Source organism: Cornus florida, unplaced genomic scaffold (assembly GCF_030987335.1).
Source record: "Cornus florida cultivar Cherokee Brave unplaced genomic scaffold, ASM3098733v1 CherokeeBrave_3.0.0_Hap2_Chr11, whole genome shotgun sequence".
Taxonomy (NCBI): Eukaryota; Viridiplantae; Streptophyta; class Magnoliopsida; order Cornales; family Cornaceae; genus Cornus; species Cornus florida.
The window spans coordinates 46,537,271-46,609,359 of NW_026775581.1; the positions used below are offsets into that span (position 1 = coordinate 46,537,271).

The window sequence follows — 72,089 nt, forward strand, 5'->3', positions numbered from 1 at the left end:
TTAAAATGACGTAGCAGCCATGCGAGCCGACATCACTGCTACCGAGCTGAGTTCACCTCTTTCAGGGCGGATGTCATGGCTTGCTTTGCCGATCTCTCCAGCCGATTCCCTACACCTGCACCTGCACCCGCACCTGTACCTCCAGCCACTGCAGATCTTCACGATCAGGCCTCCTGAGACTCCACTTCCAGTTGTTCTATGCTTTCATTTCTTTTATTCTGGATCTGTATTATACAGTCACTGTTACTGTATTATACTTTGCGACCGGTTTGTCGGCTTTATTATTTTATTGATGTACCTGCACTTTATATTCTCTATATATTGCTTTTTGATTATGGATGTCTCTTAGTATCTCATATTTGTATGTTTGACTCCATCAGGTACACTACAGTGACTTCAGTGAGAGAGTGCCGCCTAATTTTTTAGGACCACCTTACACCTCTCTCTATTCTCTATCTTTTATCCCATTTTACACTTGCATGTCCACTGTGCACTGATTATCCTATCTTGTTATCTAATGAGTTTATCCGAGTGCAAACTTTTAAGGACTACAGTTTTTCCCAAGTTTGGGGAGGCCATGCCACCCACTTTGGATACTTCTATCCCGATCATTCATGTCTAAAGCACTGGTATACTCTTTCCTTTGTTCTCTTCACACATTGAGGACAATGTGCAGTTAAAGTTTGGGGGTATTGGTGTATGTTTCAGTGTTGTTATAAAATTCAAATTTTGAGCATGTCTTGTCTATTTGAGGGATATTTCTATACTTGGTCCATTTCTAGCTATGATTTTGATCTTTTGAGGGCTCTATTGCTTAAAATTTAAACTTGGTCCATTTCTAGCTATGATTTTGATCTTTTGAGCACTATATTGCTTAAAATTTTAAAATTGCTTGACTTGAGAGTCCAATACTCCTTGTATGCCTTTTGAATGCCATTTACGAGTAAATTTTTCAAAAGATTGATATCTTGCTTGCATTTGTGGTCCACATCATCTTGAATTTGTGATTATTTTGAGATTCATTCTAGAATTCTACACTAGCACCGGTGCACGCTAGCATTCAATTGTGGGGTACATGCTTTGTTGATTATTGAATTGGTTATATTCCAATTGGGCTAGTAGTGCATTGAAAGCTTTCATTCTTGATAAAGGTGGATAACAACCCCTTTTCATTGAGTAGCCGGGATTCTTGCCTCATTAAGCAGTGAACTTCTCGCGCCAAAAGGTGGAGGGCCCAAACTCTAGGTTAATAATTCAAAAAAAAAAAAAAAAAAAAAAAAAGTTGCAACAGCAATAAAAGTGAGGACTTCTCCCAAAAGGTGAGAAGTAGGAAATGATTAGATGGTTGTTGTCTTGATTTGTAGCCTAGTTGATTTGAGTTTGTAAGTCCGTAGGGGTGTCTTAACACCTAATGCCCTAAAGCCATCTGGTTTGACCTAAAGCTCGCTACATGAATCTTCTAGAAAGCTTAAGAGATCAACACATTGCACAATATTTCCATCTTTGATCCTCAATAAATAAAAAATAAAAAATAAAAAAAAATAAAAAATAAAAAAGAAAAAGAAAAAAAAGAAGAAGAAAATGGGTGAACAGAATAAGCGCACCTAGAACAATAAAGCTTTAATAAAAGGTCCACTCTCTTATCTTGATGATCGGTACTAGATTTGTGTGCTAGTTTGAGGGTAAGGATGTGATTGCTTCTCTAGTTGGCTAAGATAGCAACACACTTGATGCCGGACCTCTCACATGGATTCTAGACTTGTTTCGATTTTCATGATCATTTTCTTGATATGTGGAGGACCATACTTGCTTGCTTGATATTGAAATTCTAGGAGATTGCTTAGAAACGGTTGAAAAATTGCATACTTGAGGTAGTTTTCTCCCAATGCTTGTTTGCAATATTGGGGCCTCTTTTGAAAGAATGAGCTTAATGTTTGTGAGTACCATTTCTGGAAACCCTCACGAGACTTTACTCGTCCCCTAGGGGTAACCTAGGGGTTTAAAAGGCTTGTTGCATATGCTAAATGCAATCGTGTTCCCTACGAAAATGGTGTTATCATTTTACTTGCTTTCCAGTTTATACTTGTATAGTTGTTTATTTCATTCCTTTACTTCTTAGTTCATTGCTAGGGACTAGCAATATTTAAGTTTGGGGGTGTGATGAGCACTGAAAAGTGCGCATTTAAAGCCGTTAAGCTTAAGCATTCTAGTACCTTTATCTATCTTACTTTGCCGTTTTAGACTTATTACGTGTTATTTATATTTTCAGGCACTAATCCCAAAATTGAGCTAACTCAGCCAAATAAGAGCTTAATTGAAGCAATCATGAGATAAACCAAAGGAGGGAGCAAAGTGGAGAAAGAAAAGAGCAAAAAGGAATCAAGTTGTGCAGCTGAAAAGTTCGATCGATCCAACTTAGAGTTCGATCGATCGAACATCTATGATCGATCACAGTACTTCTCAATAGATCCAACCTTGGCCTTTGCTGAAATTCCAAGTTCGATCGATCGAACATCATCTATGATCGATCGAACCCGATTTTGTCCTATTCAAATGATTGATCTTATCCACAACTGTACGCCTACCAACCACTTTTGTCTTTTTCCCCATAAATATCTTAAAAATATCTCAGCCTTGTCCTTATCCGGAGGAGTCAGACCACTTCGATCGATCCAAGATTCAGTTCGATCGATCGAACCCATTTTCGATCGATCCAAGTTAAGGTTCGATCGATAGAACTTCCTCCAGCGAGAAAAAGTTAAAGTCCAGCTCATTTATTCCATCCTTCATCCAATCATTGGAGAATATGCCTTGCACGACTATAGCTCATCATGGGGTGTATTTGACATACCTATATAAGGAATATAATACACTTTCTGGGAGGGCCTCTAGAGTCTCTTGTCACACATTGAGAATCATCTTGGAAGTTATTCTTGGAGAGGAAGAAGGGAGGAAGCTAGAGCAACCATTAGAGGACATCTTCACCAACAAGGAGCAGCCATGGAGTTAGCCCTTGAGGGTTGGATCATCACTACCATAAATGGCTAGACATCCTCTTGGGGCTAGAGTTAGCCCCAAGCATGCTTTCTATACTCTAATCTTGTGTATTATTGAGGGATTATTGTTGTCTGATACATCTTGATATTCATGTATATATAAATCTTGATTATTTCATGGTTTGTATGGTTTAATGCTTCCAATTGACTATTCTATTCTATCCATATGTCTATGTATGCTAGAGTAGGATATTCATGTGCTTATCTCTAGATTTAGTGTTTTTGATGCATGTTTATGTGTATTGTTGGTATAGATCTAGAGATTATCAAGATGATATGCTTAATGAATGCTATTTTGGTTCATTTGATGGTTTATGCCTATTCTTGATGGTTTGTGCCTCTCCCTTAGTCTAGATAACTTTATTTTCATGCTAGTAGTGTAGATTTAGTGTATTGGTAGTGTAATGTTAGATGGGAGGACAATCTACTCTTGATGTTTGATGTTCCATGCTTGTGAGTCCAAATGGCATATTCCTCTAATATTGTGTTGTATGTGGATTGTGAGCTTAATGAAGGATTAATGACTTGTTTTGATCTATTGTGCTATCCCCATGTTGTCTAAACAATATATGCTCTATTGTTTAGATATATTGTGCTCTTCACATGATGTTTAGACAATACTTGCTTGATTTGTCATCCTTGCCAATTGAATCAACCTAATGCACACACACCCTTATCATATTGCAACACATCCATTACCCTCAATTGATCACTTGTTAGTAGTATAGAAAAGTATTGCTTGGTGGTGATCTCTACACCCCAAGACCTCTCTCTCTCGTGTTTACTTCATATTATTTTATTTAGTTGAATTCAATTTAGCTTAATCAACCAATCAATCAATTGTGTGATCACTCGACCTACTAACCCTAATTACCATCGTTTCACAATTCGATACACCATCAAATCCCTTGGGACGATCCCTACTCGCCCTATCTATATTTTATATAGAGGAAGGTAGTAGTGGCTTTTTTATAAATGTAAAACTTGGCCACCTCCTAAATTCACAACTCTTTAAGCTTGACTTGGTATCGCGTCCCTTGTTGTAAAGGCAAGGACCGGTCAGTTTTTGGCGCCGTTACCGGGGATTTTAAATTGGCAACGTCGAATTGTGAAATTCAATTAGGATTAGTACTCTTTTGATTGTGTCTTTACTTTCTTTTATTTTCTGTTTTTGATTGCTTATTAAATTTGTTCTTCATTAACTAGGTGCATTGAGCAAGGAGCTAGCAAAGTAATTCCAAGCTAAGGAGCAAAGCAAAGCAAAGGAAAAATGCTTAAAATGAAAAATTGCTAAGTAAAATTGCTAAGCTAAGCTTTTAATTTTGGAGTTGAAGTGCTAAAGGATTATTGTGAGACCTTCTTACTCAATCTCCTTAGATAAATCGGGGGCCCACGTGGAGGCATTTATTTGACATACATTGCATTTGAAAATTGTGGTTGTGAAGTTTAATTGCATTGTTGAGAAAGTTGCTTATTCGTGTTGCATTGTGCATGCATGGTCGTCGTTCATTGAGACCTACTCTTGTCCCTCTTGATTTGCATTTAGAATCCACTATTAGGAATCTAAGGGGAAGAGGAAGTTCACATAGAACCAATCTACCAATGGACGCTCTCAATGATGATCATGTTGAAGACCTTGGTCACATAGACCAACAAGGCATCCTTCATCCTAATGTGCAAAATGATAATATGCAAGTTCCATTAGGCATGCCTAGGCCATACATTCATCAACCTCCTCAACAACAAGGCCAAATTCCAATGGGAATTCCAAGGCCAATGTATGCACCACAACCCCCCATCATTAATCAAGCTCAATATAACCAAGGTGTCCATGTTGCACCTCAAGTTGCTAATCCACCACTCGCATTGAGAGATCACTATGTGCCTAATGAGTATAATGCACCCACATGCATTCAATTGCCACCATTTAGAGCACACCATTATGAGATTAAAGCACAAACTATCCAAATGCTACCTAACTTTCATGGACTTCCTAGTGAAGAACCTTACAAGCATTTGGATGAGTTTCTTGAAGTTTGTTCTACCGTTCGATACACGGACATGCCGGAAGAAGTTTTAAGGCTAAAACTTTTTCCATTCACCCTTAAAGATAAGGCGAAGTATTGGTTTAACAACCTTAGGCCTTTTTCTATAACTTCTTGGGCAGAAATGCAACAAGAATTTTTGAAAAAGTACTATCCGGTTTCTAAGACCAATGCTATGAGAACCGCCATTAGAGAATTCACACATGGGGAAGGAGAAACTTTCCACGAGGCATGGGAACGCTTCAATGAATTGCTTAGGAAGTGTCCTCACCATGACATGCCTAAATGGCAATTGGTCCAATTCTTCTTTGAAAGCTTATCGGACAATTATAAAGGCATGGTTGATGCTTCAATGGGAGGTTCTGATATAGACCGGCAAGAGGAAGATGTGTGGCGTCTTTATGAGAGCATGAGTGAAAACTCTTTGCATAGAACATTGTCATCTAGGAATGGTAGAAATTCTCAAGGTAGGAAGAGTGTTGCCTTTGCATCAAGTTGACCACTCAAATGATATAACCGCCGAGATGAAGTCTTTATCTCAAAAGTTTGATCAATTGATCAATCAAAACTTGGCGAATCAAGTGTCTTCCTTTCCTAACCATTCTCCTAGAGCTCAAAATGAATCATGTATGACTTGTTCTAGTGTTCTTCATTCTACTTCTAATTGTCCTCATGGACAAATTCAAAATGAACCCATTGAGCAAGTTAATGCAACATTTGTGAACTAAGGGAACAATCCTTATGGTAACCATTACAATCCCGGTTGGAGGAATCATCCTAATTTTTCTTGGAAAAACCAAGGGGAGGGCTCAAACTCTTCCCAAGGCGGTTTTCAAGGGAAATACATTCCACCTCCACTTCAAAACCAAGGATCCCAAGGTTCAAGACCATATAACTCACAAGGAAATCAATTTGTTAATTTTCATTTTCCTAACCAATCATATTCTCAAGGAAATTCTAAAGGTTCCGCTTTTGAGGAAAAGGTTTTAAATGCTTTGGGCACTCTAGAAGCAAATACTCAATTGTTGCATTCTCATTCTCAATCAATTGCCAAGCTAGAAACCCAAGTAGGGCAAATAGCTGAAACACTTAATGCTAGAGAGAAGGGAAAGATGCACATGAATGCCCCAATCAAACAACAATGTGTTGTAGAAACCAAATCCTCATTGGAAAGGCATAATGTTGAGCATGTCAATGCGGTAAAAACCTTGAGAAGTGGTAGGGTAGTAGACAATCAAGTTAGAATGCCTAATGAAGAGAGTGAACCGGTACAACCTCAAGTTGTCACCCGTCCCGTTCCACACACTATTCCTCCTTCATTGCATGTGCATGATCTTGAGAATGAGAAGCCCTCAAATTGTGAGTTGAAAGATGATTTCCAAAGAGATTCATTGAAAACAGTGTTGAAAAATGTGTTTGAGAAAAGTTCTTTGAAAAATATTATTCATGATTCTTCTTTGAAAAGTGATTTGAAATCCAATGAATTGAACAAGTCCAATGCTGAAAATTCTTTGAAAGAAAACGCTGAAAGAGTTTTTGAAAAAGCTCCATTTCCGGACGACTTGAAAGGGTCCATTTCAAAAGAAAGGCAAAAGACCAAGAACAATGAGATAATGGATATGTTTAGGCAAGTCACAGTCAATCTTCCACTTTTAGATGCAATTAAGCAAATTCCGGCTTATGCCAAATTCTTGAAGGACTTATGCACCCAAAAGCGGAAGAACAAGAGCCAAACATCAAAGAAAGTGGTCTTAACCGAACAAGTGAGTTCCATTCTACAACACAACACTTTGCCAAAGTTTAAGGACCCCGGTGCACCTACAACATCTTGTGTCATTGGTGAACATGTCATCAACCGGGCACTTCTTGACTTAGGGGCTAGTGTTAACCTTCTTCCCTATTCGGTTTATGTCAAATTGGGCCTAAGTGAATTGAAACCGATGTCGGTGGTCTTACAACTTGCCGACCGATCTATTAAGAAGCCTAGGGGGATAATTGAGGATGTGTTGATTAAGATTGATAAGTTCTTCTTCCCGGTTGACTTTGTCGTCATTGACACGAAACCGGTGCCCAATCCAAAGAACCAAATTCTGGTTATCCTTGGCCGTCCTTTCTTGGCAACCTCAAATGCCAACATAAATTGTAGGACGGGGATAATGAAGATTTCTTTTGGGCACATGAGAGTGAAGTTGAACATCTTTAACCCCACACCCAATCCATTTGACAAATATGAGGAAGAGGTTAATGTGGTAGAGGAATGTCATGATCTTGCTTGTGAAAGGAATGAGCTTTTGTGTATGAACAATGTTTCAAAGCCTTCATCTTCATCTTCAGCATTGCATGCAAGAAAAGTGATTTCGAACTCTTGTTGTGAAAGGGCGTGGAAGCCCAAGGAAAGTTTTGACAAGGAACTCAAGACGTCTTTTGAGTTTACCCCAACAAGTTCTTCCAAGAACCATTTGTTAGGAGTGACTCAAAACATCTCTCATCCCAAAAAGGAGGGGATACATTGCAAGATCTTTGATCCTGGTTAAAAGCACCCTAGGTCTTGCTAGAGACGTTAAAGACTAGCACCGAAATTCGTAGGTTGTCAAAACCCTATTCCTCCCTCATTTCTATCTTGCATTTTGATTCTTGCGAAGTCTAGATATTGTTTTGTGGTTCATATACATTGGAAGGAACTGAGTAAGGGATTGCATGAGCATTCAGGTCATTTTGAGCATTTAGGCATAATTTCAATCGATCCAAGTTTTGGTTCGATCGATCGAAAATTGGTTCGATCGATCCAACTATGGACTCGATCGATCCAGCTCTCATTTTGCACCCAATACTTAGAAAAATTTTGGACCTGCATCCAAATTTCAAAATGCATGCTCTCGGGATCTCCAAATTTTTAAAATTTCGATCGGTCGTAAACCATTTCGATCGATCGAACTACCTTTCAATCGATCCAACATGTGGTTCGATCGATCATGAGTCCCAACACTTAGAAAAATTTTCAGGCCTCATCCATTTTTCAAAAATGTATGCTCTTAGGACTTTTCAAAATTTTTCATGTTCGATCGATCGAATTCCAAGTTCAATCGATCCAAGGTTCCAACACGTGTCAACTCTTGAGCCCTTAAACTTGTACATTCTTTATCCTCTTCGATCGATCGAAATCTTTCTTCGATCGATTGAAATTTGCATCACATTAATTTAATTTCCTTTGATTATTTCAAAAAAAAAAAAATAGTTGGGAGAGCAAATAGTTCGATCGATCCAAGTTCGGATTCGATCGATCGAACTATTTGAGGATTTTAAAATGACGTAGCAGCCATGCGAGCCGACATCACTGCCACCGAGCTGAGTTCACCTCTTTCAGGGCGGATGTCATGGCTTGCTTTGCCGATCTCTCCAGCCGACTCCCTACACCTGCACCTGCACCCGCACCTGCACCTGTACCTCCAGCCACTGCAGATCTTCACGATCAGGCCTCTTGAGACTCCACTTCCAGTTGTTCTATGCTTTCATTTCTTTTATTCTGGATCTGTATTATACTGTCACTGTTACTGTATTATACTTTGCGGCCGGTTTGTCGGCTTTATTATTTTATTGATGTACCTGCACTTTATATTCTCTATATGTTGCTTTTTGATTATGGATGTCTCTTAGTATCTCATATTTGTATGTTTGACTCCATCAGGTACACTACAGTGACTTCAGTGAGAGAGTGCCGCCCAATTTTTCAGGACCACCTTACACCTCTCTCTATTCTCTATCTTTTATCCCATTTTACACTTGCATGTCCACTGTGCACTGATTATCCTATCTTGTTATCTAATGAGTTTATCCGAGTGCAAACTTTTAAGGACTACAGTTTTTCCCAAGTTTGGGGAGGCCATGCCACCCACTTTGGATACTTCTATCCCGATCATTCATGTCTAAAGCACTGGTATACTCTTTCTTTTGTTCTCTTCACACATTAAGGACAATGTGCAGTTTAAGTTTGGGGGTATTGGTGTATGTTTCAGTGTTGCTTTAAAATTCAAATTTTGAGCATGTCTTGTGTATTTGAGGGATATTTCTATACTTGGTCCATTTCTAGCTATGATTTTGATCTTTTGAGGGCTATATTGCTTAAAATTTAAACTTGGTCCATTTCTAGCTATGATTTTGATCTTTTGAGGACTATATTGCTTAAAATTTAAAAATTGCTTGACTTGAGAGTCCAATACTCCTTGTGTGCCTTTTGAATGCCATTTAGGAGTAAATTTTTCAAAAGATTGATATCTTGCTTGCATTTGTGGTCCACATCATCCTGAATTTGTGATTGTTTTGAGATTCATTCTAGAATTCTACACTAGCACCGGTGCACGCTAGCATTCAATTGTGGGGTACATGCTTTGTTGATTATTAAATTGGTTATATTCCAATTGGGCTAGTAGTGCATTGAAAGCTTTCATTCTTGATAAAGGTGGATAACAACCCCTTTTCATTGAGTAGCCGGGATTCTTGCCTCATTAAGCAGTGAACTTCTCGCGCCAAAAGGTGGAGGGCCCAAACTCTAGGTTAATAATTCAAAAAAAAAAAAAAAAAAGTTGCAAAAGCAATAAAAGTGAGGACTTCTCCCAAAAGGTGAGAAGTAGGAAATGATTAGATGGTTGTTGTCTTGATTTGTAGCCTAGTTGGTTTGAGTTTGTAAGTCCATAGGGGTGTCTTAACACCTAATGCCCTAAAGCCATCTGGTTTGGGAGTCATTGACCTAAAGCTCGCTACATGAATCTTCTAGAAAGCTTAAGAGATCAACACATTGCACAATATTTCCATCTTTGATCCTCAATAAATAAAAAAAAAAAAAATTAAAAAAAAATAAATTAAAAAAAAATAAAGAAAAAGAAAAGAAAGAAGAAGAAAATGAGTGAAAAGAATAAGCGCACCTAGAACAATAAAGCTTTAATAAAAGGTCCACTCTCTTATCTTGATGATCGGTACTAGATTTGTGTGCTAGTTTGAGGGTAAGGATGTGATTACTTCTCTAGTTGGCTAAGATAGCAACACACTTGATGCCGGACCTCTCACATGGATTCTAGACTTGTTTCGATTTTCATGATCATTTTCTTGATATGTGGAGGACCATACTTGCTTGCTTGATGTTGAAATTCTGGGAGATTGCTTAGAAACGGTTGAAAAATTGCATACTTAAGGTAGTTTTCTCCCAATGCTTGTTTGCAATATTGGTGCCTCTTTTGAAAGAATGAGCTTAATGTTTGTGAGTACCATTTCTGGAAACCCTCACGAGACTTTACTCGTCCACTAGGGGTAACCTAGGGGTTTAAAAGGCTTGTTGCATATGCTAAATGCAATCGTGTTCCCTACGAAAATGGTGTTATCATTTTACTTGCTAGTTTATACTTGTATAGTTGTTTATTTCATTCCTTTACTTCTTAGTTCATTGCTAGGGACTAGCAATATTTAAGTTTGGGGGTGTGATGAGCACTGAAAAGTGCGCATTTAAACCCGTTAAGCTTAAGCATTCTAGTACCTTTATCTATCTTACTTTGCCGTTTTAGACTTATTACGTGTTATTTATATTTTCAGGCACTAATCCCAAAATTGAGCTAACTCAGCCAAATAAGAGCTTAATTGAAGCAATCCTGAGATAAACCAAATGAGGGAGCAAAGTGGAGAAAGAAAGGAGCAAAAAGGAATCAAGTTGTGCAGCTGAAAAGTTCGATCAATCCAACTTAGAGTTCGATCGATCGAACATCTATGATCGATCACAGTACTTCTCGATAGATCCAACCTTGGCCTTTGCTGAAATTCCAAGTTCGATCGATCGAACATCATCTATGATCGATCGAACCCTATTTTGTCCTATTCAAATGATTGATCTTATCCACAGTTGTACGCCTATCAACCACTTTTGTCTTTTTCCCCATAAATATCTTAAAAATATCTCAGCCTTGTCCTTATCTGGAGGAGTTAGACCACTTCGATCGATCCAAGATTCAGTTCGATCGATCGAACCCATTTTCGATCGATCCAAGTTAAGGTTCGATCGATCGAACTTCCTCCAGCGAGAAAAAGTTAAAGTCCAGCTCATTTATTCCATCCTTCATCCAATCATTGGAGAATATGCCTTGCACAACCACAGCTCATCACGGGGTGTATTTGACCTACCTATATAAGGAATATGATACACTTTTTGGGAGGGCCTCTAGAGTCTCTTGTCACACATTGAAAATCATCTTGGAGAGGAAGAAGGGAGGAAGCTAGAGCAACCATTGGCGGAGATCTTCACCAACAAGGAGCAGCTATAGAGTTAGCCCTTGAGGGTCGGATCATCACTACCATAAGTGGCTAGACATCCTCTTGGGGCTAGAGTTAGCCCCAAGCATGCTTTCTATACTCTAATCTTGTGTATTATTGAGGGATTAGTGTTGTATGATACATCTTGATATTCATGTATATATAAATCCTTATTATTTCATGGTTTGTATGGTTTAATGCTTCCAATTGACTATTTTATTCTATCCATACGTCTATGTATGCTAGAGTAGGATATTCATGTGCTTATCTCTAGATTTAGTGTTTTTGATGCATGTCTATGTGTATTGATGGTATAGATCTAGAGATTATCAAGATGATATACTTAATGAATGCTATTTTGGTTCATTTGATGGTTTATGCCTATTCTTGATGGTTTGTGCCTCTCCCTTAGTCTAGATAACTTTATTTTCATGCTAGTAGTGTAGATTTAGTGTATTGGTAGTGTAATGTTAGATGGGAGGATAATCTACTCTTGATGTTTGATGTTCCATGCTTGTGAGTCCAAATGGCATATTGCTCTAATATTGTGTTGTATGTGGATTGTGAGCTTAATAAAGGATTAATGACTTGTTTTGATCTATTGTGCTATCCCCATGTTGTCTAGACAATATATGCTCTATTGTTTAGATATATTGTGCTCTTCACATGATGTTTAGACAATACTTGCTTGATTTGTCATCCTTGCCAATTGAATCAACCTAATGCACACACACCCTTATCATATTGCAACACATCCATTACCCTCAATTGATCACTTGTTAGTAGTATAGAAAAGTATTGCTTGGTGGTGATCTCTACACCCCAAGACCTCTCTCTCTCTTGTTTACTTCATATTATTTTATTTAGTTGAATTCAATTTAGCTTAATCAACCAATCAATCAATTGTGTGATCACTCGACCTACTAACCCTAATTACCATAGTTTCACAATTCGATACACCATCAAATCCCTTGGGACGATCCCTACTCGCCCTATCTATATTTTATATAGAGAAAGGTAGTAGTGGCTTTTTTATAAATGTAAAACTTGGCCACCTCCTAAATTCACAACTCTTCAAGCTTGACTTGGTATCGCGACCCTTGTGTAAAGGCAAGGACCGGTCAATTAACTAAGTATAAAAATAAAATGAGAACAATGATTAAATAAGATGTAGAAAATAGAGATAAAGCTAGGGGCATGACTTCACCAGTAACGTCGCATCACCAGTCAATTGCATTATATAACATGCATAAGGAATTAATCATGGCTACAAGCACATATTAATTCAGCTAGAAGATAATATAATTTAAAGCTAAGCATGGACTATCTCCGATTAGCATAAACCATTTACCTAACTACTTTACTCTAGGGTGTAGTGTGGTCTATCTTCTCTAGGCATAATCTATCAAATCCCTAACATTATATTCAGAGAAAAATCATTGTGTAATCATCGCATTCACAACTACAAGAAGTGAATGAGTTATATTTAATCACAATATTCAAATATCTAAGACAAGATAGAAAAATATTTGTAATTGAATTAAAACTTTAAAATTAATTTTTATTGAATAGTCAATTAAAAATCCTATAGATTACACAATCATGCATGAATAATAATTGTTCTCCAATAAATAAATACAATCAAACCAGTGGTGCTAAGCTAGAGTTACATCACAACCCTAGCAAAGCGTAGCCAAGCATGACTGGAGTTGAATTCTTCATAGTTTAGGAAGACATCTTCACCGCCATGGATTGATCCCTTATTTCTTCTGAATGCTTCTCCTCTGATCTCAGCCTCAAGCTCTCTTGTATTATGCTCTAACGATGTAGAGAACTCTCTTTTAAAAAGAGAAGATCAACTCCAAAGTTCCCTTTTCCATACAGAAGACATATATGAAAATTCTGTCAAACAAGGACTCCAAAATTCGTACAGACGTCCAGCCCAGTTTTGACTAGATAAACAGCTATTTTATGAAATCATCGTGAAATACAAAATTGTAACTCTTCGAATTTCTTATCAACTTTGGTGGGAATTGAGCTGTTTTGACACTCGATGAGAGAAATACAGACATATTACCAAAACAGATTCAAGTTACCAACTTTGGAAAAAATTTCCTAGTTAGAGAAGGATTCTTTCTTTTCTTCTTCTTTCCATTCTCATCAAGTTGTGCCTTCTCTTGGACTCTTTTTTTAGATAATTAGACTTCGATCTTCATCATTACTTAGTCCCACGGAATGTCATCCTTTAAAGTTTGAAATCACTAGTTTTGACTGATTTTACAATTAAAATTTTAAAATAAATAAAAATAATAAAATAATATAAAATCACAAATAAACTATTACTAAAAAAATAAAACATACAAATAAAGTGATTAAAATATATAATATTCAGCAACGGACACTTGTTGATTCCTTTATTCATACTGATTGTTTGATAAAAGATTAATATAAAAGGAAATAAATGAAAAGACAGATTAACAACTGCAGAAATTGATAAATAGCAATTGGTAAGACAAGCGGACCAAAGAAATTCTCATCATAACTCAAAAGAAAACTTATACCCACTAATCTAAAACCACGTGTGAGGATATATATATATATATATATATATATATAATTTTTTTTTTCTTTTCTTTTTGACATTCATGCCGTAACCAAGAATTTTTTGCGGCGATAATTTCAATCCCCTGGGCAACTGTTGCTTCTATAGCCCCGAAATTTTCTTTAAACTATGAGATCTGCTTGACTTTCGTCCTGTTAGAGAGAGTTTTTGGCCATGTTTGAAGGAAATTATTCCCTCATTATCTACCAGCGAAACTAACTGGCTGGAATCACAAGCTTACAGATAAATAAATAAAAAATAAAAAATAAAAAATAAAAAACATAAAAGATCAAGTATTTGTGTGGTACCATTTCAATCTTAGTTGCATAATTAGATGGTAATTAGTACAGTGAAATCGTCGATGACTGTTGTTGGATAAACACGAACCGTTGTTTACTGTGAGGATATTTCTCTGAAATCATGTGAGAGCTTTGCCGTGTACTAGGGTTTTGTGTCTTTTTATAATAGCGTTTTAAAAAAGTTGAGATACCAGCTTCTCCAAAACGCTTTTCCAAAAATTGGGAATGCTTAGTTTCTCCAAGCTCTTTCAAAGATTAGGGGTAACAATTGGGTGAGTTTTGACGAATTTTGCGTTCACATAATTTATTATTGTTATTATTTTTATTTTTTCCCTCCTCTGATCACAAAATTATGCTTGTATATGACTTTTTTTTATACATAAATTTATATTTTAATCTCGTTTCCAAAGGTTTAGGTCTCCCTCCCACTTCATCTTGGGAATCACCGAGCTCATGCTCATGCCCATGCCCCTGCCATTAACGCCCTCCTATTCATCTAGTTTTCAAAGAGTTTTCCTCATACTATTCAATCAAGAAAAGACTCTCTTCTGGTCTACTTCTCCCTTGCTTTTATAGTTCATTTTTTATCTTCTTATCAGTTTATTTAGTTGCCATTGAACGTAAGCTATATCCCTCAGCAATTGCTACTCACAAAATTATTCTGGTAATGATTGTTTTTTAATATTCACGGTAATTATTAATATTATTGTATTTTTCCTAACTGCTTTCTGAATGGAAATGTATAATTGAAGTTTATATGTTATTTACATCAGAATAATCCTAACAAAAGCCCCAGGTTTCATCTTTGGTAATAAAGAAATAATAAATAACAATTCAGATTTTAAGGGTTCAATTAGTAGGTAATTTTTTTTTTTTTCCTAAAAGTAAACAAATCTGTGCCATCTAGTATATTGACTTAATAATTGGCTAACCTGCTCGGGGTTATTTTGACAAAAAATTTTATAGGTCATTTTTTGTTCACTTAATTAATTTTCCAAGCCCTATTTTTTTAATTGTTTTTTATCCACCAAGCTAGAGAGAGAAAGACAAGAGAGTAGGAGAGAGAAACCAAAGGAGAAAGAAAACGAGAGGAGAGAGAGACAAGAAAACGAGATAAATGAGGAGAGATATAAATGAGAAAGGAGAAACGTTGTTTTTTTTAATTGTTTTTTATCCACGAAGCTAGAGAGAGAGAAAGACAAGAGAGTAGGAGAGAGAAACGATAAAACGAGATAAATGAGGAGAGAGATATGAATGAGAAAAAAGAAACATTGTTTATTTTAAATTATCATGTGTGGTGGGTTAAGTCTGTCTTAATTCACTAACAGTCCATTAAATATAATACCCACTAATAACTAAAACATTAATAAACCACTCAACTAAACTAGTCACCCAATACCGAATAATTATTGAGCAGATTTGGGAAGTTTTTAGATTATTTTGCCACCTTCCAAACACCCAAAGCTCTTTTAAAAAACATAGCACATTACTTAATACTACTGCCCATCAAAAACCCTTTGGTTTTTTTTTTTTTTAAGTTAAAGCACAGAATTCCTTCTCAGCTTTCTCAGCTTTTATGAAAAAAGCCTTGCCATGCTTGCTTTCATGGGGTAACCCCAACATTAATTACTTAATTTATGAATTGCATAGTAATAGAAATACATGTCCTACCGAGACAGAATTTTTAACTTGCTATCATCTTGCCTAGCAGGCAAAGATTTACCTCCGTGAAAAGGATGATTCATTCGGATCGACATGAGAGGGGTTTCTTTTGCAATTTCAAAGTATCACTAATTATAAGTTAAAACTTAACTCCAACAAATGTTTCATAACCATGTGAATGTTGGCTTTTATTATTTATTCATTAAGCAACGATTTAAAAATGAAAAAATTAAATAAAAGATAACATGTGTTGGATAGGTTACAAAAACAACCATGTCCAAAAATAATGGATGAAAAATTTTACCTTTAACAAAAAGTAATATTACAAAATATGACAATTTAATCCTCATCAATAATTTTAATTCACCATCAGTTTATGCTCTGACACCGCCCCCAACTAAAAAAAATGAGGATAATTTGGTAGAGACAGAACGGCGATGAAATTTTTTAAAATAGTAAGAGGATAATTTGGACTAATATAATTTCTTTTTTAATAATTACTCAAATAATAGTACTCTGACTTTTCAGTGGAAATGTGACAAATAAGTTGGTCCAATTATTAAATTCTCTTTAAAAATAATAAATACCTCATTACTTGCATTAAATGCTGTTAAAAATTTTAATAAAAATCACTAAAATTCAATAAAATAAAAAAGGTTAAATTACAAATAAAATGGCGATATTTATTTATTCCAAAAAACATTTAGAGTTCAAAATCTCTACTTAAACAGTCAATACTGACATTAGGGGTTCAAATCTTATTATTGGCCCAATAAAGCCCAATAATTTCTAATAGAAACTCAAAATTATCAGTTACAAGTATTCTAAACTAGAGTCCTCTCTGACTAGCAACAACAATTCCAGACTAAAGTAGTAGAAAACCAGAACGTAAGAATTCATATTCTATCTAGAGCTGTAATTACTCAGCATCTATACCCCTAAGATGGGAAAAACTAAAAATTAATTGTCTATGGTCATGTTTCAATGTATCCGATAATAGGGCAAATTACACAACGACCCAGAAAGGCTCCAAATTAACTTTTTTTAGTTAAATGGATTGATATGAATTTACATTTTTATCCTTAAAATTAAACTACTAGATTAATGAAAAAATCTAAAAAAAAAAATAGATGGAAAGAGAAAATGGAGGCGCCGCCGTACACTTTGACTGGCATCGCCATTAGAGGAGGGAGCTTTGGATTTGGATATTGAGGAATTTCTTTTCGCTTTATCCTTTGTTCTACGATGTCCTTCAAAAGTGCGGAAACAAACAGGGAGCTATGGATCAATCTTTGAAATTCATGAGAAGGTTTTCAGTGGTAACATGGAGAAAGTGCAGAGATGGAAGACAGCGGATATAGCGTTCCTGATACATGAAACGGTAATTATCACAAATTTAGCGCATTCTTAGTTCACTTCTCTTATAATTATATTGTGTTTTGAATAATTGAAAAAAATGAAAAAACAAATTTCAATGTTTATTTTTTATATATATTCAAGTAGGTATTCCGATTACCAGGGGAGAAAGGATGGATTTTGCATATAAACATTTATACGCTCGTCAGTATATCATTTTGAGCGATTGATTTCGATTTCTCATGGATAAGTGGGTTCCTCACAAATCAAATTGTAGTCCAATGAAATTTGACCTATCTGAACCCTAAAATCTCTCTCTCTCTCTCTCTACTCATCAACAGTTCTTTGTTTGCTTCTCTCTATCCAGCAAAACCATCTAAAACCGCCACCCCCACTATCCCCAAAACTACAATCGGCGGAGAGAGAAAATGGAGGCGCCACCGCCACCGCCGATTCCTCCACCGTCAAAACCCTCTTCCTCCGCCAATCCCCTTCTCTCAAAGGGGCAAAACCATAACTTTAACAATACATAAAAAAATTTAGATTTTTTCATTAAGCAAATAGTTTCACCCTAAGGACAAAAATGTAAATTCATATCAAGGGGTTTTTCTGTAATATTGTTGCATCTCTATCTACATGTACAAGATGAAAACCCAAGAGGTCCTTTGTGTAATTTGCCCCTGATAGTAAAGATGCATTTAGAAACATAATAAGCAAATGAAGTAAATCTGCTTTAACTATTTAATAGGTGTGAAAAACAAATAACTAACACGACAGTTGAAATAAAAAGCATAACACCACCACATTCAACTTAAACACATCGTATTCATGTTAATAGACAATTCAATAAGCTTGACAATATAAAAAAATCTTAATTACCGTAACACTGGACAGGTCTCAATTGATGAAGGTTTTGCCTCAGAGGTAGTGACAATTGCATATATCATCATTGATATGTCTGATATTATGTGCAGATAAATGCATCATTGGCAAACCAAGAAATATGACAGCATTTTGTAGTGTATCCGGAGTCAAAAACAACATGACTATGCTTCAAATGTAAAGGAGAAGTGTCCTAATCCATAACTTAACGACAATTATATATATATATGAATTTAAAAACAATACTCAAATGAAACAAGTACATCACAAACCGGAGATAAACTATCTAGCAAATAATATATATATAGGAATAACGAAATTCAACAACTTGAATATCAACTCAAGCAAATAAGTGCAAATACTTTGGGAAGGGCTCGAGAAGTAGTAAACACTGTAAGAAAATTGAGTTTAGTGACAGCTTCCCACAAAATCAAGGAGACTACAAAAATAAAATAATGTCTTGTGAATCATATGACCATAACAGATAGTCTCTGGCTGCCAATTTTCAACCTAACAATTAGTGAATCTTCATCACGAATACATCATTAAAATATTGTTCTAATACTCATGAATTATCAAAACTAATTTATATGACAAATCCAAAAGAGGGTCATAATGAGAGAAAAATCACAAATGCAACAAAATAATTAAGGATTGAGTACAGAAACAGACAGGCAGAATGCACAAAGTGGAAGGCTTGATATCTACTCAAGCAAACATGTCGGATGGTAAAAAATTGGATTCAAAAACCAGTTAATACCACAAAAAGTTACTTTTGATTACAACTACACTCTCACACCATCTTGTTGGCCCTAAAAAAATTCAGAGGATGATAAATTAAGCAACTAAGCAATCATAAAATTAAAACCATTCTGCCAAGTCCGAAAATGTTTGTGCATCAGAGAGATTCCCGAAGACAAATCATCATACTCCATTGAGGAGTGCTGATGTCCCTGTCTATTTTATCATCACTTGCACAAACTAATGTCGAGAAACACAATTTAAAAGCCATGTGTAAGATGACAGAAAAACAATGGTTTCAAACTAAATTAGATCAAAATTTTAAACTGCATGAAATCCTTCCCCAAAATTAAACAAAAAAATTCGAATAAAAATCATACATTCTAAAAACAAAGGTGCCTCAGATTAAATTGTTTTCATTATTAGAAATTCATAGTATATTTAAACCCATCATTGGCACCAAATAATAAAAATAACTATATTTCCAACAAAAAATTTATATTCTTCTAAAACCTGTGATACCCAAAATAATCTATATTCCCAAAAATAGCATTATTGTATCCACAGGAAACTTTTAAACCCCTATACAAACTAAGCTGTGCTATTATAACATACAAATACATAAACCAAAAATTTAAAGTTTCAAAGTCATACACTAGAGTGTATCTATCCAACCCTATATGTGTATTAATAAATGCATCAGAGAGGTTTTGATGTCCCTGTCTATTTTATAGTCACTAGCAAATTTGCAAAATTCAGATGGATTATGCTAACTACCAAGATCAAACATACTGATTCAATAAAACATACCCACCATCTGAGAAGGCTTGCTTTTTACATATAAAAATATATATATCAGAATGAACAACCCAAATTAAATCAAATAATTTACAAGTGCTAAGTAAAATATAGAAAGAAAAAGATAAAGGAAACATTCAAAACCTAAATGCAAGACCAGAGAATTTAACAAATAAAAGACCTCACAGCTTCAGACTGGTTTCTTTTGATATCGATTTACTCAAAGTATATCTAAAACACATTGCACCCATGACCTACAAAATCTAAACCATGAATACAAATAATCAGCTATAGTAAAAAAAAAAACAACTGAGTTTTTTCTGGACTATGACATAATTAGAATCGAGAGCAACAATCAACTTACAAGCATATTACCAAAAAATAGCTGCTTACTGTATCCACAGGAAATTTTTAAACCCCTGTACAAACTAAGCTGTGCTATTATAACATAAAAATATAGTAACAAAAACTGAGAAGTTTAAGTTATACAATAGAGTGCATCTATCCAACCCTATATGTGTATTAATAAATGCATCAGAGAGATTCCCAAAGACCAAGTCTATCATTCTCCATAGGAGTTCTGATGTCCCTGTCTATTTTATCATCACTTGCAAATTTGCAAAATCCAAAATCTTGAAGTCAGATTGGTTATAAAGATAAGTACATTAAACAAACTGATTCAATAAAAACAAACCCATGAGAAGACTTGCTTTTTTTACCAATCACAAGAAAATAATATCAGTATAAACAACCAGAATTAAATCCAATAATTTTTACAAGTGCTCAAAGAAAATATAGAGAGAAAAAGATAAAGGAAACAATCAAACCCTAAATGCAAGACAAAAGAATTTAACAAATAAAAGACCTGGTTTCTTTTGATAGCGATTTACTCGAAGTATATTTAAACCCATTGCACGCACAAGCGTTTCTCACCCATGACCTACAAAATCTAGACCATAAATACAAATAATCAACTATAGTATATAAAAAACGAACACAATAAATTGATGAGTTTTCGCTAAACAAATCGAGAACTGGACTATGACAAACCCTAATTAGAATCGAAGAGCGACAAACAACTTACAAGCATATATATAGACATATAGTCCGCAGCTAGGGCACAATACGAAGAGGAGGCGCTGAAGTAATTGCGGAGACGGCTAGTTTTCGTCCTGGGGTTGTGTGAGATCAGGACCGTTGATCGGAGAGGAAATAACAAAATTTGCACTATGGCCTTTATTTTTCTGAATATTACAGATTGCCCCTCCATCTTGTTTTTCTTATTTCCATTCTGTCCCTGCAAGTGCAAAGTGCAAAGTGCAATCAGTCGATCTTGTCGAGGCGGTGCTCAATAAATCAATTGTACTTTTAAAGGGCAAATTACATGAAATTCCTCCTTACATTTAATTTTTCGTAAGAAATTCTCTTGAATAAAAAAGTTGACATAAAAACTCTCAAGTATCTATTTTGGTGCAAAGTGGTGTTATAATAACGCAAATGTCCTTTAATATAATTATTTATTATTTTTTTCCCTTTTTAGTTTTTAAAAAATAGAACTTTAAAAAAAATTTTAAAAAGGGTAAATTACACTGACTTTCCTTGAGATTTCATCATTATACACTAACCTCTCCTCTTATTTACCAAATAATAGTGACCTCCCTCAAAATTTATAACACGGACCTCCCCTGCTATTAAACAATTAACGGTTTATGCTTATATTTGTCAGAAAAAAAAATTAATACAAAGACAATTTTACCTTTCTAATACCTAAAATGGCATTTTTAACCTCAATAATCACTGCAAATTTACAATACTACCCTTGACTTATAAACTCAAAAGGACAATGGTGCCCTCATATCAACAAAACCAGAACACCCAATGGGTCTAAACTATTTATATACAGTACACACATATATATTTATAGACACGCACACATCAATCTCATCCATCCATATATATATATATATATACACACACACACACATATACACACACATATATATCTATCTATATATATACACACACACATATACACACACATATATATGTATCTATATATATACACACGGCGGCTGCAAAAGGCGAATAAGGGTTCGACGAGCTTCAGTTTATAGAGATTCCGGCAAAGGTAGTTTAACAAATTTCAACTTTTTGGTTTAAGCACCAAATTCCTTTCAATGGAAAAGACGCCCCCGAGCATCCATCAGCTAACAATAGAAGGATTATACCTCAAATCTTCCCTGGCTTAAAGCCATCCACGTCCGCTCATCCATCCCCACCTCGAAAATAACCTGGCTATATAGCATCACCAAAAACTCAACCATATCCTTTTGCCTCCCAATCATGGGCAGTCTCTCAAACTGCACCCCAGATCAATCTCCCAAAATGATAACAGTGGGTAACCAACACATACTCTTCTTTTGACTTTCTACATTAAAGATGACCATAAGCAAATTGAAATTTAAGTTGAATATGTTTGGATTCTTAAGCTATGTGCTCAGTGTAAGAAATTTGGACACACTACTGCCCAGAGTAATTTATATTTTTCTCTTATATTTTGAATTTATGTTAATTTAGATAAAATTGAAAAAGTTGAAATTTGTTAAACCAGCCAACATAGTGTAAGGATCCGAGCGTGATGCAAGCACTGAATTTAGCAAGGATGGGCCGGCGAGCAAACAAGAACGGGGGCAAACAATGATGAATAGCGGTAAAGAAGTTTATCAGCGAGGACAAACCGCGACATGAAGAACTCACCGGCAAAGAATGAAGAATCCATCGGCGAAGCTCACAACGGCGAACGGTATAGCTCCATTGTGACGGCAAGCTCATAGTTTTGGTGTAAACCCATTTCAGTCTGGCAAGTCTTCTTTTCGGTGCACTCCTCGCCGGCAACGCTTCATGCAACGAGCAGACCCATTTCCTTGACGACTGAGAAACCTATTTTCTCTCTCTATGAACAGATACAACTTTTGGGGTTTTATTTTTATTTTTTTATTTTTTATTTTTTATTTTCAATTATCAAATGCATAGCCTTCTCGGGGTAACGCATTTCTAAGGATGCTGTTAACACTTCATCGTTGAGCACATCGCAGTCCATGCTCTTCTCCGTTGACGTCACCCGTCTCCAGCACAGACCAGTCTCCAGCCGTCGGGGACAGAGGAGAGAGAAGAGGGCTTGTCGGCAGTGGCAAGGCCGTGGGAAAGGAGAAGGAAAAAAAATCTTTAAAAGGGTACTATTGATAATTTACATCCATTATATTTTATATTTTTAATAATAAATTAATAAGTAAGGAAAATTTGTAATTTTACTCTTTCCCTTAATAGCATCCATTGACAGGGAGGTCAGTGTAGTTTGACGAAACTTTAAGAAAGAACAGTGTAATTTACCTTTTTAAAAATACACACCATTAAAGTGATGTTATAATACGAAAATACCCCTTAATGCAAATTTAAGAAATTTTAGGTTTTCTTAAATATTTTTCTTTTTTAGGTTTTTATTTTTTTTTTAATTTTTTTTTTTTAAATTAAGAAAATTTTAAATACTGTTCCAAGGTATTTTCATTTTCTTATAGGCACACTATTAAAAATAAATTTGGAAAATTTTTAAAGCCATTATGCCGAATGAGTTATTTGTATTAATATTAATTTTTTATTAAGAGAAACCATTTTCTGAAATTTATATTAGGAGGCATTTTCATAATAATAACATCACTTTTTAACATATTGGATAATTAGGGGGTTTTAAGTCCAATTTTTCTACAAGAGTGTTTCTTGCCATAAATTGAAAGTAGAGGCAAGTTTTATGCAATTTGCCCTATTTTAAATTAAACATGTCCAGTGATTTGTAATTAAATTTGTTTAACAAAAAGGGTTAAATTGAATAGAGTAAAATGCATAAAATTTTTCTTGACTTGTCATTGGCAATAAATTCCCTTTTTGATTATTAATTATTATTATTACTATTATTAGTTGGTTAACATAAATAGAAAATTATTAAAAATGTCCACTAACAAGTTTGAAATAGATATAGTCAATTTATCTCAAAATTCTTGGTCATCTTTCTATTTTTGAATGTTTCAAAATTCTTGTTAGTTGTTACTGAATGTAAAAGGTAATTTATTTTCCAAAATATCCTCAAATTTTTTAAAACTTAAGGGAACTGACACAACTTTAAATGGCTAATTTTTGTAATTTTAAAATAAACAATGCATTAAATGTACGTTTGTACTCTTAAAAAGTTGGAGTCCTAAAGCCCAGGGAGGGAACGAGTATATGTTTGGGTGTAGTGCTCTCTATCTAGTAATATGGCCTAAAGCCCAGGGAGGGAACGAGTATATGTTTGGGTGTAGTGCTCTCTATCTAGTAATATGGCCTAGGTGTTCGAGAACAGAATGAAATGAAATGGTCATTTTTATGGAATGAAAATTTATTCAAAGAATGAAAATCAATTCAACATCTAAATCGATTGAAATGGAAATTCATTCCAAAGAGTGGAATTATTCCACCACTGCCGCCACCTTCCACCACAATCGTCGCTGCCACAACCTCCCGCCATCGCCTTTTCCCAACATCGCCGCTTCAATGCCACCGCCCTCTATCGTCTACAGCTGCCAACACTTTACTCTCCCTGCTTTCCACCACCGCCCTCTATCGTCTACCGCCACCATCACTTTCCACCGCCACCGCCTTCCGCCACATCACTGCCTTCCACCACCACTATGCATTTAGAATTGTGATTATCATTTCATTTCTATATAATTTCATATTTCCAATCATACAAGAAAATGAGAATAACAATTCCATTATATTCCCATTCACATTTGATTCTAACTTTATTTCATTCCCATTCATTTCATTAGTGAATACCAAACTGGGCCTATATGTATGTATACACATAATGACTTTCTCATGTTGTGATGGCAAAATTTGGATCTATGTAGTAAGAATAATACCATGTATCCAAGCCAACTTTCACTGGAATTATAAAGGTAACTCTCTTTTCCCCTCACGATTGTTATTACTACTCGTGCAATAGTTGATTTGATTTCTTCCAATTTACCCAGGAAAAAATCTATAATGGACTTCAAATCTTTGAAGATTTTTTTCTTTCTGAAATGTTGATTTGATGGATTGAACTCCATCTTGGTTTTATAAGAACCAAAAGTCTTGCATCTTTATAGTTTATATTTGTGCAACTTTTGCTGTATATGAGACGCACTAGAACAAGAGTTGCTGAAAGTAAGAACCAAAAGATAATCTCGGTATATTCGCAACTGATTCTGTTGAAATTGTCTAAAAACCTAGAAAAGTAAAAATAAAAATTGATTTGTCAATTTTTTTGTCATTTTTTTTAAGAAAATACTCACAACTAAAAATATAAGCAAACAATGTGCAATCCAAAACTTTCTCAAAGAATTACAACACTATCAGAACACGACATTTTAATACTCCATATATTATATAATGAAATTCATTCTAGGGCATGCAATTACAACATGAAATCCAACTTGCAATATTTCTAAATATTTAGAAATTGGTCTAGCAAGTCCGTGTGTGCGCACATCCGACTTCATCAAAATATAATCAAACCTCACTGATCAATTGTCTAAAACATATTGATCAAAAAGTATTAAGATAAAATCGCTTGAGTAACATTTTTTAAATAAGACGGTTTTCACTTTAAAGCGTAGACAAAGATTCCTTATTTTGGCTTACCACCACCTTTTTTTAACTCAATATACCCCACTTCAAAATCACAGGAGCTTTCAAACTAATTTCAATAGATAGCCTTTTCTTTAACAAAGATTTTCAACAAATATTGATTTTTTTCTTTTTATGATTAAATTATTATTTTTCAAATATATGCTCTTTTCTTTTAAGCAATAACCTTTATAACTTTTTCAAACAATATGATCTTGTCAATTTCACAATGATTCTTAATTAAAATTTTTAGAATTGGATTAGTGTACATAAAAAATTATAAACTTAAAGAGACTTATCTCTAAAAATAGATAAACATAACAAATTGACTTTCAAAATATAGATTACGCAACTAGAACTTCAATCATCAAACAATCTTGTGTCTCAATTTGCATTTAAAAATATATAATAAATATAAGAGAAATCAATCTCATCCATATGTTATCAATGAATTGTATGATCAACACATTCTCATGAAAATTCTAAATAATAAAAAGATATGAATCCTAATCTTAAATTGTGAGATTTGGTCCAATGAAAACAATATAGACATCAAAGCACAATCCATTACCATACAAACCTCTTTAGGACCTAGGTTTGGGGGTTTGCACCCATAGACCTATTTGGAACAAGTTGATTGGTAGTGTGGAGCCTAATAGATACAGTACACCAAGCCCCAACTCTGTGGATCCAACTTCGCGGTAAGTTGGCGGGGGTTACAAGGGGCAGAGCTCCCCTGCCTGAAGGTAGGGGTTCGGGAGCTTGCCCTCGACCCAAATTTTTTGGAGAGTATTTTGGTTATTTTCACACTTATTAAGTTGCCTAAGTACGAGGGTATTTATTCATTCTGAACTCTGTGTATCCATTGCTGTTTTTGATCATCATAGTGAAATCCCTGCAACCCTTGGACACAGCTCTAAATTTTGAGTGAACCAAGTAAAATCTGTGTTCTTGTTGTGTGTGTGTTTGATCTATTTTTTGTATTTTTTATTTGATATCGCAACACAAGTCCTCTATTATCAACAGGCATATACTTAATCAAGTCTTTTTTTTTATATCCACACACACAGTCTTCACTTTTAACTTTTGAAAATAATTTTTAACTCCAATATTTTTCTTATTTGAATAATTCGTAGCATGAGAAATTTTGGGTTGATTCACATTTTTTCCTAGTTGGTACTCACATACACACCCCTCCTAGAAATTGTTTATACCTAAGTGGAGTAGAACCTTAGACCTGATTCTTCCTAAGGCACTAGAGCCAAGTGACTTACTGTAACGGGTGGGCGCTTGCCCATTTACCCAAAAGCTCGAACTGTTAGGTAAGACTGCATACCCACCCATTTATACCCAATCTCTTTCCCCTCCGATTCCGATGTGGGACAAAATGACCCTTGTTACATTCTCCCCCCACCCAAACTCGCAACGCCCTCGTTGCGGTTGGGCCACCCTGCCTACCCGGGTGGACTCACCCGGACGCCTTCCGGGCCGAGCGCTTGGCGTGGCACCGAATCAAGGACTGGGTTTGGCTCTGATACTAACTGTAACGGGTGGTCGCTTGCCCATTTACCCAAAAGCTCGAACTGTTAGGTAAGAGTGCATACCCACCCATTTATACCCAATCTCTTTCCCATCCGATTCCGATGTGGGACAAAATGACCCTTGTTACACTTACCCACTTGAGCCAACCTCTTAGGGTGGTTGATTCACATTATTTTGCGCTCAAACATGAAACTTATTCCTAGCATAAGAACTATGAGCACGAAATTCAAAAAAAAAATTTCTCTTTTGTTCCTATAGCAGTAATATTGGCTATATTTATTCCTACCACAATAAGTACAAAACAAAATAGTAGGCACATAAGACATATTATTAGTATGCAAGGAATCAATAGATTTAGGTTTATCATTAGGCACATTCAAGTTATTGGTTTAACAAAAATAGTTTGACCCTTTTCACTAGATGGAGCCTTACTAGAACCTAATCAAGTTTTATCACCAACACACTTGCCAACATTAATCATCTCATCAAGTTTAACCTGCTGCGTAATAAAAACATCAATTTCTCTTTTGATTTTTTTATATTCATACTCGTACTCAAGACAAATTAACCTAACAACAAGAGTATTTTTAGCTGATTTAACCCGATTTACCTCACCTTCAATGAATTTTACCTTGCTTTGAAGATTCTAAATTTCAATTAATTTTGTTCTCCTCAAGCACTATTTGTTTTTCTTTATTTTCTTCTTCAAACCCCCCGCTTTCCAATTCTTTTGAATGTTTCTTGAAAGCTTTTTTTACTTGAACAGTTTCAACAAACATCTTTTTGAAGTAAAATCTTCCTCACTTACTTCATTATCGCTCTTCTCATCATCTGATTTTGGATTTTCATCATCTTCTGAAACATCAACTCATCTGTACAAGACAAAAAGAATTTTTTAAAAGCTTTATTATTCACAATAGAAACAAAAGGGAGTGCATTACCATTAGAGGAATCGTTGTCAAAATTAGAAGCATTATCATCAGAACTATTACTTTCATTGATTTTCCTTTATTTCTATCTTTTGACTATTTCTTAACAACAAAGTTATTTGTTAGAAATTTTGTAATTCTAATATTGTGATTGGCAAACTTCATAGTATAAAACTAATTTAATGAATATGTGTCTAGTGAGTGAAATAGAAATAGAATGGTTATGTGATTTGAGTGTGAAGATAAAACTACTTGAGGATGATTGCATCAAAAGGGCAAAAAGGTCCAAGATCTTTAACAAATGGCAAATCAGTTAAAGAACTTTTTTAAATAGCAAAATAGTCCAAAGTTCTTCTACAAAGGGCATAATAGTCCAAGAACTTCTTCAAAGGACAAAATAGTCCAAGTTCTTCCACAAAGGGGCAGATTAGTCGAAAAATCTACTTCAAATGGTAAAGATGTAATTTTCTTAAGTTTGAGATTCAAAGGTCAGAGGCACACTTGAATTTCTTCTATCACTATTTAGGTACATGCATACACATTAGGTACATGCATACACATTATTCATGATCATATGACATTTGTTGTGTGGTAAAGCCTATTATATTTTATTTATTTAGGAAAATTGATTTTCATGGAATATATATATATATATATATATATATATATATATATATATATATATATATTATTTATTTTAAGTTTCTAGAGCTTTCTACTAAATATATACGTGAAATATATTTACTTAAATATTTTTTTGAAATTTTATATAAGGTAAATATTGTTTGGAATCAATTTTGCTAAGAATGCAAATACTTTCCATATTGTTTTTTAGCATCAAGGAAAATTTTTCTCCCTCCCCTCTTTGCCCTTTTTGAACTGCATAGCCGACAACACTTGGGCTTCCAACTTGGCACCTCGCTCCACCAGCATTATGCATGTTGTCTTACCTTCCATAATACACATGGTGTTAGTAAAAGGAATGGGGAAGGCTTTCACCTTGTCTAAGAATTCTAACCCCAGGACTAGTTTGAAGTCGTCCATAGGTGATAAGTGCTAAAATATTGCACTTTTCAGCCGTAATCTCGGGTATTTTAGACATTTCATCTATTTTTACTTTCTCGTTTTTGTCCTAATTTATTTTTATTTTTTTATCTATTTCAGGTCAATAAGGTTTAAACGGGCTAAATTGAGTCCATTAAAGCCTTTTTGGAGTCAAGCAAATGCATTGAGAAAAATCCAGAAAATGTTCAGAAAAGTCCAGAAAAGGGGCTTACGGGCTTACAATTGGTCACAAATCCCTCACGATCGATCGCAAGTCCATCTTATCATTTATAGGCCACATCAGTAGATGAGGATGCATTTCAACAGGATCGTTCACAGTGCCACATCATCTGTGATACCCCTCGATTCTAGAGCCACGGGTGATCAAGTCCGAGTACAGATCCAAGGGATACCAAACAATTAAGTATATAAACAAGTATTAGATTACAAAAGAAATAACTAAGAATAAATAAAATAACAGAAAAGAAAACTAAATAATAAATCCTCCAAATGAAATGTCCAAAACCTTTAATATCATTACAACTCGGGAATCCATCTAGTGGACCCCTAATGATAATCCCAACTGAAACAACTAAAAAGAAAAATAAACCTAACACTAAAATATAAAGAGAATCCTACGTAGAATCAGAAGAGTAATGTGGACTGTCTCTGCTCAGCACGAATAAGCCCTATGTCTCAAACTGACGAACACTTAAAAAATAATAATAGTGGGTCAGGCCCACGAACAAGTTTTTTCTACGACAACCCAAACAGATACCAGAGAAAGTATATATTTATAGTTAACCCATACAATAACTATATAGTCCATAATACATATACACACTAAAGAAACATCACTAGACTATAGGGTTGCCTCAACCTGAATAGTAGGCAACATGCAAAACGCATATATAGTGGGCATGAGTACTTTGACCTACCAGGGCATACAACCACACTATATCTAGCTACACATCCCTGGCAATATACGTACCTTATCCACTGATCTTGAGATTTAAGCTCATATCATGGCATATGTTTATATATATATATATATATATATATCCAATCTAAAGTAATCCACTATATATCATCCAACTTGTTCAGTTGACCTGACACGAATATAAGTAGGACTTAAGATTTTAGTTAATCCATTCCCCTATAAAATAGGTATGACTTAACTGATAAATTAATCCATCCCTAGAGTGCCACCATCCCATACTGGTGCACTACATCCACACAATCCAATAGTTGATGTAACAGTTAAAAAAGTACATCAAATAATCCAGAATAAACATAATAATATAATATCATATTATCACAAAATAGGAATGATCTATAATTTATTTAAGGTTCCTACATCACATATCCTACACATACTGAATCTTAAACATACTGATATTTTATTATACAGTCAAGTAAGCATTTTCCAAATACAATTCATGCTACACATTTAATCTTAATTGTTAAAACAAAATAAAGATTAAATCCATTCATTCCTCAAATAATCAAATAGCATGCATTTTTATTTCTAAGTTTGTTTAGAATTTATTTAAACTTATATCTAGTCCTTGTTTGATGTTTAGGACCCCTCAAATTAAATTAAAATTAATTTAACGCTATTTACGAAACTTTCCCAGGTAAGGCTCGGTCTTTTGTCCTAATTGCTCGAGCATCCTGTTTCAGGCTCGAGCATCTTGTTTCAGGCTCAAGCTTTTCACCTAATTGCTAGAGCTTTTCTTTTTAGGCTCGAGCTTTCCTTTTTAGGCCTGAGCTTTTCACCCATGGCTCGAGCTTTGCCCCCAAGGCTCGAGCACTGTATCAACGAATCAAACACTGTTTACGCGATTCAACCTAGAATTCTACTGTGAACCCAAATCTTTATTGTTTAAGGATTCTAAGGCATGTTTCTAAGTTCCATCAATATACAGATATGAAAATACATCATTTAAAACATGTAACAATTCATAAAGTAATTAAATCAAATCTCTGAATTTATCAATTCATACAACAAGAACAACCATGAAATATAATTTATAAAACCTATGTTCTAGATCACTTAAATTATAAATTCTAGTTTTAATTGTTCTTTAAATAACCCTAAGATTATACTAGAGATATAAATTCCACAGATCAAAGGACAAGTATAGAACAAGAACTTGCCTTTAGGGATTTGATAAAAACCCTAACCTCCTTCTTCCTCTTCCTCTTCCTTCTTCCTCATTCTTTCTCTCTCTCTCTAAAATATTACGTGATATATTTCTAGTCCTCTTTTCAACCCTATAGTTACATATTTATAGGCTAAATAATAACCCTATTCATTTTCTCAATCTACGTATATTATTTTTATCTAAGTAAAATAAATATATCAGATTATCATCAAAGGACTTTCCTTAAATATATATATATGTATATTTAATATATAGATATACATATACACTATCCATGGGTAATTATACGTACCCATTAAATCCTTTATCCAAGTAATCCATGGAACCCAATTGGTTGGCTTATGACTACTATCCATAACCATTTGAATAACGTAAAATAAAATCAAATAAAACAACCATTTGAAATGTTTAATTCCTAACCATTAATTACAAGAAAACACCTAACATTTAAGTACACAAATACACATTATCTAACACATAATTCAACTAAACAAGTATCTCAAATAAACACAAAATCAATTAATTTATATAAACAATTAAACAAACAACCAAAAAATCAAATAAAGAATTAAAACCATTAATTAAAATACCAAGACTATCCTTTTAAAATCAGGAGTATTACATTATCATCACGATCGATCGCAAGGAATGTACGATCCACGACAATACAGATAAGATCAACGTGGATAGGATCAAAAGACAACTCATCATGATTGATCGTAACCAAGTTGCGATCGATCGCACCTAAGTTACGATCGATTGTGAATTATTTGGCAGGAGATATTTTGCTCTTGGTTTCACCCGAACTTCACCTACCAAATGCCTACAGGATTGCATCATTTTGGGGCATATTTCTGACCTGCTTTGTGCTCCAAAGGTCTTGTATAAAAGGGGAAAATGAACCATTTGTAAAGGGTTAGCTAATATTTCATTTAGTTAGATATTTTAGTAGTTAGAAATCTTTCTCTAGAATTAGGGTTAGAAATGGAGGCAAGAACACTCTCATCTCTAGGGTTTTAAACAACAAAAAGAAGAGAAAGAAGATGAACCAAGGCATGGGGATGGATCTAGAGGACTCCTTGCTGATATCTACACCCACCATGAGTGGCTAAACTTCTCCTTAGGGCTTGCATGAGCCCTAAGCTCGTAATCTAAACCCTTGTCTTTCATCTTTTTGGGGATTTAAATGTTGTAATTGATGTTATAGTCATGTGTATATGCAAAACTTGGTTGTACCAAGGATATCTATGATTTAATTCTTCCTATTGATTCTCTATTTTAATTGCATGTTGTCTTATGTGTAATTAACTGAAAATCAATCTCTACACTAAATACTATTTCTAATTGGATTTAGTGATGGCTATGCATGGTTTTTATTGGATACAATTATAAATTAATTTTGATGGATAATGCTTATGCTTGGTGGATTGCACTACACCTTTAGTTTAATTGAAGTTTAATTGTAGTTAAGTAGACAATCCATGCTTGAATTTGATATACATGCTTATTATTGCAATTTGTATTATCCTCTTAATTAATGTGTGCTACAATTGTTGATTAATTTGATAATTTATGCTTAGACTAGATGAATTTCACTACACCTTAGTTTACTTGTTGTTAGGTAAACAATTCATGCTTGAATTTGATATCCATGCTTATTATTGCAATTTGTAGTCAAATTTTGATTATAACATGGTTTTTTTTCCCAATTAGTTGAAAGCTAGTGGTTTAGTGAATGAGCTTAGTGGTGATTCCTATACCCCAAGACTCCTCTCCTCTCTCTTAAACTCCACTAATTTAGTTTAATTTCATTGCATGTTTTTAAATTGAATTGTAGTTTAATCACCAAACAAAACCTCTTTCCAATCTCAATAGCACTAAGGTTAAGTTAGATTACAATACGTGTTCAATCCCTGAGGACGATCCCTTCTCACTATACTTCATTGTATAAGTGTTAAATGGCTTTTATAAATGTAAAATTTGATGCTCTTTTGACACATTTCTAAATAATTAAAAGTGTACACGTTTTTGTGAACACACCAAAGTTAGTAACCATGGGTACCACCGATAGGTCTATGTGGCCACCCCATTCGCCAATGCAGGCCTTGACTGCGTGCCATGCCATGTATAGCCTTTTCCGTCGAGTTAACCGCTTTCATAGAGCCCCCTTCTTTGCTACACTTAAGGTCTAATCTCTTGGCTTATGCTCACGAAGTTGTGGGATGCATATGTGTCCACTAAATCACGTATGGGTGTCTCGTTAATGCTCGTTTCCATGAACATTAGCCCCTTAGCTACCGCCTTGGGTACTTCAATCTTTGCCTTGATGGCATTAAGGATTTACAATAAACCCATCTGCGCCTCCTCTTGTTACTGCTCCTCGTAGTGGTTTTTCATGGCAATGAGGGTCTTTTTCTTTGGGCAATCTCTCACCCAATTTGGCCCATCGCATAGGAAGTAAGACCCTTGGGCTTGGATGCTCCCTCTTTGTTCTCCCTCCCCTCTTTGCCATGCACCATGGCCACCACTTGGCTTACGGGACCAATCCTTTTATAGCACAGCGCCCTTGTCTCCTCCACCTTTACCGGTATTTCGCCCCCTCTCCTTGTCATTGTTTTTGTCCTTTGGCTTGGACAAGAGGTCCTTCTTGGAGCTAAAATCGATAAAGGACTCCGCCTCTGCAAAAAGGGGCCTTTCAAGCACAAACCAATCAATTAGATCAATAAGAAACAATTAACTTATAGGAAAAACACAACAAATCTATATAATTACATAAAAGCATTTATCCAGTCTGATATAACCAAGGTTGTAATGACATAAGTGTTGGAGAAATGGAAGTTTTTAAAACTTTATAAGGGTAAAGATCTTGATTCATGTGTAGAGACAAGTTTTATGCATGAAAAACATGATAATACAAGTTTTTTCAAATAAACTTACATCATGGTTTGAGTAAACCTTAAATTTCTATACTCTAAATGAATGTTCTCACTTATTGTAAACCCCTATGCTAGATGCCTTCTCCTTAGATCTCCATCTTCTTGGTAATGGTCTTGCCTTTAGGAATCACTCATAAACCTCTATGAATGACCTTGGAAAGTTAGGCTTGTGGGAGCCTCCATTAGATGAGAATACTAACCCTAAAATTCTAGAAAGAGAAAATATTTTCTTATCTTCTAAAAATTATTTTACAAAGCGTAATCTAAAATATACATGGACTCCATGTATACATAGGCAACATAAAAATAATAATTAAAGACATTATATTTTTCTCAATCTCTAAAACTAACGTGATATCTCAAATCTAATAGGTCTCCAATATCAAGTTGGGCTATGAGTGAAAATCCTTTGGGCTTATTATTTTCTTGGTTACAATGAATTAATAATTGGCTTGGTCCATGTACTTAATTAAATTAATTCATTAATTAATTTCTACTCCACTAAAAGAAATTAATTGAATTCCAATTAAATAATAAATAACCTCTAAGTCAATGTTGCACTTTGACCCCTCTATGCATAATTAGTTATCGGATAAATAAAGTCATCAATCTGACAACTTAATTAATATATTTATTTTGGTGCCTTTGATTATTTCCTTCTCGATCACAATAAAACATTTGTTTGACAAAAATAATAATTTAAATAAATAAATATATAATAAATCATTTTATCTAAAAACACGCGAAGGCCTTCGAATTTACATTGTGATCAACTATAATCAATACAAAATAAATACAAGTAACAATGATGCAAATATTGAAAATATAACCCTCTAACTATTAATTACATAATTACCCAAAGTGACGGTCTATGAATTCCGAAGATTCTGCCGAACAAATCAAAGTAATTACTTATTAATAAAAGAGTCTATACTTCTCTCATGCTTAAGAGTCAAATGCCATGACAGTGATAGGGAGCAATTATATACGACGGCTCTCGCAATATATCTCAACCTAACGTGAGTCCAGTTCAAGTCTTAGTTAATAATGAGTTTATTCATAATTACCGACTATGAACAATTTATGATTATTATTTATATTCATGTATTGATCGTCATAACATGCATATATAAATATCTCTTATAATCAAGTGGACACTATTAATTCCATAATGAATCGAAACATAATACATTGAATTCGCCAATTATATAAATCATTAATATTTCAAATATGTCAGGAACATATGTCACTATAATCCAAACAGGAATTTGCTATGCCAGGGCATATAAATCCCAATAATAAAAGCATATATCCAGAATGATTTTAATATCAACAATGTAAAATGAACATTTTGTCCAATTTCCAAACACATTACCCTCCTCTACTAATCCATTTCTCTCTCTGCGATTCTCTCACTTCTCTCCACCATCATTATCTTTCCAACCACCACTGCCAAAAATCATATATATATATATATATATATATATATATATATATATATATGTTTGGTTTGCTTGAAGCTTCTAAAACCACAGTGCATCTTTGTTCAAACCAAACATATATATATATATATATATATATATATATATATATATAATTATAAAAATATACATAGAGAAAATTTATGCAAAATAATTATAAAAAATTATGTGGCACCACTCAATTTTATGATTAAAAATGTACTCCGTAGTGGAGTGGAAAAAAAAAAAAAAAAAAAAAAAAAACAGAAAGAAAAAAGAAAAAAAAAAAAGAAAAGAAAAAGAAATCATTTCGAACAAAAAGAAAAAAAAAATTAAAAACTTTTGATTCTCAAATAAAAATAAAAATAAAATAAAACGTTTGGAGCATAAAGAAAAAAAAATTAAAAATAAAAACTAAAAATTAAAAATTAAAAATTAAAAACTAAAAACATTTAGATTCTCAAATTAAAAAAATAAAAAATAAATAAAATAAACAAACAAACTTTTGGAACAGAAAGAAGTGGAGGAAATGATTGTTTTGTTTGAGAGGTCGCATGCCAATTTAATGGGAATTGAAAATCTAAAACAACATACTGGTAAATAAAATATATTTACCTAGTGGAAGCCGAGAAGAAGGTGATCACATTGATCCTTTGTCCACTTTCATATTCTTCAAATGGCAATTTCATGTCTTCATTTTTTTCTCCAATGATGATGTATATTAGGGCTCTGCCGAAAAAGGCTAAAATTTACAAAGGGAGAGGAATTAGAGTTTACAAGGGAGAGGAAATAATCATGTATTAATCGTTTATGGTGGGGGAATGTTTTTTCCCTTAAAAGTAGGGATGGCAAATTCCTCATCCCCTCCGCGTCCCGCCCCGCCCCGCCCCGCCCCGTTTATAGCGGAGATGGAGACCCTTTTATGTAAACGGGGATGGAGATGGGAGTAAATTTTGAAAACCCGTTGGGGGCGGGGCCGGGGATGGGGATGGGGTAAACCCATCCCGCCCCACCCCCGATAAAATATGAAATTACTAATATACCCTTACATATAATAATTTATTACTAAATTAGATTTAGTATATATATGAAAATAAGAGAAATTATGGTTTATATATATATATATATATATATATATATATATATATATATATATGTTAATCATGGCCGAGGCCTGGGACGGGGCAAGGCCGAGGATAAGGGGTCGGGGGCGGGGGCGGGGGCGTGTATGGGGATGGTGGTGGTGGTGGTGAAATTTTAAGCGGGAATGGGGATTGAAAAATTCAGCAAAGATGGGGATAGGGAAAGAGATCCCCACCCCGTCTCGTTGTCATCCTTACTTAAAAGTCTATTTTTTTAGTTAAAAGGTTACTTAAAAGTCGTATGGGGAGGAAAGTGGCTCTTAAAGGAATTTTAGGCCCAAATAATGGAGGGAAATTGGTTATCTTTAAAGAAATTTTGGGCCCAATATTAACAATATAACATCCAAGTTGTTGTAATAGAAAGTGCAGGCCTTAAAAAGAAATTTGAAAGGGCAAATAAGTGTAAGCCGTGAATATAACATTTAACAACCCGCCTAAAACATAAAACCTTAAATAATACTTAACAAGGCTTGCATTTTATGTATGTCGTTAATTTAGGTCGTAAAATAGCATTTTTCTTGTAGTATATATATTTATATATACATTTGCTTGATCCATTACCAGGGGCAGAGTTAGGAATTTGGTTCAGGGGACATGTTAATACTGACAAAATAATTTTTTTTCAAACAAGCCGAAAATATAATAGTGTAACAATAGTGCATTAAAATAAGTAAATAAAAAATGAATAAGAAAAAAGAAAAAAGAAAAACAAGGTTATTACACATAAATTATGCATGAGTGCAAGTAAAAGAAATTTTTAAAAAGAGAAAAGAAATAAAAAGAAAAAAATATGAGAGAATTTTGAAGGAAAAAACAGGGTTTAATTGTAGAAAGAGAATGTAAAAGTTTTTGAACATGACAAAAAGAAATTTGAAAAATAAGAAGGAAAATGAATAAAGAATTAAAGACGGTTTTAGAAATAGATAATTTTATAAGAGATAATTTATCAATTTTATAGGAGTGTTTTATAAATATTTAGTGGATTTAGGGACAAAGGGGCCATTTTATTAATTTTAGAAGGGCGGGGGGGAGGGTATTTTATCAATTTTTACAGATTTATATATATATAAAAATTAAAAATCTAGTGGGGCAGCATGGGCAGGGGGGCAACTGCCCCCTGGGCACATGCTATCTTCGCTCTTGTCCATTATTACTAACCCCAATCCATTCCTTTAAATTAAAATTAAAAAAAAAAATTAACATTTAACTTAACAATTAATTACAAACAAATGCACACAATTAAATAAGCAAATCACATAATTCATATAAACAATTAAATCAAATAATCAAATAGACACATAACCACATAATCAAGTAAAATGCAAATAAAATAATTAAATAAATCCTCAAATAAATCCTTTGAAAATTAGGGGTATTACAATATATAGGTGAGCAATGGGAGTAGGTGAGTGTTGTGCAAGCTAAGGTAACTGAGTGAGTGATGGGCAAGATATCTACGTATGGTAAGTGGATAAGTGAAGGCGACTACAGTAAACCCTAGGATTATATACAATATAATCTAACATCCCCACTTAAAATTAAGGTGGATTAAATGAGATCATCTTGAGTTTAGAAATGAGACCTCGAAAGTGGCCTTGCGGAAATGATTTGGTGAAGACATATGCTATCTGATCATAAGAAGTAATGGATCGTAACTGTAAAGTCTTCTGGAGAAGATGATGATGAACAAAATGGCAATTGATCTCAATGCGTTTGGTGTGCTTATAAAAGACATCATTGTGTGCAATTTGGATTGCACTCTTATTATCACAATAGACATTGTTGGCATGAGTTGTTAATAGAGGATCTTGGGGAGAGATTATAGGGATTTTATGTATTTATTTGGTTTCCACTGATTATGTATTTCCAATAATTCTAGCCTACATTTGTGTACCTTTTAAGAATAGATTCTTCTGTACATACTTTATAAGCATACTCTTGTATTCTGGAAATTATGAATTTGAATAGAATTTGATATCTTTTCATCATGGTATCAGAGCGTGGTTAAAAAAAAAACAAAAAACAAAAAAAAAACCATTTGATTCATTGTTTTTCTCAAAAATCAAAACCCATATATCTATCACCTCTCTATAATCAACAAAACTTGCCATCTCTCTGCAAATCACAAAATTTAGAAACCGGATCTCCAGTTACCAGCCCATAAGATTCCATTCTACCGCTGTCATACACCGAGGATCCACCGCCGGAAAAGGAGCCAGCAAGCCCACTGTTCTCGTGAAATATTTGAATGCCTAGATCTGCCGCCACGAAACTCAGCTCCGGCGCCGCGAAATCCAGATTCGCCGACGACGAGTGAAACAAACGATGCCCCAGGACTCATCGTAGTCATCACTCGTCACCGACGAGACCGAGTCAATGTCGCTGTAGTCATCGACGTCCACTACGTGAACCATCTCCGGATCTGTCACTCCGTCGCCTTTCCTCGCCGCGCCGAAAAGCAACCAAAAACCCAAACCAGTCGCCAATCTGAGGACAACCCGCCACCGCCGTACCATCGCCGGTCGCCTTCCACGACTGGAGCTCACGGCCGAGCTCTACAGCCGGTTCGTCTTCTCTTTGCCGAGTCCTGCTAACCACGGTAGATTCTAGGACTGTGGATTAAAAAAAAAAAAAAAAAATTTGAGATCAATGACAGAACGTACTCCCTTAATAGAGAGTTCCCAAGGCGAGAATCCAATTCTTGTGGACTTGACCTCCAGAATATCACAAATGTTGAACCAGACACCAACCTCACTGAGTCACGAATCTGTTGCTGCACCAATTGGCATCAAGTTGGACGACACCAATTATGGACTTTGGTCCCAGGTTGTTGAGATGTACATCTCAGGCAAAGACAAGTTGGGATATATAAATGGGGATCTTCTACAACCCAGAGAGAGTGATCCTATTTTTAGAAAATGGAGAACTGAAAATGCAATGGTGAAGGGATGGCTGATTAATTCAATGGATCCAAAACTGATCGGCAACTACATTAGATTCCCAACGGCGAAAACAGTATGGGATGCAATTGCTACAACATATTTTGATGGCGCCGACACCTCGCAAGTTTATGATCTCAAGAGGAAGGTGACTAGGCTCAAACAAGGTGGAGGATCTATCGTGACATACTACAACAATCTTCAAGGCCTATGGAGAGAAATCGATTTTCGCCGCCCGAATCCGATGCAATGTGAAATTGATATACAAAGGTATAATTCTATTTCACAGGAGGATAGAGTTTATGCATTCTTGGATAGACTAGATGATCGTCTTGACAAGATTCGAGGAGATGTGCTCCAAATTCAGCCATTTCCTACAGTAGAGCACGCCTATGCACATGTTTGCCGGGAAGATCTAAGGCAAGCAGTGATGTTGACAAAAGGAGATACCACACCCAGTGCTATTATGCTCTCAAAAGGTGGACAGAAATCACAGCAGCAACCTTCACTTCAGATTTTGTCCAATGGAAAGCTTAACACATGGACAAAGTCAAAGTCACAAGTAAAGGGAGGGGGTTGCACACACTGTGGGCATATGAAACATACCAGAGACACCTGTTTTAAACTACATGGATATCCAGAGTGGTGGCATGAACTTAACAAAAAAAAGAAGCGTGAAACTAGTGCAGGCGAGACTCATGGCCGAGTCGCACTCGTGAACACTGAATCTCAACTATCCCTTATACCACAAGAGGACTCCTTTTCTGCTGTTGCAAACAAATCCGTGGCTCTTAATGATCCAGGTAATCATGGTTGGATTGTAGATTCAGGGGCAACCGATCACATGACATTTGATCCACAAGATTTTGTCGAAACCATTCAACAAAAACGGACGTGTGTTGCTAATGCTAATGGAGTGACATACCCAGTTACAGGGGCTGGAAGAGTGGCACTTTCACCCTCTTTTTCACTATCAAATAATTTATTAGTTCCATCTCTTTCGAATAAATTATTATCTATAGGCCAAGCTACTAAGGAACTGAATTGTTATGCACTAATGTATCCGAGTTTCTGTTTGTTCCAGGATATTCTCACCAAGGAGATTATTAGTCGTGGTACTAAAAGAGGAGGGTTGTACTACATGGATGATTTAAGCTTCGGTCGGGCAAATAATGTGCGTCGAACTGGTGACAAAGAACGACAGATTTGGTTGTGGTATCGTTGACTAGGGCATCCATCGTTTTCTTACTTAAAGCGTTTGTTTCCAAGTTTGTTTTCCAATTTACATGAGTCTGATTTTAGGTGTGAAACTTGCATTCTAGCCAAGAGTCATCGTGTATCTTATCCAATAAGTTTTAAAAATGTGAGACCCCATTTATGTTAATTCACTCGGATGTTTGGGGCCCGGCTCCCATCTTAATTTCTTCAGGAGTTAGATGGTTTGTGATCTTTGTAGATGATTGCACATGTATGACTTGGCTTTATGTGATGAAAAATAAGAATGAGGTGTTTGGAATTTTTCGTTATTTCCATAATATGATCAAGACACAATTTTCTGCTAAACTCCAAATTCTTCGATCTGATAATGGCGGAGAGTATGACAATAATGAGTTACGAGAATATTTCCAAGCACATGGTCTTTGTCATGAAACCACTTGTTCTCAAACACCACGACAAAATGGTGTTGCGGAGCGAAAAATTAGACATATCCTCGAAACAGCCCGAGCCCTTTCAACAGCAGCACATGCACCCCGACGATATTGGGCAGATGCAGTTGGTACTGCTGTTTACTTGCTGAATCGAATGCCATCTCGAGTCTTGGACTTTGAAACTCCACTACAAGCTCTTGCTCATCATGTGTCATTGCCTTCTGTCTTGATGCTTCCGCCACGAATATTTGGTTGTCTTGCTTATGTTCATCTTCATAAAAACCAGTGAACAAAGCTTGATGTATGTGCTGCTCGTTGTGTTTTTCTGGGGTACGCAACACATAAGAAAGGCTATAGGTGCTATGATCCCATTACTAGACGTCTTTATACCATGATGGATGTCACTTTTCTAGAATCTAAAACTTTCTTTTCAAAACAAAGTTCCCATTCTTCTCTTCAGGGGGAACTATTATGTGAAGAACAGAATGTGGACAATTGGGAGAACTGGCCAGGCTTTGAAGATACAAACTTGGAGGTAAATCAAATTGATGAAATTCAATTAAGGCATGATGACACTGATCTGGTTGGAACTCTCCCACTCCCAGAGGCTTCTATAGAACAAGGAGAAGAAAATGATGATGCCAAGGCTAGGAGTGAACAAAAGCAACCCACTGAGCAAGAACAGCCCACTCCTCATTCTTTAGTACCAAACGTTCACTCTCCTGAGAATACTCCTAAGGTACAATCTCTAAACTCTTCTCCTAGTAATACTATAGATGATTTTGTTGGCTACAAATTACCTTTCAGATACAACCGTGGTAAGCCATCACAAACTGGAATGGTATGCAAACTACAGAAGGCACTTTATGGACTAAAGCAATCACCTAGAGCGTGGTTTGGACGATTTGGCTTGGCTATGAGGAAGCATGGTTTCAAACAGAGAAATTCAGATCATACTCTGTTCTTGAAACATCGATAAGGGATGGTAACGGCTCTAATAATTTATGTTGACAATATGATAATTACAGGAAATGATGAGAAGGAAATCTCTAGTTTGCAGAAGCATCTGGCAACTGAGTTTGAAATGAAGAACCTTGGGGGATTAAAATAGTTTCTGGGTATCGAAGTAGCTCGGTCAAATCAAGGCATATTTCTATCACAAAGGAAATACGTACTTGATTTGCTAGCTGAAACAGGAATGCTTGATTGTAAGCCTGCAGAAACGCCAATGGTTCAAAATCATGGATTGGGAGAACACTCGAACCAAACACCCACGAATAGAGAAATGTACCAACGGCTTGTGGGAAAACTAATCTACTTGTCTCATACACGACCGGATATTGCCTATGCTGTGAGTTTAATGAGTCAATTCATGCATAATCCTAATAATGATCACATGAATGCCGTGCTTTGGATTTTACGGTACTTAAAGTCTTCCCCAGGAAAAGGACTCATGTTCAGGAAATATAATCATTTAAACATTGATGGTTATATGGATGCTGATTGGGTTGGGAGTATTACTGACAGAAAGTCTACATCAGGATATTTCACTTTCGTAGGTGGCAATCTAGTTACTTGGAGAAGCAAGAAACAGAAGGGGTTGCATTATCTAGTGCAGAAGCTGAGTTTAGAGGCATGGCTAAAGGACTATGCGAGCTTCTTTGGTTAAAGAGACTACTGGAAGAAATTGGTTATTCATCTAGCTCTGCAATGAATCTATTTTGTGATAATAAAGCGGCTATAGAAATTGCACAAAACCCAGTTCAACATGACCGAACAAAACATGTTGAAGTGGACCGACATTTTATCAAGGAAAAGCTTGGAGCTAAGATAGTTCAATTTCCTTTTGTAAAATCAGAAGATCAGTTAGCAAATATCCTTACAAAGGCCGTCTCAAACAAGGTGTTTTATAACTCACTGGACAAGTTGGGCATTGGAGACATCCATGCACCAACTTGAGAAGGGGTGTTGGCGTGAGTTGTTAACAGCGGATCTTGTGGAGAGATTATAGAGATTTTATGTATTTATTTGGTTTCCACTGATTATGTATTTCCAATGATTCTAGCCTACATTTGTGTACCTTCTAAGAATAGATTCTTCTGTACATACTTTATAAGCATACTCTTGTATTCTGGAAATTATGAATTTGAATAGAATTTGATATCTTTTCATCAGATATGAGTGACAGTGGATGAAGAAACTTCTATGTCCTGAAGGTGCCAAAGCAACCACAAAAGCTCTGAAGTAGTATTAACAAGTGCCCTGTACTAAGCTTCTGTACTAGAACGAGCACCCACAGTCTATTTCTTGCTGCACCAAGAGATAAGTGAATCACCAAGAAAAAAATAAAGCTTATGGTGGAACGGCGATCTGTGGGGTCTCCTGCCCAGTCTACATCTGAATAAGCACGGAGAACAAGTGATGACTAAGAAAAAAAATAAAGCCCATAAAACATAGTGCCTTTGAGATAGCAAAGGATGTGAAGAACTGCAGTAAAATGAGTAGATCTAGGGGTAGCCATAAACTGACTGATAATGATTCGCCATCATGTAGATTAAGTCTCATGTTGTGCTCGAGTGGTGTATCAACAATCTTGCTATCAATTAAGCCTGATTTTGAAAAAAGGTATAATATGTATTTTACCTGAGTGAGGTAGTAACCATCTATAGTTATAGTGATCTCAAGACCAAGAAAATAACTAAGGGGTCCAAGATCCTTCATCTCGTACTGACGACTGAGAAACTGTTTGATCGAGCTCCTGAATTCCCGTCAAATCATCTCCAGTGATGATCATATCATCAACATAAAGAAAAAGAAGAATACTACCTCAGTTAGTGCGTCGAATGAATAGAGCTGAGTTATAATAGCTAGCAGAGAATCCAAGATGAGAGATAGTCTAGCTGAATTTGGTAAAATAAGCTCGAGGTGCCTATTTGAGGCTATACAGAGCTCTTCGGAGTCGACACACCTTATTATGAGGATGATGATAACCTGGAGGAGGCTACATGCAAACTTCCTAAAGTAAATCTCCATTGAGAAAAGTATTCTTAACATCCATCTAAAAAGTCCCCAATAACGGGAAGTAGCCACAACAATAAGAGTGCAAACAGATGGAAGGTGTACAATAGGAGCAAATGTCTCCTCAAAATCAATGTCATATTCTTGTGTGAATCCTTTGGCTACAAGTTGGGCCTTGTAGCGCTCAATAGACCCATCTGAACGAGTGTTGATCTTGTACACCCATTTACCTCTTACTGCAAACTTTCCAGAAGGTAAATCAACCAAATCCCATATCTAAGTTTTGGTCAGTGCATCTAACTCCTCTTTCATTTTTTGCTACCACAAAGGTTTAGAAGATGCCTCACAGAAATTGTAAGGTTCATATAAAGTTGCAAGGGCATGATAGTAATGGAAATCATTAAGATGTGCATACAAAGCTCTTACCCGAATGGAATAGGGGCGAAGATTTGAAGTAGTTGTGTTGATAGGAGTCTTGGATTGGTCAAATGGCTGGGATTCAATCAAAGGAGGATTGACTGCCTCTAATGATTCCGAAGGTTGTGAATCATGAAAAAGATCTATAGTGTATGTTAATGGAGGAATAGGAAATGCATTTTCAGAAACATTAAATTTGGACAATGTATGGAACATCTTGTGTTCCAAGGAGACTACATAACTAGAGTGTGAGTTGTACGCAGTGGAAAATACTTAGAAAGTTTTGATTATTTTAAAAACAGATCTTGTGTTTTTCTAACTTACTTTATTTTAGCAATTAATAAATTAATATCATGCAATCTAAAATAAAGCAAAGTAAAGTTAGAGATGGCACCAGGATTTTAGCAAGGAAACCCTAGTTGATAAAATACGTCAACTGTTTGAGAGGGAAAACCTCGTGGACTATGCAGTCCAAAGTAAACTGATTCACTATGCTTGAAACAAAGTACACCGAACTTTGACTCTGGCTCACACCCTATCGTTCTACCAAACACCAATTGCTGACAATCATCTGGCTTTGTGACTCCCCGTCCAATAGCAACTTGACCTCAGGCTTATGCTTGATCTTTGTAGAAGAGTAACAGGTAGATTAGACAACACTCCTCGAATGCTCCAATCCTTTCAAAGTGTGATCACTTTTACTTCTATTCAACTTCGGGATTTAATATAGAAGTAGATATGCTTTTATCTGATCGATGTAGATGCAATTGTATGATCAAGATAAGGATTCGAATAACATAACTCTAAACTCACTAAGTGTTTATGTGTATATGTTCTAGAAAGACAAACAGAAAATTCTTTAAGAATTTTCGAGATAAAAATCTTCATAAGGCTTTTAAGAATAATAAACTAATAATGCAAAAGCCGAACCTAAACCAATGTATATGACATTATGTATATAGAGTAATGACCTAATCCCTCTGAAAATATGGAAAAAATTCGTGCATAGGATTTGGTACAATTCTAGACCAATTGGGAAACAAATCAGGAAAGGAAACTGAAAGTTGTACTGTGAACAGGACTTCTTGAACCGGTTTAGAGGGGTTGAACCGGTTCAAGCTTGGGAGATTGGGTTTTGAAGCCAATCTTAAAGCCTTGAACCAGTTCAAGGAGGCTAAACCGATTGAAGTATACCAGACTTGAATTTTTTGTTCAATCAGGATGAAAACACTGTATTTGGTAAGTCCAAAATGAATACCAAGTGTAGAATGTGTCCTAACCTTTTAAAATTCCTTCCTAATATGTTGTTCTTACCTTTTTCTTCAAAAGATCTTCAATCATGGTAAGTTTGAATAACTTCCCAGTTCTGTAGTTGCTGTCGAACTTGATAACTTGCAAACCAAGTAACTTGAATTACAACTTGAGTTGGACTTGTTTTGTTTATGATAATTGCCAAATAAAAAATAATATCTCACATAGAGACTCTGAGTCATTTAGCGACAGGATCATAACACCTATAGTCCTATTCCACACACAAGAAAACAACAAAGTTGAGCATGTTATTATAATTTTGTGTGTTCATGGGGTTGGAGAATAACAAAATAGGCATACCCAAAAACTCTAAGATGATGGAACACAGGTAAGTTGTCATAGAGATTTTCATATAGTGTTTGGTTATGCAAGAGAGGTGATGGTACATGGTTAATAATGTATACAGCAGTGAGAGGTCTCCCCCCCCCCCCCACCCCACCCCACCCCACCTAAAAAAAAAAAACGTTATTATAATTTTGTGTGTTCATGGGGTTGGAGAATAACAAAGCAGGCATACCCAAAAACTCTAAGATGATGGTACAAGGGTAGGTTGTCATAGAGATGTTCATATAGTGTTTAGTTATGCAAGAGAGGTGATGCTACATGGTTAATGGTGTATACAGCAGTGAGGGCTGCTTCCCCCCCCCCCCCCCCCAACAAAAAAAAAGGCAGGAATAAAAGCAGAGAGGGTGAGTGAGTGAACTATGTCTAGAATATGTCAAAGTATGTGCTCAACTCGACCATTTTGTTATGATGTGCTTGGACAAGATGAGCGAGAGACAGTTCAATAATGTTTGAGTAGTTGAAAAAATGGTTTTTGTTGATATTCCATAGCATTGTCAGAACCAAAAACTTTTATGTTTTTGGAAATGTGAGTTGAAATCATTTTGGCAAAATCACGATCTATGTCAAGTAACTCGGAACGATTTTTCATTAAAAATATCCATGTGAAATGGGAAAAATCATCAACAAATATCACAAAATACCTTGAGGCCCCATGGTAGATATAGGAGAAGGTCCCCCAAACATCAAAATGAATAAGGTAAAAAAGAGCAGAAGTACATGACTCACTTTTACTAAAAGATAATGCAGGTTGTTTGCCTAGCTGATATGAAATGCAATTAAAATTCTTAGTTTTAAATTAAACTAACAAGCCCTTGGAGACTAAAGTTTTGACAGAAGGCAAAGAAACATGACCTAAGCAGAAATGTCATCATTCAAAAGAAAGAGAATTAACCTGTGTAGATACAGCAAAAATGGTGGGATTAAGCAGATAAAAATATGAGAGTTCAAACAATCGACCAACTTTACGCCCGATCCCAATAATCTGTCCAGTTCGAGGATCCTGTACAATACAACTATTAGAAGAAAATGTTATGTTTAATCCTAACTCAGTTATTGACCAACTAATAAAAGATTAAAAGAAAGTTTTGGTACAAGAAACACATCAGGAACGGATAATTGTAAGTGAGAAACAGTTCTTGTATGACTAATTGTCATAGTGGATCCATCAAGTGTATAAATAACAGGTGAGTGAGGTGCAGGAGTTTGAGTGATAAGAACAGTGGAATCGGATGTCATATGATTACAGCAAGTGGAATCAAAAGACCAACCTATATTCTTACCTGATGTGGTAGAAAGAGAAGATGAAGATGCACCTTGCATTATAGTCAAAACATGATTGATAATTGCCTCAAGGTCAGTTGTAGAGAATGTAGATGAGGAAGATGAATACTGCCATAAATGTTATATACTGGTGCTGGAGTTAGTGACCGTAGTGTCATAGGATCAGTGGATATCATAGCTGAAGTAGACTGAGTGAGTTTAACACGAGTGCGACATTGATCAATGGAATGTCATCGAATTTGACAAAAAGTGTAATATAGGGAGAGATCACGTGTGTTGCGATGAGAAGATACTGAGTGAGAAGTCATTGATATAAGAACACTGGGAGTTTGGAAGCTTGCCTTCCTATGGTTAAGCTCATTGAAGAGGGCTTGAATAAGATGATTAATTCCATTTTCTGCCATTTAGAGATTCTGAATGCAAAAACGGACTACAAATTTGGAATCAGAGCGAAAAACTGGGTTAGAATTAGGGGTGCATGTTGTCTTTTGTTGCTTTCCAATAATAAATAACCACTCGCAATAGCACGAATCTTTGTAGGATAGTACTATATAGAGGGTGTCAAACCCACAGGGAGATGAGTGTACTCCGTTTTGCTTTTAACTATTTTTTCTTGGTTACAGGTAACTGGTTGAATTGATTGATTGGTTGTCACGATTATAAACTGAAATTAAACTAAAATAATCAGAGAGGGAGAGGTCTTAGAGCTTTGACTTCACCACAACCATCATACTATGGTTAACTATTTCAACTCTGGGGATTTAACAAATTATATTTCAAATGAATTGAACTCAATAACATTCGTTCAATTCGGTTTTTAAAGAAAGATGTTTTATAAATTACAGTTAACTATAACTTATCTACGGTTAGTATGGACTATCCACCTACCTACTTTAACTAATTTTGTAAACAATCTATATTTCCTAAGCATAAACTATGAAAACATTCAGTTATAAAAAAACATTAGAACACCATTACATGACCTCCATTCTTATGTCCAGCAAGGCTCCGCCAGATACCGTCCAATAAGAATGGGTTGAGAATGGATTACAAATAGTTATATCTAAGATAACGTAATAACAATTCGAAAACTATTTAAAACATTAAAATCCAATTGAGTTGTCTCAATTGCTCATAATCATGTAATAAAAAACATAATATATATTAAAAATATCTTAGAGTTAAAACAATCGAACCATAGTACTTAGATTGGGTTACATCAGAGCCCTAAGAAAGGAATTAGCTACTCATGACAATGCCGAATATCATCTGTGTTGTGGTCATCTTCATCGTCACGGACGACACTTCTCTTCTCAAGATCTTCACCTTCTAAGGTTATGGAAATCCTAAAAGCCACCACCATAATATCAACCTTCTGAATAATACGAGAAAAAGGGACTTCTTCTATCAAGGCCTATGCTTTCTTTTATAGAAGAAAATAAAGGTTTGGTGGGCTTTTAGGTCTTCTGGTCCATCTGGAGTGAAATACGACTTGGAAAAGAATAATCCCCGTAACTTTAAATCTGATCTGTCCTGGAAGGCTTGAGCTTAAGAAGTAAAGCTCAAGCTATGGGGCTCAGGCTCGAGCTTTAGGAATAATGCTCGAGCTTCACTGAATAATTACTCAAGCTTCAAAAGATGGTGCTCGATCTCCAATTTTATACTTAGTCAAATTTCTTCAACTATTTTCTAAAGCGTCTTTTCCATCAACACTTAAAATATTTTGGGGTTTTCTTTTTTTAACATTGCTCAATCCAAGCTTCATAGGGCTCGAGCTCTAGGTACCAAGCTCGAGCTTTAGGTACTCAAGGCTTGAGCTTTGAATGATGGTGCTGGATCCTTGAGGTCTGGTATGAGGCCATGAGAGCTTAGTTTTTTTTAAAATAAACTCTTCAAATTTTGACACCTCATGCTCAAGATTGAGGGCCAAGGCTTAAGCACCCCGAGGTAAGGCTCAAGCACCACTGAAAAAGGCTCAAGCTTTGAAGGTACAAGGCTTGAGCTTCAATGCCTTGTTGATTTTTCTTCTTTTTCTTGCTAGGCTCGAGCCTTAGAACTTAGGCTCGAGCTTTGGCACTTGAATTCTTCCAAACTTCACCATTTAAGTTATCGGCTTGCTTTGAATGACCAACAACAACTCTGTAAGTTTCGATATCAGTCTTTTCATCATAAAGTCCCAGTTTTAATCGATTCTCTGGGAAAGTACCTATAAACACACAATAAACATAAATCGGTCTAATAATGGATAGAAGTATCACTTTAGACCTTAACATGCGTATATTTAGGGGCTCGAATATGCAATATTCAGTGCTCATTCAATGCATATAGTTTGGTTTCTTACGATTCTGCCTCGAATCGGAACGAAATCGGAACCGGAACCGGAACCATTCACAACGGTTCCTTAAAAATAGAACCAGAATCGGAACTGTTTATATATGGAACCGAACCGAACCGTGATTCACGGTTCGGTTCCGAACAGTTCCACGGTTCCTGTTGCTGAATCATGCTTCCCAACCTCTACTGAATCTCTGCTGAATCCGCCTCATCATCTACCTACAAAATAGATGGATCTGGAATTAAAAACCCAGAAACCGCTAACACATACATGAATTTGGGTGTTTATGAATATAAAATCTGCAACTAATTAATAATTTAATAACCCCATCAACATAAATTCTTAAAGCCCTTGGATGAAACATCCAACATCAATTCAAAATGAAAAGTCAAATCCAATAAAGAAAAATACTCCATTATTTAACCTGAACAATCAATTTCTAAAAACTCATTAATATTTAAAACTCACCGAACAAACACTAGAACATAAAATTACTAATTTTAGCAGATCAAAAATCACCGGTGTATAGAGAGAGAGAGTTTTATGAAATCAAAGAAATGTAGGGAGGATTGAGATACTGAACAAATGAGAGGAGGGAAGCAGCTTGGTTAGGAACTTAGGAGGCGACTGGGTTAGGTAATAGTGTAATAGGTAAGTTTAATGGTTTATGTGCCTTTGTGGTTTACAATGGACCACTGTCAGATAAATTGAGTCAATTAACAATGTCTTTTTGTGCCTTTATGTTTACTAAGACACTAACGTGAAGCTTTTTTTTTTTAAAAAAAAGACACTAACGTGTGGCAGACAAACTGTCAATTAAATGTATATATATATATATATACGGTTCCGATTCTTAAAGGTTCCACGAGTCTGGAACCGAAACCGGAACTCACAGTTCCAAATTTTTAGAACCGGAACCGAAGCCCCCAGTTCAGTTTGGTTCCACGGTTCTTTTGTGCACTCCTAGTTATTAGAATGGTGTCTTTGAAGAAAAAAAATCTAACACTGCTGACGTGGCAGTAATGATGATGTGGCACTAACACTGCAGATCAACTAGATAATGGCATGGCTGATAGTGTGAAAAGAATATAATGTGGCAAAAATGTTGATGTAGCAGTGATGACATGGCAAAATAGTTCACCTAAGCTGACATATCGGGGTGATGTGAAAACTGACGTGGCAGTCTACTAACGGCTGAAATCTAACGCGCGTGGTGCCTGTAAGCACCAAACTAATTAGATGCGTTAAACACGTGCTGGTGTGTCGTCAACCCAATCCAAAGTTAGTGCACCAAAAGATAGTGGTGGAAGGCTATGATAAATGTGGCCAAGTTTTACATTTAGAAATTACTAGTACTACCTTAGGACGAGTAGGGATCGTCCAAAGGGATTGGTGGGTCGTATTAGGTTGTGGAATCGAGATTAAAGTTAGTAGGTCGAGTGATTAAAAGATTAGTTGGTGGTTGAATTACACTAAGATGCAATTTAAACTAGAGTAAACAATTAAATGTAATGGAGAGAAAATAAGAGAGAGATCTTGGGGTTTAGAGATCACCACTAAACATAGCTTTTCTACACCCTTAATGAATGATAAATAAGGGGGAAAACATGTATTGCAACAATAATGTGTATGTGTGGTTGTTTCAACAATCATGGATGACAAATTAAGCATATATTATCTAAGCAACATGGTGGATAGCACAATATATTAAACTAAGCCATTAATCCTTTCTTTAAGCTCACAATCCAAACACATCACAAGGTTAGAGAAATATGCTACTTGCTTTCATAAGTATGGAACATCAAATAACAAGCATGGATTGTCCTCCTATTTAACACCTAAACTATAACTACACTATAATTAAGCTAATGACATGAAATTAAACTAAGTAAACTAAGGGAAAGGCACAATCCATCAAGAAATGAGTATGAACCATCAAATAAACCACAAGAGTTTTCCATTAAGCACTATGTCTTGACAATCTCTAGCACATAGACATACATCAATAACACAAGAAATAGAGATAAACATATGAACATCTATTCTAGCATACATACACATATGGATGGAATGAGATGATCAATTGGAAGCATTTAACCACACTAATCATTGAATAAACAAGATCTATATAAATAAAAGTGTCAAAACATGTATCACAATACAAATCTCCTCAAAAGTACATAAATCAAGATGTGGAAAGCATGTTTAAGGCTAACTCTAGCCCCAAGAGGATGTCTAGCCACTCATGGATGGTGTCCTCCAACCTTCAAGGGTAACTCCATGGTAGAGATTGCTCCTCTTCTTGGTTGATGGAAAAACTCAAAGCTTGTGTCTCTAGCCTTCTTTCTTCTTTTCTTCCTCACTAAGAATATGGAAAATTGTGTCTCTAGTGTATGTATCTAGTATCTGTCAAGAATGTCTCATATTCCTTATATAGGTAGGTTAAATATCACCCCCAATAAGCTGGGCTCGTACACAAATATTCCTTCCAATGATTGGATATGAGATAAGTTTTAATGAGCTGGAAATTGGATTTTCTCGGGCTTTGGGAAGTTCGATCGATCGAACTTGTGGTGAGATCGATCGAACATGGCTGAGATCTATCGAATTTAAGCTGGATCGATCCTCTATGGCGGTGCCTTTTTGATAAAAACAAATCTAATATATTTTGAAGATATTTTTGGGAAAAAAACAAGTGTGGTAGGTAGGGTGGTACAACTAGATAAGATAGAATTATTTCGATCAATCGGAAAAAAGTTGGATCGATCGAACTTTGTGGGATTTTTGGATAAGGACAAAAGAGCTTGGATCCATCTTGAAATGCTGAGATCGATGAACTTTCGATCGATCGAATATTTTCTGAGATCGATCGAACTTGCTAAATTTCCACCACTTGCTTCCTTTTGCTCACACTTTGCTCCTTTCTTTGATTCATCTCAAGATTGCTTCAATTATGCTCTTATTAGCTGAGTTAGCTTATTTTGGGGATAAGTACCTGAAAATGAAAATAATACAAAATCAATCTAAAGCGGGAAAATAAGATAGATAAAGGTTCTAGAATACCTAAGCTTAAAGGGTTTAAATGCGCACTTTTTGGCGCTCATCACACCCCCAAACTTAAATATTGCTAGTCCCTAGCGATGAACTAGAAAGTAAAGGAATGAAATGAACAACTATACAACTATGAATTAGAAAGCAATAAATGAATAATGCCACTTTCGTAGGAAACACGATTACATTTAGCATATGCAACAAGCCTTTTAAACCCCTAGGTTACCCCTAGTGAATGAATGAAGTCTCGTGAGGGTTTCCAGAAATGATACCCACAAACATTAAGCTCTTTCAAAAGAGATACCAATATTACAAATAAGCATTGGGAGAAAACTACCTCAAGTATGCAATTTTTTAACCATTTCTAAGCAATCTCCCAAAATTTCAACATCAAGCAAGCAAGTATGGTCCTCTACACATCAAGAAAATGATCATGAAAATCAAAACAACTCTAGAATCCTTTTTGAGTGGACTGGCATCAAGTATGTTGTTATCTTAGCCAACTAAAGAAATGATCACATCCTTACCCTCAAACTAGCACACAAATCTAGTACCAATCATCAAGACAAAAACTAGACCTTTTATTAAAGTTTTATTGTTCTATGTGCGCTTATTCTTTTCACTCGAACTTTTTTTTTTTTTTTTAGGATCAAAGATGGAAGCATGGTGCAATGTGTTGATCTATTAAGCTTTCTAACGATCCATGAAGTCGAGCATTAGGTCAATGACTCCCAAACCAGACGGCTTCAGGGCAATAGGTGTTCAAACACCCCTAAGGATTTACAAGCTCAAATCAACTAGGCTACAAATCAAGACAACCTCTATCTAATCATTTCCCACTTCTCACCTTTAGGGAGAAGTCTTCACTTTTTTATTATTTTTGCAACTTTTTTTTTTCTTTTTTTTTTCGAATAAACAATTATTAACCTAGAGTTTGGGCCCTCCACCTTTCGGCGCGAAAAGTTCAGTGCTTGATGAGGCTAGAATCCCGGCTACTTAGTGAAAAAGGGTTGTTATCCACCTTTATCAAAATGAAAGCTTTCAATGCACTACTAACTCAATTAGGATATAATCAATTCAATAATCAACAAAGCATGTACCCCACAAATGAATGCTAGTGTGCGTCTATGCTAGTGTAGAATACTAGAGTGAATATCAAAACAATCACAAAATTAGGATGATGTGGACCACAAGTGCAAGCATGCTATCAATCTTTCGAAAAATTTACTCCTAAATGGCATCCACAAGGCATACGAGGAGTATTGGACTCTCAAGTCAAACAATTTTTAAATTTTAAGCAATATAGCCCTCAAAAAATCAAAATCATAGCTAGTTATAGACCAATCATAGAAAATTCCTCAAATACATAAGTCATGCTCAAAATTTTGAATTGAAAGCAAATACTGTAATTAACACCATTACCCCCCAAACTTAAATGGCACAATGTCCTCAATGTGCAAAGAGAACAAAGGAAAGAGTATACCAGTGCAGCTAAGCAAAGAATGGCCGGGACACAAGTATCCAAAGTAGGTGGCATAACCCCCCCAAACTTGGGATTAACTGTGGTCCTGAAAAGATGGCACTGGATAAAAGTTCATTAAACAACAAAAGGGATAATAATAGTGCACAGTGAACATGCAAGTGTAAATGGGATAAGAAATTGAAGTAAGGAGAGAGGAAAAAGGGTGGTCCTGAAAAATTTGGGCAGTACTCTCTCTCACTGAAATCACTGGGATGCACCTGATGGAGTCAATCACAGACAGATATATCAATACGCATATATAACATCTATAAACAAAGTATGCATAAAAGAGAAATAAAGAATAGTACAGTACATTCAGTGTCTAGGCCAACAGATTGGCCGCAAATATATAACAGTAGCAAAAATATAACAGATATCATAGATATATAATAGGAGAAGAAGATATGAAAATCATGAAGAGGAGGTAGGACGAGCAGGGCGTACTCCACGGATGTCTCTGGATAGATCACGTAATGCAACTATGACATCCGTGCGGAGTAAAGCAATATCAGCCCGGATGGAAACCATGTCGTCCTCCAGAGTCTGAAGATGCTCTCCAAAACTGGGTATCTGAATTGGAGCCTCAAATGCTGCTGGAGTGGGAAAATGATGATCCTGAGCTTGCTCCTCATCATGAACGGGCGACTCAACCGTAGAGTGATGCTCCGGGTCCTCTACGGGCTGCTCCAAGTCAATATCCATATGCATGGCAGGCGGATCGATTGGTACATCGTCCGCTGCCTGCTCTGCTGCTGCTGCCGCTACCGCTGCCTGCTCCAACTCCTCTCTCTCCAGCTGCCTCTACAGTGTCGTCCTGTAGACTCTTGATAAGAGCCTGGTAGCTCTTATCCCAATCTTTCTTCTTGAATGAGCAGGCCCAGACTCAGTACGCTCCCGTGGCTGGAAGGGATAGCACTGGTATCTCAAAATCTCTATGATGAGATGGCCGAATGGGAGATACTTAGCCCTTTTGGGCTTGGCCTTGCTAATATGGTCAACATATAGCTTCATCATAACGCTCCAGATGAGCGCAGGAATGGATAGCCAGTGCCCTATATAAAAGGCGTATAAAGCTGTCAGAAAGTCGTCTCGCCTTTGTATCTTGTGGCCGGCCATAAAAACATTTCAGTATAGCACCGAATCGAAGAACCATAAGTCATCTGGCAGATAAGTCCAATTGGCGAAAGTCTCGCTACCTGCATAGTGACCTGTAAGTACAACGGCCATGTCTACATATGAGGGCCTCCATAGAGTAGGATAGGTATCCTAGAGATTGGGGGAGCAGACGTGTGGACAACAGCAAGATCTGGAAAGAGTGTCCACCGTGATACTGATAGGGTAGCCGTCAATGGTAGTCCGTAGCTCTGCCAGGTTACTTGGGGCAGGTCGGAGGTTCTGGAAGAACATCCGGACCAACCTCAGGTACACTGGGTATGTAACAGGGGCCAATATGGCTGAAATTCCCCTCCGGTCTATATCGTCATATGTTGCTCTGGTAAGAACAGACCAGGAGAAGTAGTCTATGTCGAAGACCGACTCATACGGCACTCGAAGGCGTGAGTATCTCGGCAATGGCCGGTCTAAGTCTTAGGCTGGATGAGTTGGTGGTGGTGATGGAGATGGTATGTGCTCAGCCTCAGCACCAGCCTGTGAAGAAGATGCCTCAGCCGAAGACTGTAGTCGACTGTCAGCGGATGGAGACTGAGGTGGAGTAGGCTCTACTGGCTCGAGTTCAGAAATAGGGTCCTGGACGTGAGATGGACCTGCCTCGTCGTCCAATCTCCACCTAGCCCTGCGGTGGTAATTCCACGAGTAACAGTCTTTACCCTAGCCATGGCCTGCAAAATAAAAGGAAAACTTGCAAAAAGGAAGTTAGTGCCGATATAAAGAATTAAAGCACAGTTTATAGAATCATGTATGTCAAATAAGATAGACAAAATAGATAAGGATCATGAATCTATACAAGTGACAAGGAATGAGTGACATGATGTGAAACATGCTAGATAGTATAAGTATGGAATGCATCTAATGTGGAAAACACAAGCATTGGGTATGTATAAGATAGCATAAAACATAAGAGATAGTGTGTGAAATGTGTGATGCAAATCTGTGAAGTTTGATCGATCACAAAAATGTGAGATCGATGCAAGTTCGATCGATCGTGAATAAGTGAGATCGATCTGTTACAGTTTGATACCTCGTTTCAAGAGCCACGGGTGATCAAGTCCGAGTACAGATCCGAGGGAAACCAAACAATCAATATGTAAACAAGTAGGAATAAAACTGAAGTAAGATTTAAATAATAATAAACAGAAAGAATACTAATATGAAAATCCTCAAACCTTAAATAATAATTTAATATAATTTAAATCCGTACAACTCGGGAATCCACCTGGTGGACCCCTAAATACAAATCTTTAGATAAATTTACAGAATTAAAATCCAAAACCATAATAGGAAGGAAATCCTATGTAACCGGTAGAGTGAGTGTCTGTATCTGCATCAACACGATCAAACTCTAAGCTGGAATTGGCGAATACTTGAAAAATAGGAATGCGTCAGGCCCACATGCAAGTTCTAATCTACTACAATCCGTACATAAACCCGATACGCAGATACATCCTAGATAGCTCGGCAATATCTACAATAGTCCATATATATATATATATACACACACTATAGGATGCTCACTAGCCTATAACAAAATTCAGCCTGGGTAGAAGGTGACATATAAAACACGTTTTTCAGCGGCCAAGTACCTAGACCTACCAGGGAACATTAGCTATATCTAGCTACTCAACCTTTGCAATATATGCACCCTAACCGTGATCAGGAGACTCAAGCTCGTATCACGGTACTATAAATATAACACCCCCACATTTTCCACGCATAAGTTGATCAGGCTTATACACGAAAAACGAGGGATATCAAAAACAATTGGCAATATACAAGCATGGAATACAAAATGATGATAATAAAAGAATTTAGACAGGAAAGGAACACTAAATAATACAACATCCATCCATCCTTTATTTAATACCGTACTTCATTACAACTTGGAAATCCTATGTCAAGGATCCCTAAATATAACCCTGAGAGTTCAACGTCAAAAGTAAATAAAAACTGAAACTGAAGTAATACATAAAACTTCTACCCTGAACTGGATCGTAAGAGTAGATGAGTTCGGATGGTGGTCCCACACTGCTAACCTCAACCTTGGAACGGGTACTGACCGTATCCTGAAATAACAACAATGGTGGGTCAACCCCACGAGCAAGTCCTCTCTACTATGACCCAAATCAGAGAATCAAACAAATTAATCATTTATATCCGGATGAGTACTATATCTGTATACATCCTAAGGGAACCATCCAATGTATAACATGACCTCAACCAGAATAGACGGTGATCACTTAGACTCACACTAGGTGGTTAAGTGTCGCCTTTCCCTACCTGGGAAATCAGCTATTATACATGGTGCACGGTACTGACAACACAGACTATAACGAACTACACAGTGATAACACCTCGCAAAGTACTGATGAATATATTGAGCATATAAATTAGGCAACACATGCCCACAATATTAATAAATATACCGAGTATGTCAATTAGGCAACACATGCCAATAATATTAAACCACATACCCCGACAGCCACACATCTGTCTATAGCAACGAATGCATAAGGTATAAATGAGTCTAAACTTATTAGCCAGCTCACATGGTTCTATATGGCAACTCATCCATATAATATAAATGTGACATAATTAAACAGTCCATTTATTTCCTGAAATGCACACAGCATAATAATCATGGTTTATATACGATTAACAGTATAAATATTCCATAATATATAATGGGTTATTTATATGAATAAAACCAACCACTAATTAATTTAACATTAATGGTTATTACAGTTTAATAAAATAATACCATTAATAGTCGTTAAATTAATTACATATGTTTACTAGCGATTCGCACTTTAACTGATACAATTAATATTTAGAAATATTAATCGGACAATTATAATAGTTAACGAGAAATAAAATAATAACATAATGTCCCGTTAATTCTAAAAATGCCAACCCGAGGCCCCAAAATGTATAGTGAAGGTCCTGGTAATGACAAAACAGTCCCTAGGGGTATTCTGGACTTTTCCAGCAGCTGCAGAGGCCCTTCACGCGCCCCCACGCGCCTCTCAGAGCTCCCCACACGCGCCGCCAAGCTTTACCACTCTCCCACGCGCCTCCACGCGCGTTTGGCATCAGCCACGCGCCCGCACGCGCTCCCACGCGCGTCTGGAGCGTTCCACGCGCGCGCACGCGCTGCCACGCGCGCACTAATGGTACCTTGCTGACGCGGCGGCTCCTGATTCGGTGGTTGCATGGACTTTGTTGTGGGTGCGCAACACCGGATCCATCTATCACCTTACACCTAATCCAACGGTCATTGATCCAGGTGTATCGCGCTAACATGGACCGCGATGCACCGGATCAATCTAACACTCCCAAGGGCCAGGATGTGCGCGCACACCAACCTGCAGTACGCCGCAACACACCGGATCACTCCGGTCATCTCCCCCATTGCCGGCGACCGGAAAGCTCGCCGGAAGGTCGCCGGAAAATGCAGAAAAGCCCCGGAAAATTCCTAAAAATTCTAAAAAAATTCCTAATGCCTTAAGGAAATATTTTTAGCTATTTTAAAATCCTAGGATAATAACTAATTATATACTATCCTAAATAATTAAAATTTCACAAATTTAAGAAACTAAAATTCCTAATTTATTAAACTCCTTACATAGTCTCTATGCTCTAAAATAATATCAATAAGCTAAACAATTAATTTATTAATTCAAAGGGGAAAAATAGATAATAACTTGCCTTTTTGGATTTAAAATAAATCCGCCGGTTGCGCGTAGTCGGGTAAATTCCCTACACCGGTCCAAGCTCCTTTCTTTCTTTCTCTTCCTTTCCACACTCTTACAATGGCTCACTAGAATTTATAATTTGTTTCTAACTCCCTTTCTTTTTTTCTAAGGTAGGCTAGCTAATTTATATACAAATTATATAATATAAATATTACAAATATCTCATTTTTACATTTACTAACCACCTTCCCAACCATATGGCTTCAATTCCACCCATAAACATTGATGAAATCCTATCATAATCTCTAATTTCATCATGACATTGGTTTTAATACTATTATTATTATTATAACTATTATTATTATTATTACTAATATTATTATTAATAAACTTTTATAATTATTATTATTATATTATTATTATTAGTATTATATTATTAAACTATTATTATTATTATTATTATTATTACATAAGAATACATTATATCATTATAATACTTTATAACATAATTATAATACTTTAATTAACTAATAATGATTAATATAAGCATAACCAACAAATAAAATTATTAATAATAATACATGCATAATTAAATGAATAAATTTACTATTTTAACATACACAATTAATTTACATGCACATTTAAATGAACTTAATATAATAATGTAGCATGCACAATAATAAGTAAAGAAATCCTCACATAATTGAATTTTTAAATAAACTAAACTCTTTAATAAAATACGAGGTATTACATTCTCCCCCCCTAATAACGGAATTTCGTCCCCGAAATTCACTACATACCTGTATTAAAAAGCTCTGGATACTTGGCACGGATAATATCTTCCCGTTCCCAAGTAGACTCTGTAGCACTATGATGACTCCACTGTACACGTACTAATGGAATAGTCTTCGTGCGCAGTATCTGATTCCTACGATCGAGAATACAGTAAGGTTGTTCCAAATAGGTTGCATCGGGTTGCAACTCAATCTCACCCACATCAATGTGTTGATATCGATCTTCGTCCCGTAGAAATTTTTGCAGCATAGATACATGAAAAACATTATGTACCCTATGAAGATTATCTGGTAGAGCCAGACGATAAGCTACTGCCCCAATCCGATCTGTAATCATAAAAGGACCCACAAACCGAGGCGATAACTTACCCTTTGACCCAAACCGCATTACTCCCTTCAGGGGAGAAACCTTAAGCAAAACCTGATCACCAACCTTAAACTCCAAAGCACGAGTTCGACGGTCAGCATAACTTTTCTGTCTGCTTTGAGCTGTACGCATCCGATCCCTAATGATAGCGATCTTTTCTGACGTGTCCTTAATAAATTCAGGACCCAAAAAGCTGTTCTCACCAACTCCAAGCCAACAGACAGGAGACCTACACGGTCTACCGTACAAAGCCTCAAATGGTGCCATACCAATAGTTTTCTGATAACTATTGTTATAAGCAAACTCTGAAAGCGGCAAATATTCCTCCCAATTGCCCTTAAAATCAAGAACACATGCCCGCAACATGTCTTCTAAAATCTGATTAACTCGCTCAGTCTGTCCATCTGTTTGAGGATGATAGGCAGTGCTAAGATAAAGTTCTGTACCCAAAGCCTGTTGAAAGCTCCTCCAAAATCCTGATACAAACTTCGGATCTCTATCTGATACGATGGACAATGGTACTCCATGAAGTTTCACCATTTCTGTAATATACAGCTTAACATACTGTTCTGACGTAAAGTTTGACCGAACAGGCAGAAAGTGAGCGGACTTGGTCAATCTATCAACAATGACCCAAATAGAGTTGTGATTATGCTGTGAAGTAGGTAATCCCTCTATGAAGTCCATGGAAATACTCTCCCATTTCCACTCTGGTATGGGAAGTGGCTGTAACGATCCTGGCGGTCTCTGATGATCAATCTTAATCATCTGACAGATGCTACATTTAGAGACAAAGATAGCTATATCTCTTTTCATGCCGGCCCACCAAAACTGGCGTTTCATGTCCTGATACATCTTGTCTCCCCCTGGATGTACAGAGAACTGAGAAGTGTGTGTCTCTCTCATCACCACATTTCTCAAATTGTCAGCTAAAGGCACAATTAAACGTCCCTTGTACCTCAATCCTCCATCAGTCCCTATAGAATAAAAAGGAACATCTCCGGAGGCTAACTCCGAAACCCGATCAATACACTGTTGATCTGAGAGTTGCGCTTGAATGACCTGATGAATGATAGAAGGAGTTACTACCACACATGCCATAAAAGCGTCTGCTAACTCATCAACAGTCTTCAAAGCATCCCACTTTGTTGTAAACAAAGCTGAAAGGCTGACACAGGGTCGGCGGCTGAGTGCGTCTGCTACAACATTCGCTTTCCCTGGATGATACTGTATAGAGAAGTGATAGTCTTTCACGAACTCCAACCATCTGCGCTGTCTCATATTTAGTTCCCTCTGTGTGAACAAATACTGTAAACTTTTATGATCGCTAAACCATCGAAAAGTCTCCCCCAAAAGATAATGTCTCCAAATACGCAAGGCAAAAACCACTGCTGCGAGCTCTAGATCGTGAGTCGGGTAATTAAGCTCATGCGGCTTAAGCTTCCTAGACCCATAAGAAACTAGTCGCTCTTCTTGCATCAACACACAACCCAAACCCTTCAGAGAAGCGTCGGTAAATACTAAATACTCAATTCCACTCTGAGGTGTGGCTAAGACAGGTGCAGAAGTTAACTTACTCTTCAATTCAGCAAAAGCAGTCTGACAAGAATCATCCCATACAAATGGTACATTCTTCTTAGTCAGATGAGTAAGTGGACCCGCAATTTTGGAAAATCCTTGGATAAACCTGCGATAATACCCTACCAATCCCAGAAAACTGCGAATCTCTGTCGGTGAGGTAGGCTGTCCCCACTCCATAACGGCCGCAACCTTGGCTGGATCTACTGCTAACCCTTCTTCTGACACTACATGACCCAGAAATTTGACCTCTTTCTGCCAAAATTCACACTTCTCAAACTTCGCAAACAACTGATGTTCTCGAAGTGTCTGCAACACTGTGCGTAAATGTCTGGCATGGTCTTTCTCCGACTTAGAGTAAACCAGAATATCATCAATGAAAACAATGACAAACTGATCTAAGTATTCTCTGAATACTCTATTCATCAAGTCCATAAAGACAGCTGGAGCGTTCGTTAAACCGAAGGGCATAACACGAAACTCATAAGATCCGTACCTTATGAGAAATGCTGTCTTTGGAACATCTTGTTCTCTGACTCGTAGCTGATGATAACCAGACCTCAAATTGATCTTTGAGAAGTAAGTAGCTCCCTTCAACTGATCAAACAGGTCATCAATTCTGGGCAACGGGTACTTGTTGCGAACAGTGACCTTGTTCAGTTCTCTGTAATCAATACAAAGACGAAGAGATCCATCCTTCTTCTTCACAAACAGTACTGGTGCTCCCCATGGTGAAGTACTCCTGCGAATAAATCCCTGGCTGAGCAACTGCTGAATTTGATCTTTCAACTCTCGCATCTCCACTGGTGCCATTCTGTACGGTGCCTTAGCAATAGGCGTAGTGCCTGGAGCTAAATCAATGACGAAGTCTATCTCTCGACTCGGTGGCAAGCCTGGAATTTCCCGGAATACATCCTGGAATTCCTGTACTACCGGGATGCTGTCAAGAGATACCGCAGTCGCTTCCTGTGAGTCTTCTTCAAGAACGAATAAATAAGTGCTAGGCCCTCTATCAGGTTGTGGTACAACAAGAAGATACATCTCCTGTCCTGGTATAGCAAATACAATAGACTTTTCATAACAGTTAACCTGAGCATGGTACTGAGATAACCAGTCCATCCCAAGTATAACATCATACGAATGCATATCTAACACTAACAAATTTGCAAGAAATCGAAGCCGGCCCATATCTATAAGGATATCACCGCTACACTCTCGTAAAATTGCGCCAACTCCCAGTGGTGTATAAATATTAAGAGGTTGGTTACATAACTGAGTCGTCATACCAGATAAGATAACAAAAGATCTAGACACAAAAGAATGTGATGCACCAGTGTCAAACAGTATACGAGCAGTTCTACCATGTATAGAAAACATACCCTCAATAGCCTGAGGAGCCTGCGCATTATGTGGCATGAAGTTATAAACTCTGCCGTGATGCAACTGCTGTGGAGGTTGTCCCGGAGGAAATGGTGGTGCTGGAAGTGCCGGAAAATTCTGAACTTGCCCACGTGACATCGGTGGGGCCGGTAGAGGTAACGACTGATTAGGTCTCGGCTGCCTATATTGTCCCTGCTTAGCTTTGGGACACATCTTGGCCGGATGCCCAATCTCTCTACAGTGACAACAACGTCCCGTAAACGGACCTGCTTGCCTCATCTGTTGACTTCTCGACCACTGTTCCTGTCCGGTCTGAGGTATCCCACCTTGTCTACCCTGATTAGGGACTCCATCCCTCTGCACATCTAGGTTTCCTTTGTTTTTCTTCCAAGGTTGATGTCCTTGAAATCTGCCCCGATCATTGGACTTAGTACCACTGCTGCTTCCTTTCTCCACTGTCTGGTAGTCTCGGTTAGCCCGCTTATCTCCCTTGGACTTCCGGTAATCACTCCTCATCTGGCAGTGCTGTAAGGCGGCATTAACCACCTGGATATAAGTAGTATATGCAGGACTACCTATGATCACCACTTTAATCGGCCATATCAACCCCTTCACAAAGCAGTCTCTCTTCTTCTCTTCCGTATTGACCTCCTCTGGTGCAAATAATGACAAGTTAATGAACTTCTGTTCATACTCAGCCACAGTCATATCCTCCTGTTGCAGATCCAGAAATTCAGTCTTCATCGCTGATCTTACTGACATAGGAAAATACTTGTCATCAAAGCGAGTCTGAAATTCAGCATAAGTCAATCTGGTCCTCTCTTCGACAGCAGTAATAGACTCCCACCACTGCAATGCATTGCCTATCAGCATAAACGTAGCTAGCATCTGTTTCTGCACTTCGGTATAGATTACCATCCGAAGATGACGTTCGCTCTCCTGTTTCCACTGATATGCTAACAGGACATCTGTGGACCCTGCAAATGTCGGTGGATTCCCCCTGATAAACGAGTAACGAGTTTTGTCCCATGACATTGGCTGTGCCACTAGTTCAGGAATAGGTACTATCGGAGGAGGTTGCTGGTTTCGTAGAGCAGATGCTACTCCTGCTGCCACAGCTCGTGCAATGATATCAGCAACTTGAGGGGAAAATTCCTGATTCTCATTTTAAGTTGGGGAAATACTGCGATGCCGGTTCGCATTCCTTGTCCCACGCCGAGACATCCTTCTTTTAAATTCAAAAAAAATCTAACGTCAGTACATTATAATGGACCGACTAAAAGAATACAAAGAACCCTAATACTTAGGCTCTAATTATCAGAATACATAACGCGGAAGTATAGTAATCACAGATCCCTAAGACACTCGAACCTGGAATGCTCTGATACCAACTGTAACACCCCCACATTTTCCACGCATAAGTTGATCAGGCTTATACACGAAAAACGAGGGATATCAAAAACAATTGGCAATATACAAGCATGGAATATAAAATGATGATAATAAAAGAATTTAGACAGGAAAGGAACACTAAATAATACAACATCCATCAATCCTTTATTTAATACCGTACTTCATTACAACTTGGAAATCCTATGTCAAGGATCCCTAAATATAACCCTGAGAGTTCAATGTCAAAAGTAAATAAAAACTGAAACTGAAGTAATACATAAAACTTCTACCCTGAACTAGATCGTAAGAGTAGATGAGTTCGGATGGTGGTCCCACACTCCTAACCTCAACCTTGGAACGGGTACTGACCGTATCCTGAAATAACAACAATGGTGGGTCAACCCCACGAGCAAGTCCTCTCTACTATGACCCAAATCAGAGAATCAAACAAATTAATCATTTATATCCGGATGAGTACTATATCTGTATACATCCTAAAGGAACCATCCAATGTATAACATGACCTCAACCAGAATAGACGGTGATCACTTAGACTCACACTAGGTGGTTAAGTGTCGCCATTCCCTACCCGGGAAATCAGCTATTATACATGGTGCACGGTACTGACAACACAGACTATAACGAACTACACAGTGATAACACCTCGCAAAGTACTGATGAATATATTGAGCATATAAATTAGGCAACACATGCCCACAATATTAATAAATATACCGAGTATGTCAATTAGGCAACACATGCCAATAATATTAAACCACATACCCCGACAGCCACACATCTGTCTATAGCAACGAATGCATATGGTATAAATGAGTCTAAACTTATTAGCCAGCTCACATGGTTCTATATGGCAACTCATCTATATAATATAAATGTGACATAATTAAACAGTCCATTTATTTCCTGAAATGCACACAGCATAATAATCATGGTTTATATACGATTAACAGTATAAATATTCCATAATATATAATGGGTTATTTATATGAATAAAACCAACCACTAATTAATTTAACATTAATGGTTATTACAGTTTAATAAAATAATACCATTAATAGTCGTTAAATTAATTACATATGTTTACTAGCGATTCGCACTTTAACTGATACAATTAATATTTAGAAATATTAATCGGACAATTATAATAGTTAACGAGAAATAAAATAATAACATAATGTCCCGTTAATTCTAAAAATGCCAACCCGAGGCCCCAAAATGTATAGTAAAGGTCCTGGTAATGACAAAACAGTCCCTAGGGGTATTCTGGACTTTTCTAGCAGCTGCAGAGGCCCTTCACGCGCCCCCACGCGCCTCTCAGAGCTCCCCACACGCGCCGCCAAGCTTTCCCACTCTCCCACGCGCCTCCACGCGCGTTTGGCATCAGCCACGCGCCCGCACGCGCTCCCACGCGCGTCTGGAGCGTTCCACGCGCGCGCACGCGCTGCCACGCGCGCACTAATGGTACCTTGCTGACGCGGCGGCTCCTGATTCGGTGGTTGCATGGACTTTGTTGTGGGTGCGCAACACCGGATCCATCTATCACCTTACACCTAATCCAACGGTCATTGATCCGGGTGTATCGCGCTAACATGGACCGCGATGCACCGGATCAATCTAACACTCCCAAGGGCCAGGATGTGATCGCACACCAACCTACAGTACGCCGCAACACACCGGATCACTCCGGTCATCTCCCCCATTGCCGGCGACCGGAAAGCTCGCCGGAAGGTCGCCGGAAAATGCAGAAAAGCCCCGGAAAATTCCTAAAAATTCTAAAAAAAATTCCTAATGCCTTAAGGAAATATTTTTAGCTATTTTAAACATCCTAGGATAATAACTAATTATATACTATCCTAAATAATTAAAATTTCACAAATTTAATAAACTAAAATTCCTAATTTATTAAACTCCTTACATGGTCTCTATGCTATAAAATAATATCAATAAGCTAAACAATTAATTTATTAATTCAAAGGGGAAAAATAGATAATAACTTGCCTTTTTGGATTTAAAATAAATCCGCCGGTTGCGCGTAGTCGAGTAAATTCCCTACACCGGTCCAAACTCCTTTCTTTCTTTCTCTTCCTTTCCACACTCTTACAATGGCTCACTAGAATTTATAATTTGTTTCTAACTCCCTTTTCTTTTTTTCTAAGGTAGGCTAGCTAATTTATATACAAATTATATAATATAAATATTACAAATATCTCATTTTTACATTTACTAACCACCTTCCCAACCATATGGCTTCAATTCCACCCATAAACATTGATGAAATCCTATCCTAATCTCTAATTTCATCATGACATTGGTTTTAATACTATTATTATTATTATAACTATTATTATTATTATTACTAATATTATTATTAATAAACTTTTATAATTATTATTATTATATTATTATTATTATTATATTATTAAACTATTATTATTATTATTATTATTATTACATAAGAATACATTATATCATTATAATACTTTATAACATAATTATAATACTTTAATTAACTAATAATGATTAATATAAGCATAACCAACAAATAAAATTATTAATAATAATACATGCATAATTAAATGAATAAATTTACTATTTTAACATACACAATTAATTTACATGCACATTTAAATGAACTTAATATAATAATGTAGCATGCACAATAATAAGTAAAGAAATCCTCACATAATTGAATTTTTAAATAAACTAAACTCTTTAATAAAATACGGGGTATTACAATAAATATATATATAAATTCCTTCCTAGTGCAGAAAGATAAAACAAATATCCATTATGTCGTTTAACTGTTTTAGTTGACAGGACATGCATCCATGTAGGATTTAACTGTTTTAGTTAATCCATTCCTTATGTATGAAGGGGTAGGACTTAGCTTTTTGATCTAATCCATCCTTGATATGTCACCGTCCCATACCGGTACATATAATGCAAATAATCCTTGAATGATGCAACATTTTCAACAGTTCATCAAATCATACCCACGTAATCCAAATAGTTGATATACAGAGTTTAAACAGTTCATCAACTTGCAATCCAGAATCCATCCATGTAATTAACGAGACAAAGTTTAATAATTCATCAAGTTAAGATCCAGTATCCATCAATGTCATTGACAATTTAATTCATTTAATTAAATTTCAACTAACCCATAGTACAGTCCAGTAGTTGACAATATTAACAATAGTAAGAGTCAATTATAAAGTTGAGAATGCCAAACTATAACTCAGAAAAAAAATCCACAGTACTAACCAATAGTTGCTGAAACATAAAGAACAGTTTAACCATTAAAATAACAATCTCCATTTAATTAATGGAACCTAATTTATTAGTTCCTTAATTAAAATCCAACCTATGCACAAATAAGGTCTAATAAATACATGACCCTATTCTGTATCTAACATAGATTTTAGAACCATCCTCCAGTCATCTAAGTTGCTAAATTAAATTTACACAACTAGATACTTCACAATCGCCAACAATGTGCGTCATTACTTAAAACTCCCACACTGTGAAAACCCTTAGCATATTAGGATAAATTATTCATGATGAGTTCTAATATAGCATAACATCATATTTAGATTCCATGCAATAGTCCGTTAAATTTTTAAAACAAAACTTAGCGCACTAGTCCTTCCTATCCGTTAGCAGCGTACAAAGTCGCTTATTTTTACACTGTTTATTCCATTTGCCCTATTAACCAAAATATACAATTAGAGGAATTAAAAACCCTTGAAAATGCTTTTAGAATTCTCATTCCAGTCCCTAAAACCATTTAGAATTTCAAACTTAGCCCAAACATTGCCCAAACAGCTCCAAAATGCATCCAAACGTGTCTTAACCAAGGGAGCCTGCTCTAAAATAAAAGTGCAGGCTCTATTCTACCTAGAGCTGGCTCCCTAACCCCTTGGAGCCGGCTCTAAGAAAGGGGAGATGGCTCCCACAATTTGGAGCCCTCCCTCTCTCACTTTGAGCCTTCTCATCTACTCTAAACTCATCTCTGCTTCGTTCGGTTGCCTTCTGTGCTTCCGGCAAAGCTTTTCATCCTATCCCCAAACCTTTGTAGCATCTTTAGAACTCTATTTAAGTATCTTACAATCCTAGAACCCCACATACTCCAGTGTAAATCAATCGACAAAAAGTAAACTCACAACAGAACAGTTTATGCAACAATAAGTTTAAACTTTAAAAAAAACGCAGAACAGATTACAGAAAACATCTAGCATGCATAAAGTCCATTTTTAAAAGTTTAATTACGTTCCTGGAGTCTATATAAGATGCACAGAACACAAGTTTACAGGACAGGAATAGACTGAAACTTGCCCTAAGATTCCGGTTTGAAATCTTCATCGTCGTCTCTAAGTTTCAGAGCTTCTCCAAGACTGTTCATTCCTCTAATCACTGCTCCAGTTTAATCTCACAGTAAACCATTCCTTCCTCCTTGAAACGACCTTCAGTTACATTGCTGAAACCCTTTCCCCAGTTTTCCTTTCATATTTTACCCCTCAGCCTCTCTGTTTCTCTTTTTCTCTAGTTACGGGAACAGAGTTTGTTTTTTAAAACCCTTGCCAGACCTACAACTTATATATATATAGGCTCCATTAAAACCCTAATCCTAATTTCCATGACTCATTATATGACGGCTATACCACATAAACCCTAAACTTAATTTATAAACCATATAAGCCATATACAACACACGTCAGTTAAAACCAATGAATCAATCAATTAAATTAAAACAAATAATCAATTAATTTAAAATACCAATTAATCATCCAATTAAAATAAAACAAATAAACAATTAATTTAACACCAAAAACAATGCTAATTAAACATATAGCCAAATACTCACACAAAACACAAAATCCAAATAATGAAAAGAAAATTCAAAGAAAATTTAATTTAAATTCCAACTATATCCTTTTAAATATTAGGGGTATTACATTCTTCCCCCCTAACAAAAGGAATTCCGTCCTCGAAATTCACGAATCTCTGAATTCTTTTATTTTAAATTCAGTTCCGTTCCGTTATGGATTCTGCCGCTATGTATGGGCTCCACTGAATTCCATATCCTTATAGAAAATTTTATGGTACCGTTAGTTAAGAAATACCAAAAACTATCCTTATGTTGTATTACGCAACAAATTATCCTTACCCAATATTCACATCAGGATACTAAGTCCATAATCCTTTAAGTGCCATAGAGTACACATAAAATTCCTAAACATGCAACGCTGAACATGTTGGTTATGTTGAACTATAGGCTATTGCCTAAATAGATACACAAAATCCATGAAAAGTCAATTTAATACGTAAAACTGACTTTCCTCCACAAACCACGTTGTTTTCTATATGGAAGACATCCCAACCAACCATTTCCAGATAGTAACTCAAAGACACGAGTTCAACCATTTACTAAATTCGACTACCGCCTTCAAACCATGCGCAATCCCCTACAAAAGAGAATACGTCTCTCCGATGTACCCTTAAAGAAGACCAGGTCTTATTATATAACCTCGCTTCACGTCAGACCAACTAGTGAGAGGTCTATACAACATACTATCCAAAATCCTAAACATTGTCGCACTAACCCCCTTGTACCAACAACATCACAGATAATAACTGAAAAGCTAAGTAACGCTTTCAATTACCCATGCCAACCTAGGATATATATCCTAAGCATATTTGCCATGATCCAATATTATAGTGCGATTAAATCTCCCATTTAGAGATGTGAAGCATAGTTGTTGCTCCAACACGTTCAAAGACTCCATTGTCATAGCAGTGTTTAATCCTTATAAGAGATAACCACCTACTATAACTCCGTTATTAGTGCAATGTAGAACTGACATAACACGCCAAAACAACACCACTCATAGTGATGTCCACCATCGAACTTGCTTATCCACAACTCTTAATCCATATGGAATTAAAATTCCAAACAATGTCGGTACTTTCTACCAACCATCTACCTCCTGATTAGTCCTACTTCCCTGTTGATATAAGAAGTGGCTAAAACCTCCAATGATATTCGAGCCTCAATTTTCCACCTTGTTAGTAGGTGATACACTTTGAGACAGTGATGTTCATGTCTCTATCCGTACCGGCTCACCAAGACGAATCTAGTAAGTCGTGTTGTAACTCCTATCCATTTGACTGCACCGTAAAATTTATGAATTTTACATCTCAGTCACTCCGACCGTCCGGGAATCAGTAAGACATCTACCAAGCCTCCTTCAGTACCTTAAACTCCTCTGAGTAAAGTACAACTTCCTGTAGGGTCAGCTCAAATATTCTAAGTTAACCGCCTCCCTTTCCCTGGTAACAACAAGCGTTAATATTTCCATATGCTAAAACTGAATTACCTTCTCGGCTGATAAGATCATCCTCCTCCCTATTACTTTCACCAGATGAAGCTTAATGCAAAGTGTGAATCACCACATCTATCCATCCAAGCCGTTTCATAATTAATGCCATTCTTAGGAACTGATATCTTACTAGTTCCCAAAATAGACAAAGTGAAGCTGATTTAATTTTATCAGTCAACTGATATCCCAACCAGAATCCTGACCCTAGTGTAGAATCAGAAATCTCTCACCCAGATCTGTGGAAACTACTCTGTCAGTCCCGCTCTAGCATGAGAAGTGGCCGTAAGGATATAATGATCTCTGACGGTCCATCTATATTATTTACTAGACATCAGACTTTGAGACAGATATTAGATGTTCGGTCTCATCTTCAAGTCTTTGACATCTTACTTTTCTAACACAAGTAAGAGTCTATTAGACATCCCGTCTAACTGCAACCGCATATGGAAATCTTTTCATCCTCCAAATAGTCAACAATTTCTGAGCAATAACTACTTGTTGTGAACGGTAACCAAAAAAATTTCCATATTATTTGTGTAGATGAGTGACTCTGCCTCCTCCTTGATATGCATCTTCAGCACTTCCTCCTAATGACACTCCCTGATGAAAATAAAATTCTTGATTAAGAATTGACTGATGACTAGTAAATCCGTCTACTATCTTCAGTCGGTGTCATTCCAACAAGTACTTATCTCCTTTATGAGAACAACTGAAATCGTGTTAGTCCCTTTATACGGTGACCTAAAACACACTCCTATATCCCTCATTGGCTTATACTTCGAAAA

The 72,089-nt window shown here is 36.3% G+C and overlaps 1 long non-coding RNA gene and 5 other non-coding genes across 6 annotated transcripts; all 6 read right to left on the reverse strand.

The window, feature by feature from the left end:
* Window positions 1-5,271: 5,271 nt before the first annotated feature.
* Window positions 5,272-5,380, reverse strand: LOC132287558 (small nucleolar RNA R71). The gene has a single exon (XR_009473063.1). It is a non-coding gene; the product is annotated as a small nucleolar RNA R71 (small nucleolar RNA).
* A 12,845-nt stretch (window positions 5,381-18,225) lies between these two features.
* On the reverse strand, window positions 18,226-18,303 carry LOC132287613 (small nucleolar RNA snoR122). The gene has a single exon (XR_009473106.1). It is a non-coding gene; the product is annotated as a small nucleolar RNA snoR122 (small nucleolar RNA).
* Window positions 18,304-19,073: 770 nt separating this feature from the next.
* Window positions 19,074-20,997, reverse strand: LOC132286014 (uncharacterized). The gene is made up of 2 exons (XR_009472650.1): window positions 20,817-20,997; window positions 19,074-20,681 (listed from the first exon to the last, which is right to left on the reverse strand). It is a non-coding gene; the product is annotated as an uncharacterized LOC132286014 (long non-coding RNA).
* Window positions 19,086-19,172, reverse strand: LOC132287582 (small nucleolar RNA R44/J54/Z268 family). The gene has a single exon (XR_009473081.1). It is a non-coding gene; the product is annotated as a small nucleolar RNA R44/J54/Z268 family (small nucleolar RNA).
* LOC132287581 (small nucleolar RNA Z267) lies at window positions 19,327-19,397 on the reverse strand. The gene has a single exon (XR_009473080.1). It is a non-coding gene; the product is annotated as a small nucleolar RNA Z267 (small nucleolar RNA).
* On the reverse strand, window positions 20,261-20,347 carry LOC132287584 (small nucleolar RNA R44/J54/Z268 family). The gene has a single exon (XR_009473083.1). It is a non-coding gene; the product is annotated as a small nucleolar RNA R44/J54/Z268 family (small nucleolar RNA).
* Window positions 20,998-72,089: the final 51,092 nt, after the last annotated feature.